We start from the raw sequence: 70862 nt of genomic DNA on the forward strand, positions 1-70862 counted from the left end.
TGCCTGACCTTGCTATATGCCTTAATATTTGAAAGTGCCAGTGAGGATTGTATGTAAAACTGTCTCAAGTGCCTAACAAGTGTCTAGCACACAATCCTGCCTCAGCCAGTGGTAACCTTGGTCTCTCTTCTCAAGCACCATAGTCTTTGAACCGTCAGCTGGACACTACGCATTAGGAAGAAATGCCTGACAGTCCAAGGAAACTGTATTGCTGGGCTGATTTTGACTGTAAGTAATCTGATTCTCACTGAGTTTCTGGATTGAAATAAATTCAGCAGGAGCGTGTCATCTTGCCAACTGACAATGTGATTTGGGGCCCAAGTCATAGAGACCTGACCTGGAGGGCAGAAAGGTCAACATCACCCCCCTCACCACTTGTAAAACTCCTCATTTTCCTTCAAGATGTGGCCCAAATGTCACCTCCTCTTTGAAGCCTTCCCAAATCTCTCAGGCTGAGTTACTCAGGTCCTCCCACTGCATTCTTGTGGCATCTTCTCCAACTGACGTAATCGTGTCCCCATCTGTCACCTCCACTACACTGTAGCTCCTCCTGACTAATAATGTCACAGTGACCTTCACATCCCCTGCAGCCAGCACAGTGCTTGGCACCTAGTAGGTGCTCACAAAATATTTGTGACTGAGGTAACGCAGTGGGTCCTGATTTCCCTTGTTTACTTATCCAAGCCTGGATCTGAGGCGGGTGAACCTTCCAAGCCCTTCCAGAGGCAGAGAGGTGAGCCAGGCCAGGACTGGGGGAAGGTGGCCACCTCCCCTTCCACAAATGCTTCCAGAACACACTTGTCGAACTTTATACCATGAGGGCTGGAAGGCACCAAATTATCTAGAGGACCAGGAGATGGCCGTGGGAAGGATACTGTGACACTAAACATGAATTCACTCAACAAACATTTATCAAGTTTGTGTCAACATGTGCCAGGCTCTAAGACTCAGTTGCTACCCTCACGAATCTTCCAGGGCTGGGCAGACACAGACCATGGTAATGACAGTCCCGTGGGACAGGTGCTGGGATGGGAGGGAGGATAGGGCACCCCAGGAAAGGACATGGAGGAGAAGACCTTGAACGTGTGGCAGAAGGGACAGTGGCAGAGCTGAGCACTGACAGTCAAGCAAGTGGCTTGGGGAGAGGAGTCACCAGTTCTCTCCGACAGCTGGTGCAGGGGGCTGCTTCCTGTCCTCTCTCAGGAGGGGTGCCACTGGGGTGCAACTGTCAAGGGCATCTTCACCAACCAACCTCCCTGAAGTGTGTGCCCTGACTCCCAGCCCGTGTGGTCTTTGTGACACTGTGGGCACCTGGAATATCCTTCCATGACCAGGCACAACTCTTTCCTGTCCCCAGCAACTGCGAGCGACACTGCCTGACCCTACGGTGGCCACAGGCAATGAGACCCACAGGATCTGACCTTCTACTCCCCTTGACCCTCTCTGTCACCTTGCCCTACCTCTCCTAGGAAGCCCAGGAGGCCCATGGTAAGTCGACACAAACCCATGAGACACAAGATCTACCCTGGTGTCAATAAAACCCACATTAAAAGAGAAATAAGAATTTCCACTGACAATTTATTATTGCTGACACCATTTTGAATGTAGAGAATTTAACAAAATATATAAAATCTATATTTTTTAATCACAGATGGACAACATATTTACAGAACTGCTTTTCTGATCATCCGGGGGAAAAAAAAAAACCCAACAGTGTTTACTTACGAGGGAATTGCATTTGGGTAAGACTACCCACTGGGCTACAAGACCCAAGCAGCCATGACATAGCCTGAGATCTTAAGAGCGGAGGAAATAGTCAACAGGGAAGAGGCCATGGGAGGCGCAGGAAGACAGCCGAGCCAGCAAAGCAGAGCCAGCAGCCCAGCTGAGCCAGGAAGGAGCAGAACAAGGCAAGAATGTGGTATCAGGAAGCAGAGGTGGGCATGTCAGATACTCTGGCCTTGAGAGGAATCACTATGACATGAGAATCCAGGGCCAGCTGCAAACTAGCTCCTGTGTGTGCGCGTGCACGTGTGTGTGTTCATTTAAGCCATCTCCTACTTAACTCACGAAACTAGCAAGTGGGTTTGGGTGGGGGTCATCTTTGTGTCTGCAATCCTAGCAGGGAGACCAGAGAGGGGAAGGCCCAGCCTATCGAAGCAGTTTCCCAAGTTAAGCTAGATTGAGCACCAGCGAGGAGGGCTGTGGACTGTGGGGGTGCCTGGGGAAAGCAGAGGGGGCAGGGTGAGGCCCAGGTCCTGTCCCCAGGAGCTCACACTATAACACAGGCGGAGAGACACGCTCAGAGAACTGTGCCAGGTGGCCCATGATGGGTGAGGGACAGAGTGACAAGATTGTCCACAGACATGCAGGAGATCAGGATGGGGCCACAGAATTCGCTGGGATTTGAGACGGGCCTGGAGGGACAGGTAGGATTTGACCTGGCAGAGATGGAAACCGCGAGGGGGTTCCCGGCCAGACAAAGAAAGCAAAGCCCCGCGAGGGAGTATGCAGCGCGAAATGGGGTGACCCTCGCAGGGAGGGTCTGCAATGTTCAGCAAAGCTGTGGGAGATGGGGCTGGAAAGGGAGCTTGAGCCCAGGCCAACGTGGATCCAAAGCAAGGAGTTTGCCCTGAAGTTGGAGAAATAAAGGGACTCCTTTATGTGCTCATTGATTCATTCATTCCACAAAGATGTACCGGTTGCCAACCCTCTGCCAAGTGTTGTTCCCCTAGGTGCTGGGCACGCAGGCGGGCAGGGCAGCTCCCCGCTGGGGTGTTCAGGAGCCAGAGCACCCGTGCTCAGTGCTGCCCTTCTGGGGGTCCTGCCAGCTACAGGGGGAGGTGGAGGCTGCGAACAAGTCCAGGGTGAGGGCGGGGCCCTGAGCCGCTCCGCAGTGGGAAGGTCCTTTCGCAGGGGAGGCCCCTTGGCAGGGTCCCGCACAAGTGAGAGTCCCTTGCCAGGCCAAGCCAAGTCCTCGAACAGCTGACCCTGGGAAAAAAGCATCCCAGCAATGGCTGGGACGAAGGGTCAGAAAAGTGGGGCTTGGAGAGGAGAGGGGGACAGGCAGGCAGGAGAATGAACCCCGAGTCCTCCCCTGACCCCAGCCTGCAGCAGGCCCCGGTCATCGGCCCTCCTGGTCAGACTCCCGGCCGGTGTCCCTCTGGCCTTCATGCCTGTAGTCGTCCTCGTGCCTGTAGTCCTCCTCTTCCTCTTCTCCGGAAAGCTCTGGCGGCTGCTCTGGCGGCTTGTGGTAGGCCACCCGGTCCCTGCAGACAGTGAGGACAGAGGGGAAGGGTTTGCCCCGACCCAGGCCTGAGGGAGCTGGGCCTAGTGCCCCCTGTGGGAAGAGCATCTGTCAGACCCGCTGTCCCCACCCGTCCAGAGGCAAAGGGACACTGGGCTGAAGGGCTGGGCGCAGGGCGGGAGGAGGATGGCACAGGCTTGCTCTGCTCCTGAGCGGAGGGCTTCACGGGACCAGGCTGGCTCCCCTAGGCGAGGAGGGAGCGCCTGGGACAGAGGAGCCGCCCACAGCCGGCCCTGGGCCCCCACAGGGCGCCCTACCCTGGGATCAGGGACTGGTGAGCCACCGGCCTTGGTGGCAAGTCCTGGGTCTGCAAGGCCACTTTGGGATTTGGGTAAACCATTTGCTCTTTTCTCGGCTATAAAATGGGGCTGATAAAAATCACAGCTGCCGCCCGGGGGGTGGTCAGTGGACGAGGCGGTGAGGAGCTGGGGCTCGCCTTGCCTATCTGTTCAGGCCCCCGCCTGCAGGTGTCCCCGGCACTCACCGCCGCGCCACCTCGGCGTCCTTGGCCTCGCTCCTCTCGCGGCAGCAGCAGCAGTAGACGATGACGCCGATGACGATGAGGGCCGCAACCGCGCCGCCCGCGATGCCCGCGTACAGGGCCACGTTCATGGAGGCTGCCAGACACAGAGCTGCTGCCGTCAGAGCCCCAGCCCCAGTCCCCAGCGCGAGCCTGCAACACGCGCCGAGGCTCCGGGGTGGCGAGCACGCCGAGCACGCGGAGGATGAGGAACCACAGCAACCGGAGTCTCCGATGCCGGAGACGGTCCCGCCCAGGCTCTGAGCAGCCCCAGTCCTCCTCCCAGCCCAGAGGGCCGCGCTGCCGGCTCCTGGTAGCACGCCATGAAAGGCCCGGTCCGTGGGAATGTGACCAGACCAGGCAGGGGGATACTCTTCAGGATGGAGGTGCAGACAGTGACAGATAGGCGAACAGATCTGGGCTACCCCAGCGCCATAAAAGTCCTTGGATGTCAGTCATACCAGCTCTGACTCTAGCTCACCCCCAAGCTGGCCAGTGCATCCCGCCCCAAAAAGATGGAGTGCCGACTCTGCAGCAGCCAGGCTTGGGCACTTCCCCCACGCCCACTGAGCGACACTAAGGGCAGACAGGACTAAGCAGGTCTCCAGAAACCAGTCTTAGGCGTTATTTCCAAAGAACCAAGGGAACTGGGCTGGCCTCCAGATGAGGGGAGCCTGGGACAGAGGCATGTGGCTGTCACCTCAGCCACCCTGCCAGTGGGAGACCCTAAAGAGACTGCCCACGTCACCTTCATGGTGGTCCCTCTCAGCGGACTTTTGGACCCCCAGCCAGTCACCTTCTGGCCTTTGTCCCCTCTTCCTCCCTCCTTCCCCAACTGCTCTTACGATATCTGACAGCCACGGTGATGTTGCAGGACTCCGTCCCCACCTCATTGCTGGAGGTGCAGATGTAGTAACCCGACATCTCTGTGGAGATGTTCTTCAGAGTGAAGGTCTGTCCTGTGACTGGGAAGGAAGACCGGTCAGGGTGAGGGGATAGGCCACCGCAGTAGGGTGGAAACAGCCAGGAGGGAGTTTAGATGCCTGAACTGCCAGGCAGATACAAGCATGGACCTGAACCTGTCCTCATCTATAATATATACGGAGTAAATGTCCACCTTAAGGCTGCAGGAGGATTAAACCAGGCAGGCTGCATGGCTCTGAAGTGCTCAACACTCCCATTCAGGCAGGTACCCTGGGTGTGAAGCCTGGTTCTGCCATTTAAGGATTTTGTGACCTTTGGTAGGGAATTTAGCATCATTGAACCTGTTTCTTTTTTTCTTTTTTAATTGAATTATAGTTGATTTACAATGTTGTGTTAGTTTCTGGAGTACAGCATAGTGATACAGTGTGTATATATATATATATATTCTTTTTCATTATATGTTAGTACAGGATATTGGATACAGTGCCCAGTGCCAAACAGTAGGACCATATTGTGTCTATATGTTATATATAGTAGTTTGTATCTGCTAATCCCAAACTTATAGTCTATCCCTCCCCTACCCTTTCGCCTTCTGTTTCTTTATAAATAAAACCGGTCAGGGTGAGGAGATGGGCCACTGCAGTAGGGTAGAAACAGCTGGGAGGGAGTTTAGATGCCTGAACTGCCAGGTAGATACAAGCACTGCCCTGAACTTGTCCTCATCTATAATATATATGGAGAAAATATAATAATATAATAATAGTGCCTGCCTCCCAGAGTGCTTGTGAATATAAAATGGGGTACTAGTAAATATAAGCCCACAACTGAGTGCCTAAATGTATAGTATGTGCTCAGGAAACATACATTATGTATCACATGGAAATGCTTTATCATTGAAAGTTATGATTATAACCACTTTCATGATCTTCAGAAACAGAATCCCTTAGCTTGGACCCATGTGAAAGAAACCTTGAGAAATCAAGAACTCTGACTTCTGGATTTCTCTGCCATGAGTGACACGTGTGTGTGTGTGTGTGTGTGTGTGTGTGTGTGTGGTGGGGAGAGGAGGAGGCGGGCTATCAGTCCAGTCTCTTCCACCTCCTCTTCCACCACTCTTGTAAGTCATTTAACTTCTTCCAGCCACAGCTACCTCACCTGGGAGTGGAAGTATAAGTACCTGGTGCCCCTGAGTTCAGGGCAATGGTCCAAATGTCCTCATAAGAAACCTTCCTGCTAAATCTATGACCCTATGAATTCCTTCACCTTGAAAGGGAGAGCTTTGTGCTTGGACATATTTATATGCCCTGTCCTCAAAGAAGCTCGGGCATAACTGCTATTTTGAGAGAAGAGTTAAAGGACCTTTGTCCTCTAACTCGCTGCAGAGCCAGCCTCCCCTGCTGTCACCAGGTGCTTACACTCCATCCAGAGGAGATGCTCTAAATTGCAAATAGGATCCAGTCACTGCCCTGCTCAGACAGTTCAGAGGCAGCCCATCATCTTCAACAACAAGTCCAGGCTTCTTCATATGGCCCCGAGGTTGCAGTGCTGGCCCTGGCCATCACTCCAGCGTGGCCGCTTGTCAGTTCCCCTGGTGTCCCACCTCCACTCTGTTGCAAGCTTGCATCTCGGTGTGAATTTTTCTTGTCTGAATGCGCTACTCAGTATATTTCCTCAAATGTAATGTCCTCTGATTCTTCCAGCAATCTTGTATGGGAGATGAAAGACATATTTCGATCTCCAATGTCGTAGAGGTAACTGGAGGCTTAGGGAAGTCAAGTGACTTGCCCAAGGTCACAAAATTAAGAAATGACCAAACAGTAATGAAAATTCTGTTTTAGGTTTAGAACTCCCTGGAGTAGTTAACAACTTTCATTTTAAAAAAATTATAAAAGCAATGGATGCTCATTACAAGAATTTATACATGACGTGAAACTATTACTTTAAATCAATCCAATCCAGAAAATCTTTATAGGCTCATCACATCAGCTCAAAACAAGATAAAAAGTGTCTCCCTGTCCTCTTAGCGCTTCCAGAATATGCAGGAAGCCAGACATCAAACAATGGTGATTATAGAGTGATTAGAGTCCAAAATGGAAGCACTATTTGCTTGAGCTCATCTGAAGGGTCAGGGAAAGCGTCTGTGAAGAGCAGAGAATAAAATAAAAATCATCTGTAACCTCACCAGCTGGAAATAACAGCACTTTGATTTGAGGTTTTTTATTTCCAGTCTTTTCGCATACACTTTCTTCAGATTCTTCCCTTGACACCCAGCACACTCTTCTCTGGATACACATTCTCTGTAAAATGCTACCCCATCTATCCTAGAATTCCATTCCTTGGTGCTTGTTCTGGAGTACTGCTTACATGTGATATTGATACATGGTACTGAGAAAGGGGTCTGTGACCCAAGCAAGTTGAGAAATCACTGAGATAGAGCTTCTGATGTGCTAGTGAGCCCCGGGCACCTCTGACAGGGGGTTACGGTATTAATGGTCTCATTTTCTAAACCGATTGGATTTTTTTATTTTTAAGAGGCTTCTCGAAGGAACACACACTGGGAGATGCTCTATGAGATGGGGCTTTTCCCAGGGTTGTATAGCTCTTATCAGATCCCCACTATTTTAGAGTGTGAAACTCAGTCTATGTGTTAAGTGTACACAGCACGTGGCAGACAGAATGAGGTTCGGAAGACTTCAGATTCTCCCCAGGACCTTCCCGTTTGTCAGAGCCCAGCTGTGAGCTCCTGGCCTTGTTTAGGGTCGGGAAATGTGTGGCCTCCTAGACCAGAATCAGCGCTAACCTTCCCCAGTTCCTCAGAACGAAAACTGGACATTAGAAGCTACTCTGGGATTAACCAGTACACACTGATAGCTGCAAGATCTGCTTTGATTCTGATTTGGGGCTTCCAGGCCCCTTTTCCTCTTGGAAATGACCCTGAAATTTGGCTAAAAATGTTTCTGCTGCAGTGGCGACACCTTGTGGTCAATCAGGAGAACGCATAGGATGGTAGGGCTCCCATTCCCTCTGCTCCAGTCGGGGAGAGGGTTCTTTCCAGAGAAGCCCTAATCTGCCAGAGACACCGATGTCAACTTGACAAGATTTCACGTTCCTGCCCCAAATCCACACCCTGATCCCATGGTTTGTCAACAAGCTCAGGCTGCCTTCAAGATCTTTCCCGGCTGCTTGGGAGCAGGGCCCATGCCCACCCTTCCTCCCCTAAAGTGCTCCAGCCCCAGAATTACCCCTCCCTCCTTCCTTGAGATCCGGATTCCTGCTCCTTCAGTGCATGAAGTTCAGCTGACTGGGACAGGGCTTGAAAAGGATGCTCCGAGCATCACATTTGTGATCTCCTCTCACCCTCTTCACAGCCTTCAGGGAAGGCAATATAATGATCATCCCAGTTTTGCAGATGAAGATACTCGCAGTCAGAGAGGCTGTGAGTGACTTAAGCTACAAAGTAGAGAAGTCAGCACTCAAATCCTTGTTGGCTGAACCCAGATTCCTTGTTCTTTTTACTGCTGACTTGCTTCCATTCGTCTAAGTCAAAGGAAGCAATGTTTAGTGTTGGAAATTCTGTCTTCGGGTGTAGGAGGGCTGAGGAACCCTGCTCCCCAAATTGTTCACAGTGGACTGTTTTAATATGTTTTAAAAGTCAGAAATGGGTTTGGACTGATCCACAGGGGAAGAAGACATGATAGGCTCTCTAGGGTTCCATGAGCCTGGGCAGAGCTGAAGGGTTTGAGAACCACCCACACCCTGCAACACCAGCCAGATACAAGCCTGTGCTGTTATTACCATTAACCACGCTCTTTTCTGACACTCCCAGGTCCCAGTTCTGACTCTGAGTAAATCTTAACTTGAGGCAGGATAAAGATTTTCCAAAGTAACTAAGCAAATCTGTCTTTAACCTTTTTCATGCCTTCAGGCTTCTCCCCTTTTGGGTCACTGAAAAGCTAAACTCTGGCTTCTAACAAGCCAAGGAGTCTTTCCTGATGGAGGTGGGAGAGCTGTGAACGGGGAGCCCGTTTGGGATGCTCTTCAGAAGCTGCCTGTGTCCCACAGAGCAGAGCCAGCCTCCCCAGCCTGTCGCACAGGCCCTGCATGGTCTCTCATTGGGGCTTTGCTTACAGGGCACCTCCTGTCATTCCTGCATGTGCTGTTCCTATGCCTAACCTACTCATCCTTCAGGACCCAGCTCAGATAACGGCTCATGATTCCTAGCATTAATCGAGTGCTCACTATCTACCAGGCACTCATCTCAGTGCTTTACATGTACTTTTATTTAATCTTCACAAAATCCCTATGGAGTCAATACTAGTTTTATGCCCATTTTGTAGATGTAGAAATGAAGGAACAGAGAGGCTAAGTAACATGCCAAGGTCACACAGCTAACAAGTGACAGGGCCCATGCCATGCTCCTAACCACCATGCTTTCCTGCCAGTTCGGGTAAGTGCCCCCTCCTTGGAGAAAGCTTCTCTGCTCCCTTTGTGCTCTGGGTTCCAGCACCCCTGAATACAAACTACTGTAGCATCTCCCACCATGTAACCCTCAGCTTTGGGCCCACTTGTACACACTTTGCGGGAATGTCAGACCAACTAGTGTCCATGGCTGCCCTTCTGTGACCATTGCTGGAGTCCCTGGGCTGTTCCCAGGCCAGAGAGGGAGGCCACAGAGCCAGGAGGAGAGCTGCCAGCTGATTTTGATAGAAATTCCAGGCACTCTCAATAAAACACTTGCCAACCAGAAAGATGTAAACAAAACCAGAAGCTTGTTGAAATCCACATCTTCTAGTTTACATTTGATAGAGTGGGTTCTACTAATCATTTTTAAATTTTTTTTTTTTTTTTTTTTACTTTTAAGAAATTTTGTTTTGCCCTCAAACAAATAAAAGGCAGAGTGATGAAGTTCAGACTGGAGCCACAATCTATGCACTCACCTGGAGGGGCTCACCCTCCCACCCCATCTTCTCAGAACCCTTGTCTCCACCCACTGCTCCACACTGCCTCCCGCTTCCTTTCCATCCACACTGGGCAAGAAGCTTTCTCAGAAGTTAATCCAGTGGGTCCTTCCAAGTCTTGTCTTTTTTGACCTTCAGGAAAAGTGGGTGCACCTGGCAGGCGGTCAGTGGGCAGTAGGGCCCAGAGATTCCACTGGGGTTTTCCCACACCAGTTGGCTCCAAGGTAATGACAGTGGGATGTTTAATACAGCACTTTTTCTTTTCTTGTCTTTTTTTCCAGTTTGTTCCCTGACCAAAAGGTCAAATACCAAGCTGTCCAGTACAAAACCGATCTCCTGGCAACCATAAGGAGAATCAACCATCTCCTTCTCTGAGAATGTGGGACCCTTACAGCAGACCTGGTTGTGTAACTGAGTGTGGTGATAAAATGGGGGCCTGTTTAGGCGATGGGGATCAGGGGAGTCTGAGATGGACCCACCTGGACAGGGGATGGGAATAGGAGATTCCCCACCTTTAAGTGGAACCACAGAATTAGACTTGGGGTCTTAAGTGTAAACGTACACATAATCATAATCAAAACTCACACACACACACCCCTCCCAGTGCTTCTGCATAGAGTGGTAATCGATACATGCTTAGTCAAGAGAATTCAGTTACAGGGAATAAAGAAAGCAAATTAACATGTACTATCGTATTATTTCTCACAACAACCTATGAGATAGATATTAAGAGAAAACGGTGCTTAGAGAGACGGTCCAAGATACTGCAGTGCCAACTGCAGGGTGGAGGGAAGGGGCAGCCTTTGAGGGAATCTGATTGGTCAGCCCGGGGTCTCCCCTGGCAACCCGAGCCAATCAGCTGCACCGTGATGTGGGGGCCCGCCTTCCCTGCCAACCCTGTTACCTGGTGGGACTTGCCGCTCCTGGTGCAGGACATCATAGCTCTTCCAGCTGTACTGAGGGGCTGGGGAGCCCTCCTGTGATTGGCAGGTCAGCTGAATGTTGTTCCCAATCACAGTCTCTCCCTCGATGCCGCAGTCGGGTTTGGAGGGTGGCACTGTAGGGAAGCGGGCCAAAGAGAAGCCATGAATTAGTTGGGGCTTGATGACAGCCACTCCCGACCCCCAAACACACACACACACACACACACTCTGCCTTGTTTGTTCACAGGCAGAGAAATTCACAGCCTAGTGGTAAGAGGTAGTGATATAAGATCAACCCAATCCAAATTATCCTTGGTGGCCTGTCAGTGTCACAGAGAGGCAGCACACATAGTGGACAGCATTCTGATGGCAGTAGCTTTAAAAGTGCAGTCACCATTATAAAGAAGACACCGAGGCCAGGGTCCTGGCAGAGCTGGGCCTAGAGCCAGGTCTTCTGACTCCAGACCCACTGCTCTCTCCACCAGCTCAAAGCTGCTCCCTGTGACAGTGACTTCTCTGTGCCGCTTTAGGTAAATCCTTCAGTCCCTCAGTGCTCCTATCCGTTAAATGAGGGGACAGCAATCTTCTGTAAAGAGCCAAGCGATAGTATTTTAGGCCACATTATGGTCTCGGTTGCAGCATCTTCTTTTTAATTAACTGGAAATGTAAAAACCATTCTCTAGCTCACAGACCACATAAAAATAGGCTGCAGGCTGGATTTGGCCTTAGTTTGCCAGCCCATGGGCTCATTGCAGCTCTTCAGGGCCACCTCTTAGGAATGTCCCCTTCTGTTAAGCATCTCCCTCTTCCCATGCTTTGCTGATAAAATGCAATTGTTATGAGTGACTGGGTGATGGGAGAGACCCCAGGCGACAGCAGTGTTGTGTGTGGGGTGGAGAATGAAGGCTGAGGGGATGGAGGAGACACAGGGGGAAAAGGAAGCCCACAGAAACAGTTTACAAAACCCAACAGGCCACCCTCAACTCACAAGCCTAACATGATCTCCCAGGATTCCTGGACACCTTAAGCCAGTGCCTTTACTCAGTGCTGTTAACACACCACTGTGTACAGTGGTTTGTTCTGCAAACCTTATTGGGCATCTGCTGTATGCCTGACACTACTGGGTATGGAGATGACGTGGTGAGTGAGTCCCCATGTTCAAGGAGTCCAGTGGGGGCAAAAGATAAGTGATCAAACAAGGACCAGGCAGGGCGCAAGGCTTCTGGGACAGGCAAGGCACTGCAAGGGACACTGACTCAGTCACAAAGCCAATATTGGAGATGGGGGGCAGTCGGAGAAAGAGAGAGGGGGGCACTCTGGCAGAAGGAACAGCATGTGCAAAGGCTCTGAGGCAAGAAGCAAAAAGTATGCCTGGGACTTCAAGTTGTGTCCTTAGGGGAGAGCAGGGGAGGACACCCAGAGGAGAGAGCTATTATTGGAAGCCCTCAGTGGCAGGCCCGTTACCTCCGCTTCTTTCTTTACATGCCCCCTTGGATGGTTGATTTGCCCCAATAAATAATGCTGCCCTTTCTATAATCCAGACCGCACAGGTGCATGGTCACTGAGCATGGAGGGTGAATTCCAATCTCTGTTCCTCCCAGACTTGCTGGGGGAAGATATTCAGGACAAACCTCTCCCCTGGAGCCCACAGCCCGGGGTATTTCCTCTCTGACACAGGGGGTGGCTGGTGGGTGTGCCCCACACCCCCTGCTGTCTTAGTGAGGGTCAGCCAGGCCTGGAGCCAGGGTGGGGCAAATCAGAGGCATTCCCTACTGCCACCCCCAGTCAGACAGTCCCTAAACCTGCAAGGCCGCAGATTCAAGGACAGGCCTCAGGTATCCACGCCCAGACCCCCAGGTCTGGAGTAGCCTGGGGGGGGGGGGCGGGGGGAAGGCTGCTGCCTGGGGGCCACTCTCACAAGCAGCCCCTCAGTCCTGGGCAAGCAGGTAACTTAGGGAGACAAGAGACAGTGGACACCACTTGCTTCTGAGGACACCCGCTCCAGCTCAGGGATGCTGAGTCAGGCTTTATCTCTTGCGTTCTCTCGAGGTCCAGGAACATCCCTCCCCACCCATCAAAACCATCACCCCAGCTTCCCAGGGAGCCTTTACCAGTGGGCTAAGCCTTTATTCCACAGAAAGAAAGCTGGCCACAAATTTAGTACTACCCGAGAAGTCTCACCTTGGCCTACGTGTGCATGATGGGTAACTGAGCCTTTCCATGGCTGGGTTTCTTTGGGATACAAGCCAAAAAGGATGGGGAGGGGACGGAGGCAAATGAGCGTCTGGAGATGCACGAAAAAGCAAGCTGAACACATCCAAAGACTAGCTTCCTCACACCACCATTTGCTGGGGAAAATTATTAAAAGCAAATCTTTAATTCACTGCAGAGGCAGCAGTAGAGATAATGGCAAACAAGGGATTCCCGCCTCCCTGGAAGACCTGCCTCAGGGAGGAATGTGTCAGATTCTTTGCCCCACCCCCCAACACGACCCCCGGCCCTTAACCTCAGCCCCCAAACTACCTTCCCCCTCACCTCATCTTGAAGACCCCCCCTAGTCCTCACTCAGTCCAGACCCCTCCCTGAAGCTCCCCTCCTCTGCCCTCACCATTAAGAACAGCTGGGACCTTGAATCAAACAGATCCAGTTCAATGAGCCCTTCTGCCCGCTGCGGGGGCTGTGAGACCGCGGGGACTCTCGGAAGTTTCGGTTTCTCAGCTGGCGCGTCCCATCTCCCAAGCAGAACGTAGATGCCACCTGAATATTTACTGAGGGCGGAGTGATGGGAAGGGAGCCGGGGACGCGCTGGGCTCCGAGGCCTCTCCAAAGCCTGCGACTCCCGCTGCGGACGTCAGGGGACGCCAGAGGCCGGAGAGACGACCGATCCTGCCCGGCGACGCCAGGTCCCGAGTCCCCGCGCCAGGTGGCTTCCCCTTGGTGACCAAGAAGGCGCGTGCTCCACCTCTGTCCAGAAGCTCCTTGTTCGCCTCAGTTTACTGTGAGGTCACACAGCCCGAGTGGGCGGCCCCATATAATTAAAGCCCTTCTGCCTAAAAATAGCCCAGCTGCAAAGCCATTTGGAAAGAAAACTTTTTTTTTAACTGGATTTCTTAACATATAGTACTAAATTCTCTCCCTCTCCCTATTCCTCTCTCTCTTTTAAAGCAAAGCATCTTTTCACCGAATTCCACAATCTCAGATTAAACTTGTATCATTTGCCCTTGGAGATAACTAGTTCCTCTCTTACAATGCAGCTGTCCCTGAGAGGGCAGGGGGACTATCCAGACGTTCCCACCTAAGTGGGGTCCTGCTGGCTTCCCCTCAACCAGCTTGTTGCCAGAAGAAAATGGGAGCTATTTAAGAGAAGCTGGGAGGAGACAGAATTAGCCAGAGAAAAACCAGGTAGGGTCAAAGTGAGGGAAAATTTTAGTAAGAGAAGATATTATACAGTGCCAGATCGTAAAAGCCAACTACACAGATACAGATAACGTGCTCTCTCTCTCCCCACATATATGTGTGTGTGTATATACATCTCAAAGCTGATTATAGACATACTGTAATCAAAACCACATTAACTGGCATATTAATTGGCATAGGAATAATCAAAAGGAAAATGAACAAAATAAGGAGCAAAACCAGCCATGTATATATGAGAACTGAATATGTAACCAAGGTGGTATTCCAGTGGGAAAATGATTGTTTCTTTGGTATAATAAATGATGTTGATGCAATTGGCTATCCGTTTGGAAGAAAACAAAGACTTTAACAGTCTCTCCCTTGGCCATGACCTGAGAAGAGCCAGAAACAGGGGTGGGAGGAGGTGGACTAAGGAGAATGAGGAGACAGACCCAGTACTTGTCCCACTGCTGGTCCCCAAGCTTTGGAGGATCAGGCCCAAGCTACAGAGAGGTGTGAAGCTCATTGGATCCTAGATTAAAATTCTGATTTAGACCAAATGGATTTTTTTCACCTAGCAAATTAACAAAATTGACAAAAACTTAAAAGATTGATAATACTCAGTACTGGTAAGGATATGGGAAAACAGACATACTGACATAATTAATGCTCATGGCAGTACAAGTTGCTTTGGGGAAAGTAATGTGCCATATGAAGTAACATTTAATGACAGCATCATCTTTGATCTAGAAATCCTACTTTTAAGAATTCATCTAATAGAAACAAAAACAACACAGTGAAGATATATATATCTATATATATAGATATATATCAATATTTTGTTTGTACCAAAAAAAAAAAAAAAAGGGAAAACAATCTGAGAATGCTCATCAGTATGGAACACTGGAATAAATCAGTACATCCATGTGATGGATGTGTTCTGTTAATTGATCTGTATGTATTGATCTTGAGAAATGTGCATGAAACATTAACAACAAGAAAATTACATAGTAATCTTTATAATAGGATCTCTTTTTTTAAAGGAAAGGAAAGAAAGAAAAAGAAAGTTTGTGTGTGTGTGTGTGTCTGTGTGTGTCTGTGTTGAAATGACATGGAGAGGTATGTGGAAGAATACACACCAGAACTAGCCTTGGCCACCTTGCTGGTCGTAGGATGCAAGGAAGAAATAGTTATTCTTTACTCAGGGGTTTATTGTCTGACTCAAGCCAATGCTTCAAAAACCCGGGCAGCCACCTTATGCAATTAAAAATAAAATCTCGTTACGTAGTGTAAACGGGAAAGAAATGAAACATGCTCCATTGTTTTGGTTTAAGGTATTGCTCCCTCCCAGGGTGGGGGCCATTTCTCACAGTGGACACCGACTGGGCGCCCACTAAAGTTTTCTCAGTAACTGGTTGACTTGGAGTCAGGTGCCTACTTTCTTTGGGCCTCATCTATAAAATGATCGTTCTGATCATTTCAGAACTATAAACTCCAATAGTAAGCTGCTTGTGTGGAAAGTATGTTACCTTGGGGCATATTTCAGAGGCAGTAGAACCTGATCAGCGGTGTGTTGGAGCTGAGGGTTGTGGAGACGGTGGTGTGAGGGCTTCTACTGATTAGGACTGAGGGAGGGAGGGATGTCTGGCGTGTAAGAGAGTCATGACTTGGGCCCCAGCATTAAAGTAAGGCACCGTGAGAGTCTTTACAGTAGGATCTGGGGTTTCCCTTTTTCTTCTGTTGAAGAAGTTTGGCATGAAAAGGAGAGGAGTTGGTGTGAAGGAAAGGGCAGTGGATGGAGCACACACAGAATCTGCAAGGCTGACCCCTGAGGACCACTCCAAACAGCCTTGACCTCTGCCCTGGGGAGCTGTCTGCCCAGACAGAATGGTGTTTGGCTCCCGGGGGAGGAGCAGGCCCCGCCCCCACTCCTCCAGCCCCGCCCCCGGGCCCCCAGACAAACCAGACAAGGGGAGGAGTCTTAGCTCCTGGTCAGGCATTGCTCTCTGGCAATCTTTATCTTCCCATCAGGATGCCCTCCTCCTTGCGCCCCCTCCTCTCCCCAGCCTCTTCCTACCATCCCAGGAAGGAGAAGGACTCACTCACCGAGGACCAGGAGGCGGACACGGGACTTGGAGGTGCCGTCCAGGTCCGACAGCAGCGAGACCGAGCACTCGTAGGTGCCATTGTCGTCCATGGTCAACTGGTCAATGGTGACCGAGGCATCTGACTGCTCTACACTGCTCGATACGTTGACACGGTTCTGATAAAGTTCACCGTAGATGTAGGTTTTGGTCGAAAAGGTCCAGATGAGCACCCTTTCCTGGGAGGGAGAGGAAATAGCCCTTGGTCTTCACCCTATGGCCCTGGCACGGTGCCCCAGCAGATGACCACCCTCATCTGCTGTTCCCTGGCCCAGATGCACTGACACCAATCCCACCCAACAAAGAGCTCAAATACTGGTGCCCATTTGTGGATTCCTCTTATAATGTGTGTATATATATATATATATTTTTTTTTTTTTTTTTTTTTTTTAATGACAGTATTGAAAGCCTGGGGCAGGTAGGCAGTTCGTATCAGGAGCACGGTGAATAAGTGAGGCTTTCTCAGATCCCAGCACTTTAACTTCTTGTAACCTCTGGCACCTCTCTTACCCTTTCCATTTTAGTTCATTGTCTGGTCTCCATCAGTCAACCAGTATTTACTGAGCACCTAGTATGTGCAGGCATTGAGCTAGGCAGCCATCCTTGGCCTCCAAGCCCACTTTATTTATTTGACTCTTCCCTTTGGAATTTCTGTATTCATTGATGTACTCAACAGAACATGGTACTGGCAAGACCCTTACTTTCGAACCAGACTGCCTCAATTCAGATCCCAGTTCGCCACTTCCTAGCTGTATGACCTTGAGTAAAATGCGTGACCTCTCCAGGACTCTTCTACAAAGTGGAGATAATAATAATGACACCTATAGCATAGGATTTTTGTGAGGATTAAGGTTGATAATATATACAAGGAGATCAGGGCATTGCCGACACGGTAAGTTTCCTGTAAGTGCTGGCCATTGTGATTACCAGGCAGCTACTAGGTGCCTGACACTCAAAGACCAGTAACTCATGATTTCTGCCCTCAGGACAGTGAGGGTGATAGGCCACCCAGCGTTATAGCATCGGAAGATTAGCTGCAGAACCTCGGCAGAGAGGTATTACGTCTAAGTTGGGAAGTCAGAGGAGGCTTCCTAGCAGAGTTCCCAGAAGACAGTCCCTTGAATCTTGGAAGACAAATAAGAATTAGTCAAGCAAAGGGGGACTGGGGAAGTGAGTGTTGGAGTAGGATAAACGTATCTGGCATTTCAGGCAAAGAGAGAACAACGGGGAAAGATCTATAAGTGAGATGCAACATATCAACCCTAAGTGTTCAGTATGAGTGAGGGTGAGTGTGTGAGCGAGGGACTGGTAAAAGGAGAGCTTGGGCAGGTCGCAATAAAGACCATAGTGGCTGTTTATTGAGTATATGCTGTGTGCCAGGTCCGATTCAAAGCACTTGGATTCTATTATTCTCATTTAATCCTCACAACCCCCCTGTGATGTTAAGTATTATGATTATACCCATTTTACACATGATGAAACGGAGGCACCAAGAGGTTAAGTGCCTCTCCCAAGTGTATATGGTTGAGTAAATGCCAGGACTGGGATTCGAATTGGGCACTCTGGCTTCAAAACCTGAGCTCTGGAGATTCTACATTGCCAGACGGCAGACAATGTACCTGGGACTAAAGAGATTGCATGTTATCCTGTAAGCACTGGAGAGCCATGTGTTTTAGGAAGTTAGCTTTCAACACAGGGTGGAAAATGAATTGAAAGGAGAGGGAACCAGTTAAGAAATTGGTTTAGCAATTCAGGTGAAAAACGATGGGTCTTTGGACAAGGCTGTGGCAATGCAGATAGGAAGAATGGAGTGAATTTGAGGAGGATTAAAAGTGGTGGGAGCAATGGGACATCGGAGGGATTAAGTGTAGAAAGTTAGGGAGTAGCAGATCTCAGGGGGAGAGCTTTTTGGCCTGAATGTTTGAATGAATGGTGATGTCATTTCCAAGAGAGGAAAAACCTAGGAAGAGAATGTTTTATGAAAAAATAATGCATTCTGTTTACATTTGGTACGCCCAAAGTGTGGACGGGTACCCAAGCAGAGAAGCTGCACAGGTCAGCTGAGTGCACCTGAGGATGAAGGTTTGGGAGTCAGCGACATGCAGATGGCATCAAGCCATGGGCTTGATGAAGCCACCTCAGGTGAATGAATAGAGAAAGGGCAGGTCCTCGTGTTTCTTTACTCTGAAAGGTCAGGGAAAGGACAGAGAGCTAAGACAGTAAGCCAAGACAAGGATACCAGAAAGCCAAGTGAGGGAGGTTCCAAGATGAGAAAGCGGTTGATAGTCAGAAAAGCCAGTGAGAAATGGAATAAGATGAGGACTGAATCAGCACATTGAATTAGCAAGAGAGAAGTTGCTGGTGATCTCAGCGGCATGTCAGGAGAGGCAGGCAGGCCACGCAAGCTAGGGAAGAAAGTGTGGGGACGTCTGATGCCTGTGCATGTTCTTTAAGCAAATCAAGAAAAGGTGCTCTAGGTTTTGGACAGACATACCTATGCCAGGCTAATGGAAAGCTGGCCCCCCGGGCTGAGTACCCTCGTGCAGGGCGTAATCTGCCTGACCACATGCTACAGCCCTGGTTGGGGCAGATAACTCTCAGTGAAAAATGCAAGAGGCAGAGTAGTGCCTACAACAGGCTACTATTTGTGTAAAAGGAGGGGAAAACAGGAATACATACACATATACACACGTGTGTGACTATATATATTCACATTTTCTTGAATGTGCATAAAGAATTACTAGAAGGATACACAAGAAACTAAATCGGTTATCATAGCTCAAAGGGATACGCAATGACTGTAGAAGAGATTACCAATGAATCAGAATAAATGCTGGCCGCAAACAACCAGTACCAGTGGAAATTAGCCTTGCCTGGGAGGGTAGGGGGATAGAGGGACTGGGGCGTGGAAACAGGGTAGATGGGACGGGGCTGGGGGTGGTGGTGGCAGGGATATGAATGCGACTTCTCCATGTATACTTTTTATGATGTTTTAATTTTTGAACCACAGGATTACATAATCTACTCCAAAATAGAAAATCAAATCAAATCAAATCAAATCATATCAAATCTCCTCCATACTCCCCTCAAAAAGAACCCAAACGAGGGCGAAAAAAACTATAACAAAATTTGACCTCAGGAAGAGCTCTATGCTAATCAAGAGGAATGACTGACTCAGATGATACCGTTTAGGTCATTTGTGATTGGCCACCAGAAAAATGTTTTAGGGAAGGCGACTTTTTCAAAATAGAGGTAGCACAACATGGTCCTCCCTGGGTCCAACATTCACTGCTCCCCTCCTCCCCAGCCCATCCTGTGTGCTATCTAGGTTTATTCTAGGAACATTTATTGAAAGACTTTTTAGTGCTCATCCTCCAATAGGTCATGGTCAAGGTCATAATACTCATCCCAGTGATGCTCCCAGCTTTTGAAGGAACCTTACCGTGTGGCTCTTTAGAAGCTTGTCCCATTGGATAATTCCTTCTCGGCTGAGGGAGGAAGTGTGGTAGGTGCATGGAAGGGTAACGCTCTTTCCCCGAGCAGCTCGAAGAACATCCTTTGGGGTTTCCACAGAGATGGCATGGACAGTCACCCAGACTGGAAAGAAATGGGAAGTGAGGGGGAGAAGTGGAGCCATGAGGATGCTTGTGGTGAGGACTGTCCAGGCAGGGCCAGAGCGAGGCCAGAGCTGCGCGGCAGGAGTCAGCGTGGTCCAGGGGAGGAACAGCAAGGGAGCCGTGTGGTGGGAGGGGAGTGAGTGAGGAGGAGAGACGAGGCAGAGAGGTAGAGGGGTCTCAGGTCGCACTGGGCCTTGTAGCCCATATGTAGGACTTTGCATTTTGCTAGTGGGTGGCTGGAGCAGAGGAAGACACAGCCTGGAGGGGAATCCAAGAGAAACCCAAGCAATGGCGCTTGCCAGCACTTCCGACCCCAGAGAGGACTCTCGCAGTTTCCTGCCCACTTGGCAGAAGCTCTAATAATTGGATATCCTTCCCATGTAGTCTTGATTCCCTTTAAGCTGCTGGGTTTTTTTTTTTGTTTTTTTTTTGTTTTTTTTTTTTTGCTGTTTCGCAAGGTAGGCAAGTCTGCACTCCAGCCCATCGGCAGTATCCCTCCCTGTTGCAGGTTGCCACGTTGGGGGTGGGGTTCCCATAATACAACATCTCTGTCTCTCCTACCCATTTCTACGTGGTCCATCTACATGCCATAGCTGTTTAATCAGCCTCAGATGTTCTTCAGGAGGAATTGCTCTCTATGTAGGGGTAGATTCGGTGTGTGTGTGGCAGAGGGTAACCTCAGGGTCTTCCTGCGCAGCCATCTCAGTCCCCTCCTGGACCACTCCGTGTTTACTACGCAGCTTCTCCATGGCCGTTTCAGGAAGTAGCATTGCACTGAGTTTAAATGCACAAATTCCAGAGCTGGAACGCCTCCACTGGAATTCCAGCTCCTTATTCTACTGAATGTGCAACCTCGAGCAGTTAACTTCAGCTCCCTGTGCCAGAGTCTTCACTTAAAAAATAGGTGGTGTAAATATTAAACTAAATGGAAGGTGTGCTTTGTTTAGAATGGTTCCTAACCCATAATCAGTGCTCAATTAATGATAGCTACATTTCATTTATATACATATGTGTGTGTGTGTGTGTGTGTGTGTGTGTGTGTGTGTATACATATACATATATTCATATTGAATAACTTCTACTTTCTCATCCCATAGTCTTTTGCTGAGGTACATCTTTGGTTAGAAGTCAATCACAAGAGATAACCACCGACCATCACCATAGGAGACCTATCATAAAAGAATAGTAATTGCTAATGATTATAACTAAAGAACAGATCTGTTTTAGAGGTCATTATGACAGTGAGTTAAAGTCATTTTATGCTAATAGATTTGTGAGGGAGGAGATTGGAATGAATGGATGAGAAAAGAGCTCGTAAAGAAAAGGAAAAAGTCTTGAACAAATATAGAGCATGATTTAAATGCTATTTGTAAACCCGAGAAGGATCTTGAAAGGCTGATCCTGTGCTCTGAGGCACACTTCCATTTTCCATAATCCTAAATGAGAATTCACCCTATGTTTAAGAACTTCATGCCAACAGCCTTCCCCCAGAATCCTCCATGGCGAATCTAAATCCTCCCTGATTCAGGCACTATCTTCTTGTTCTGACATGACTGGCAACGGAGACATCTGGCTTAACTTCTTAATAATTTCCCATCATATGCTCAGAGGCTTCTGATGTTTGTGATCACCTGCGTTCTCTCTCCCATCTGTAATAAACCCAGTTCCTTTCACCTCTTCCCCTAGGCTTCATGCTTGTTAGCTCTGTGGCCCTCGTGTTTCTACTCTGTGGGATCTTTGCATCCCTACCTGGTGGATGAGACAAAAGCACTGGGTAGGACATCTAATCCATAATCAGAAAACTAGGAAGTGGAGAAGTTCATTTCTAGAGCCTTCCAATTACCCCCTTTCTACTTGCTTGTCCGGGTCTACATTAGTTATCTTCTCCCCAGTTGCCCAGAACCCACCCTCTCCCCAGTAGACGCACCTCTCCCACCCTGTTGCTGCAGACTGCTGCATCCCTCATGCTCCAGAACTATTCTTTCTTTCCTCCTCCCTCCATGCTCTCCTTTCTTCTCAAGGCTGAGCCCTCTGATACTCACAAAGATCATCCATCTGATGAGCTAATTCACCATAAGGTGTTAAAGACACCTTCAGTGATGCGTTAACCTTCCCAGGGGCATGCAGATTAGAAAAGCAGGTGCTTTCACCTGCAAGGAGGGAATCAAAACCTCACAGCACTGGAGCAGTTTGCCGAGGAAGAAGTTTTGAGCACACACATTGTCCTAAAGAAAATGTCCAAAAGCTCCCAAGCTAAGTTGATTACTCTGTCCTTTGTGCCATCTGCCACCCACGAGTACCTTCAGCCCAGTACTTCTCTCTCGTGAAAGTTTATCACATAATACGGCAGAGTGCCAAGAGCCCAAATGCTGGAGCCAAACCGCCCAGGCTGGCATCCTCATTTTCAGTTTTCCTAGCTGTGCAACCTTGGGCAACTTAATTAACTTCTCTGTGCCTCATTTTCCTTAACTATAAAATAAGGATAACATTATCTAACTCAAGGCTGTTGTGAGGGTTGAAGGACAATATATTTAACATGCACAAGCTTCACCCTGGCACATAAGCAAGAACTATGATGGCATTCTATAGTGTCACATTTTTCTCCTCTGCTACACTGTTTTCTTTGTTTTCATATCCTAGGGCTTAAAAAAAGCGATGCTCAAATAAGTGCACTTTGACAGCAAATGTATGAGTTATGGAGAATTTAAGTTTAAAAGAGGGGTAGGATTTACAACCAGAAAAATAATTTTCTAGAAAATGTCAAAAAAAAAAAAAAAAAACAGAAGGTGCCCCAGAGAAGGGAAGCCCAGTCTGCAAGCTGCCCTAGATGGAACCAGAAGCCATTTAACTTCCCTAAGTGGGTGGGGTGTGAAGACCCAGCTTGAAGCCTCCAGGATTGTTTGTAAATAATTAAGGTTTGTTAAGAAGATAATAAACTGTCTCTTGAGCACTAACCAGAAAGCAATACCTCCAAGGAGGCTAATGAAATGCTTGATGGAACTGGCTACTTGAGGCGTACACAGCACATTATGGGAACCCTTGGGAAACTGGCAGTAATGCCTCCACTTAGGAAAATCCATTTGCTCAGAGAAACCACATGCTTAGTTAGGAAGGAGGTGCTGGAGTCCAGACAGGGTCCATCCTGCTCCAGGACTAGATACCGGCTCTGACCTTGAGAAAGTGTTGATCTCTAGGGAGAGGGGTTCACGTGTTCACCGGCACATTGATGTCCTGCCTCCCCAGGTAGGGATGACCCCTGTAGGCTCTCAGAGCGGCGGGGGGTTGGGGGGAGGAGGGGTGAATAGATGGGAAGGAGGGTTTGAACTCAATGGATGTTTGTTGGACTCTTTGTTCAACATGGATCTTTAGGAATCTAAATTTCAGTCAATTTATGAATCTCTCCTAAGGCCCTAGTTTAGTGCAAGGCGCTGGGAAAATGATCAGAGGCATGTTCATGCCCCACCTCCTCTGGGAACCCACCAGGACCATCGCAGCCCTTACTGGCTTTCCTGAACCGCTTCAGGGAGCTTGTAGCCCATGCACACGTGAGTCTCACATTGCGGAGTCTATGTGTGGGGGCCTCCTCCCCTCCCCAGATGCCATGTTCCTTCTGGCAAGGTCTGTGTCTCTTGTACCCATTGCTTGCCAGTTCCCACCCCAACGTATCTACACAGAGCTGGCTGCTAATAAGACCTTGTTGACTGAGTGGTTTGTGACACAGTCCCTGCCCAGGAAGTAGTTAGGAGTCATTGTCAGCCAACATCCTAATTAAATGCTAAGTGCAAATATTAAGAGAGTGAAGTGAGGGAGGAAGAGAGGAGAGAGGGGAGGGGCTGTGTTAGGTCCTGAAAGAAGGATTTTAATGGATAGGCTTATTAAGGAGGTGGGACTTCAAATAGCCCCCAAAGGATTCAATTCACTACATTGAACTTGTGCATTTAAGGGAATAAATCAGGATGCAAAATTGTACGTGCAACAGTCTCCCACTTCCACATAGTCACAGAGAGAAAGCAAATTCTAGAAGAAAATGTATGAAAATACAGAATTAAGAACAGTTATCTTTGGATTCTAGGGTGATGGGGCAATTTGGGGTTTCTTCTTTGTGTATCTTTTTTTTCCCGAATGTTCTGCAACAGACATGTGGTACTCTTGTAACCATAAAGCCGGGGTACGGTTTTATAAGTCGCACAGGAAGAGAGGAAGTAGACAGGTGAAGGCAGCCTATTTTGTCAAGGAGCTCACCTAATACAGGGAGGTGGGAAAGCTGGAACCAGAGGGCCATGAAAGACCTTGAGAAGGTTTCTTTAGTCCCCTCTGAGCTAGAAGCTAGAGACTTCAGCAGGCTCGTGGGTTATGGGATGGAGCTCATAGAAAGGAAGAGGTTGTAAATAGAGGAGAAGCCAGATGGCGCAAGACCCCAGCCTGGGCGGGGAAAGGAGGAGTCAGGGCACGGGTAGAGGACTAGCCTTGCCCGCAGCAAGCATCGCCATGTGTGCAGACAGAGATAAGTCGGTGGGCAGGTGTGGGCAGTGAGCTCTGACTGGGGACCCTGCCCTCAGCGTTATATGCTTCTCTCCCAGTGAACTTTGTGACAGTCCCAAGTGGGAGTGTCTGTCTGTCACCATGTTCTGCCCAGGCCAGGTGTTTATGGCATCCCTGACTCACCAGGGCAGGAAACGAGGAAGCAGCCCAAAGGTCACTGGGTGGCAGGGGAGGGAGGTACCTCAGGAAGGAGGCGGGTTCCAAGTGTGACAGTTGGTGCCCCGAGCCGAGAGGGCTGCTCCAAGGACAGGGTGATATGGAAACAGAGACAAGCTCAGCGGGCAGGGAAGTCAAAGGGAGGAAACCCAAGTGCTGCCGACCTGCAGTGATTTATGGTACAACTAAACACTACCTCAAGTCAAATATGTCCTCCCCTGGCTGTCTCAGTCCTGAAAGTCTCCCTGTTGAATGGAGGCACTGAAACCCCTGCTAAAATGTAAGTGCTGTCTGGGAGGGAGGGAAGAAACAGAGAGTGACTCTCTTCCTTTAACCTGCAGGGCAAATTCATTTCCTTAATTAGTCCCTCTCATCCATCCATTCCTAAAAAGGGACTCAGGAGAGGTAACTTTGATAGAAGCAAATGAGGTTAAGAAATTGAGGCTTGGAGAGAGGCAGGACCTCTGCCAGAAGGAAGGGAAGAAAGACGGGATAGGTGACGCGGAGAGCAAACCCTCGCTGCCTGGTTAAGTTCCAAAGGGCATGTGCTCATTCATTAACACCCAGCCAGCACATGTCTGCCGGACGCCCATGTTCCGGGCAGGACTGGCCTCAGGGGATAAACGGCAAGCAGAGACGGACACAGTTCCCGCTCTCAGGGTGTTCGATCCCCTGAGTGAGTCAAACAGTAATAAATAAATCATCAGAGAGGTAAGTGGAAAAGCACCATGGTAACAAGTGGTATCCATTCAGTAATGGGGTATCACAGAGGACTGGAGGATGAGGAGAGGCCGTCCTGAGGAAGGGCATCGAAGAATGAGCAGGATGGAACCGCAAGAAAATGGGGGAAGAGGTGAGTGGGAGAGAGAAGAGCGCTGCGCAGAGGTCAGGGCGTTGGAGAAGGTGGGCCACGTTCCAGAAACTAAAACCAGCAGTGCACAGTGATGGAACCAAGTGGATGGCTTGGGGTGGGGGGGGGGGGTGTGATTCTCCCTTTAGCCTCCCACTGTGACTACAAATAAACACAGAGGCCAAGTACAAACAGAGTACTTGTTCCGTCAGAACAGTTTAAGATAATTCCCACTATCTGCCCTCTTTTAGCCAAACTGCCTCTCCTCACCCCTCAAGACTCTCCCACAAAGCAATTCTGGAATTACACCACCCCCAGTGTGGCCAGATAGGTAAGATGCACCGAAGTGTAACGGGCCACAACGATTTTGAGTCTTTTTTTTTTTTTTTTTTTTTTTTTTGCTGTCTACACCAGACGTTTATTTGAAACAGTTCTTTTGAATCAAACTGAGTAATTTGAGGGTTTTTTTCTTTCACTGAATGAGTGAGCACTCAAAGGAGAAAGAGGAAAAAAAAGATACTCATCAGTTTGAAAATCACTGAGGTCTATCTTTCTATAATTAGATAGGGAGAAAAATGAAGAACCCACTGGTAACAGGAAGAAGCAAGAGTCCTCCAGGGTCTGGCATTTGATGACTCAGTTACTGCACATTTCCATGGTTTTTCCCTGGCAGAACACACAGCAGAGACTTGGGAACACTTGTGCCCGAAGCCAGGTTACACTTACGTTCCATAACTATGTTGCTTGCAGGGCTGTTATTACTATATTAGCTGGCTGAGCCCCAGACACGACAGGTGCTCGTCCTTTCCCACAAATCTTTATCCCAGTCTTCATTGCAAGGAGGGCACTGCCGTGTGCTCTCAGTCACAGCCTCCTGTCCAAGGTTCCGGGTTTGGTTGACAACATCCTGCTCAATACGACTTTTGTTGTCACGGTTTGAGTATGAGGACTGATTTCAGCCAAAGGAACCTGGTGGCGAGCATAAAGGGACAAGTAGCCAATTTGCTTGCGACATCAGGATGATTTGTAAGTTTCTTCCAACTTGGAAATGAAGGTGGTGAATCCAAGTCCAGGGTCCAAACACACTCTCTCCACAGCAGCCTTCCCCCCACCTCCGAGTCCCAGCAACGCTCACTTCCAGTCCCTGAGGATGGAGGGGAGGCTCCCAATTCCTGTGCTGGTTGGAGCATGAGGCTGGGGGACCCCCCCGCCATGGGCATCATGGTCCTCATGCTCTTTGGGCCCCCTTCTCTAGCCTTTCCCACTCCTCAAGACACCCTTCCTTGGGCCCATCCTGTTTCAACCCATCCTTCTCTGGCCCCCAGGACCATACTGGTTTTGCTGGAGTGTAATTTGCACTGCCTTCCCTGGTCTTTTTGGGCGCCTTCTTACAAGAGAGAATGAAGGCTTAGAAATGGGCACTGCGGGAGGCAGTGAGGCTGGATAGAGGTCACGCACTGGTTGGAAAGAAGTCTTTTTTTGTTTTCTTTTTTTGGGGGTGGGGTTTTCAAAATTTTTTTATTTTGGTGGGTAAGATAATTCGGTTTATTTATTTGTTCGTCTTTTAACCCAGGACCTCATGCATGCTAAGCATGTGCTCTACCCCTGAGCTATACTTTCCCTCAAAAAAGTCTTGTTTATGAAAATTGTCCACATAGAAAGTTAACTTAGATTTTTAGGAAAGAAAAGAGGAAAATTATATAGGAGATAAGCAGACAGCACAGCCCTCCCCTGCCCCCACAACATCACCAAGGACAAGAACAATTGTTTTTGTTCAGCACATGTGTAGAATCTCACAATTTAAAAGTCGATAGAGAATGCTTGGTAAAATGGATGCCCTAGTCGGATGAAAGGGAGTTTTAGATTTGAGGAGAGAGCACAAAGAAATGAGTTGGAGAGGAAAAGAGGGCTGGAAAGTTATAACTTGTTAGTGGAAAACCAAACATGTATTGTGAACCCTTGGTCTGCAAACTGTGATAAGAAAGAAAGAAAGGAAGAAAGGAAGGAAGGAATGAAAGAAAGAAGGAAAGAAGGAAGGAAGGAAGAAAAGGAAAGAAAAAGAAAGAAAAACAATAGTTCTTTTCCCCAAGCTGCCTAGGAAAAGAGGTTCCAAAGTGAGTAAAAGGTTGAACTGCGGTAAAATAGATGGCTGAGACCTCAAATTCAAACCAGGAAGAAGTCAGTGGGGCTCCAAGTTGCCTGGAAGGCTTATGGAGATAAAGGACTTGTGGTCTTTGACGGTTAGACAGAAAAAAAGGAAGGTGTTGACACTATGGGTAGGTCTGGTGATAACATTTTTCCAGACCAAGAAGTCAAAGTTGTGATTGACAAACATTTTCGTATTGTCCAGGGTGTATATAGGTGGCAGTCTAGGTGCTGAGATATTGGGATTTGGGGGAACAATTTGGTGGTTTATAGAGCCTAAATATGAGTTAGGAGAACCTGTCCTGACTATCTGAGCCCTTACCCTAATAGTAATGGGAAACCACTGAAGAGCTCTAAGTAGGCCCAGTGACATAATCATAATTTTATTTTAAAATATCATTCTGGCTTCAGGGTGGACAGCAGATAGGAGAAGGGGCAAAACAGACTCACAAGGCCAGCTGGAGCCGATGAGAGTAGTGTAGGAAAGGCAGCTTGCATCAGTGAGGTGGCGGAGGAAGTAGAAAAAAAATGAATAGACTGAAGCGATGTTGGAGAGCTAAAATCATCAGGGCATAGTGATGACTTGTATTTGCAGCTGAAGGAGAAGGAGGTGTTGAGGGTGACACGATGGTTTTAAAATATGTCACCAAAATACTCTGAAACTCCTCTCATCAAGAGGACTCATGTCCCCTCCCTTGAGTTTGGTTCTGTGACGGCTTGAGCAATAGAATGTGGTGGAAGTGCAGTAGAAGATGCCGGTCAGTATCTGGGCCCAGACCTTAGGATACTGGCGGCTTCCACTTTCCGTCTCCTTAGATGTTTGCTCTTAGAATCCAGCCACCACGCTGTGAGGAAGCCCAAGCTTTGCCGTGGAGACGTCCAGGAAGCGAGGAACCCACGTTAGCACCTACTTGCCAACCAATGAGCCAGCATCTCAGAATTGGGGCTACCAACCCCAGTCAAGTCACCCCAGCTGATACTGCATGGAACAGGGACAAGCTGTCCCTGCCAAGTCCCATCCAACTTGCAGATTTGTGAGCAAAATAAATGATTATTATTGTCTTCAGTAATTACATTTTGGGTTAGTTTATTACATAGCAATGGAAAACTGTAACAGATGACTGCTAGGTTTCTGGCTTTCATTCCTGGATGGTTGGAGTGTCACTTACTGATGTAGAGATCACTGAAAAAGGCCCAGATTTGGGGACAAAGATCATGAGTTTCATTTTCAGCTTGTGAGTTTAAAGCGATTCTGAGGTCATCTAAGTGGAAAAGTCACATGGGCTGTTGGATTTATGGATCTGCAGCTCAAAAGAGAGGTTGGGACTGAAGACAGAAATTTGTGAGTCAGCTGGGAATGGGTGTCAACTAAAGATGTGGATGTGGATGTAGAAGAGGGTCTGAGTGGCGGAAGCTCTGACATTTCACAGTGGGCTAAGGAGAATGAAGCTGCAAAGAAGACACGAAAGGGTCAGGCCAGGAATGTAGGAGGAGAACCAGGAAAGGGTGTATCATGGGAACTGACAGGATAGAGTTTTTCAGGAAGGAAGGAGGGTGGGATTAGCAAGGTCAGGCACTGCCAGGAGTACCAGGAAAGTGAGCCAGGCACACTTTCCGCCAGGCTCCTGCTGACCAACATCACAGTGAGCATCATGGCTGGGTGATCAGGAAGTCCAGGGACAGGACTCTGGAGGGCAGAGGCAAGATGAGATCACACCTGCACCCATGAACCAGTTCTTCCCTGGAGCCTCGTTTCTCAGACTGTGGTCCCTGGACCAGCAGCATCATCACTTGAGAGCTTATTAGAAATGCAGCGTCTCAGGCCCTGCCCCGGACCTACTGAATCAGTCTGCATTTTAACAAGATCCCCCCATGTGACTTCTGTGTACATGAAAATGCGAGAAGCTAAAGACACCTGTTTAGAGGCTGAGTATTAACTCAGGGAAGCAGCCAGACGGTGTAAAACTGAGCTGCAAATCACATACAGAGCATCAGCCATGGACACAGAGAGGTCTGTCTGTTAAACCTCTTTTTTCCTCAAGTTCCAATATGCAACTCTAAACCTAGACTTTCACATCAGAATCACACTGGGTAACTTTTTCAGAATCAGAGAGATGCCCAGATCCTGCCCCTCAGGATTCTGATTCAGAGGGCCCCGGGGAGCCGGGACATCTGTATGTTTACTCCCAGGTGAGTCTGACGGGCAGCCAGGTTGCCAGCCACTGCGCTAATCCATCACTTCTCCCCCTTTGCACATATACCCCTCTTCGGCTAACCGTCATTACCCTTTGGAACTGGAGCTGGGACTGGGGCATGTTAATCCTGATTTCATCTCTGACTGGCAGACAGTGTCATCCCCCAGGCACATGAGCCCTCCCGGTGCACACTGGCTTCTGACTTGTGCTCAGGCACCAGCAGGTAGTGCTCAGGCTCCAGGTGGGAGCCAGGCCCCGGGGACTGGCGTGGTAACAGGGCCTGCAGCCACGGAGCAGATAAAAGGCCAGGCTGTCCATCTTGCAGTGCACACCACCCTGGCTCTGGCCTGAATACCACCCGCTTGGGGTCAAGATTAACTGGGCACAAGGCCACCCTCTAATCTGATTTTTATCAGATGTGCACATCTGCAGCTGAGCTGGGTAAACCTCACAGCCTGGGCCAGGTCAGTGCGTGGACCTAGACATTCAAGTAACATTGGGCTCAGGTATGCCGCAGTCAGACAGGGAAGGTCCCAGGGAGCTTCCCAAGGCTGTGACCAACAGGAACATGGCACTTCAGAGTGGGCAAGTCTAGGAAAAATATCCTGCTGGGGACCATGGCTCTAACAAAGGCCCCATGGAAGGTCTGATTCTAAAATGGTGTGATCAACCTCAAAAAGACAGGAACTTGGAGACTAGGTTCCCATCAAAAACTCATCAGGGGTCAAGCATCCATGGACCTGTTTAAATTTGTTTCCAATGGAGGGAAAAAATATATTTTCTCATACGGTATATTTGGGGATGATGGATTCCTTTATTTCCCTGTGAAAAGCAGTACTTTCCTAAGTTTTTCTAAATTTAAGCTTCAAGGTTTCCTGTGGTACTGGAAGGTGGAGCACCTTTTTGTTTGTGTTTTTTATGACGTCTTCAAAGATTTTCGTAACTCTGGGCAGAGTTTCTTAGGGACTTTCTCTTCCCCCTGGTGGGCTTCTCTTTATGTGGCTCTTTTCCTGCAGCTGTGCCTTCCATCACAGCAAGTCTCTCATGGAGTCTGGTGGCTGGAAGAATTCCCGAGTGGAAGAGCCTTGGTCTTGTACCCAAGTTGGAGCATTTTCTCTGGTAGCCTTTGAAAAAGGGTGATAATCTCTCAGCCGCAGTGACTCACTCTCTGCCAGATCAGACCATTCAGGCAACTGATGACCAAGGTCTAGTTACTTTCCTACAACTTACACTTGTGCATGTTAGTAGTAAAAACTGTAATAATAACTGACTTCTATTGACTGCTTATTATGTGCCAGGCACTGTTTCAGGCTCTTAACATTGACAGACTCATTTACTATCCCAAATAACCCTATGGGAGGAACAGTGTGCATTTTTACACATTATAGCTTACCCTCTCCACTTCACCGATTAGGACATTGAGATTTATCAAGATGAACTAAGTCAATTAAGGAAAAGGGGGCTGGCTGCCCTGCTCCAGTCCTGTGATGGTGTTGGAGGAGGGGATGGGAGCATCTGCTGGGGATGGAGAAGCGTTGTATCACTGACTTTGTTTAGAATTGTCAGGCTGACTTTTCATTGGTTTAAGTATTGTTTTTAGATTCTCTAATGCACCACCTTCTGTTTGCATCCCCTTCACATGACCTGATGTGTTTACCTCCTGCCTCCCCAGAGTCCAATCAGTCCTGAGACCTATCTTCATCAACTCAATGTTACTCTACCCAGAACATCAGCAAAATCTAAGTTGTTACTGGACAAGTTCAGACAAAGAATGGAAGAAGGGTGAAGGGCAATACGTTCTCTGAAACCCAACTCAAGCTCCACCTCCTCCAGGAAGCCCTCCCTAATTTCCCTGTTCTTTCTCTGGGGTGCTCTCCTGAGCCATGGTGGGGAGGAGCACCCAGCTGCTTTGAGGTTTGACCTTGGAAGGCCTTCACTGCTCAAGTGCGTGTGGCAATGGCTATTTCACCCCCAAACATTTCCACTTGGCAAATATACACCCTGAGCTGGCCACCAAGCCCAGCTTTCCCGCCCCACTGCTGCAGCCCCGTCCACTTAGTGCAAAGTATGAAGGCAAAGGTAGTGAACCCGTGGTGCCAGGCTGGGCGAGCTGGGAGGGTGGAGGGAAGCGGGTCGGGGCAGAAGACACAGTTTATCTGTGTGTCTGAACACATACCCAAGAACTGGTTCCACTGGGTGAGTTCACATGAGGGTCACATGCCTTCTCGCAGGAAGAGGCAAATGTACCGCTCCAGGCAGTTCACAGTTAAGGCCACTTTTCATTCTAAGCTGGGTGCCCGTTTCGTTTTGAGGTTTTTTTCCCTAAGCCCAAATCCGTTCTTTTTTTCATGCAGTGGGTTTCAGGTTGCCCCCAGACTACAAATGCAGGGAGTGTACTGGGGGTTGGGGGAGAAGCAGGCGGGGCACAGGGGAGACTTCTAGGCTCTGGAGAACAGAATCAGAGGTCACTGGCCCAGCCCAGGGAGCATGGTCATTTCCTTTCAGCTTCCTCCCCTCTGGGCTTGAGGCACATCCTTCTGGCCTGGATCTGATGGCTGACACAGGTTCCCTCATGACTGCAGTCTTTCCAGACCCCTCACCCCTGTGGTGCCTGCACAGATTATGTGGCCCATAAGGAGCTGTTTGGATGAAGGAATGAACCAAGTAGACCCTCTAACTGATGACGAGGGCCCCTCTGCCCCAGTCAGATGGGCCTCCTGGTGGGGACCCCACCTAAGAGCCCCAGGGCCAAGTTTTGAGAGATGGGGAGGAGGGGGACCCTCGGCACCTGGGAGAACCACCCTGGCCTGGTAGGCCAGCTGGTCCTCGGATTGCCTTGTAAGAGCTAAAAAGTGAGCTCTATATCAGAGCCTCCTTCATTCCACTTCCCCGACTTGGGGCTCCCAAGTTTCCCGGTCTAATTCTTTGTCACCTCCAGTAACTGAGCAGGACCCTATGGGCCCGTCCCAGGAGAGATCCCTCTCCCCATCCTCTGCCCGCCTCTTGTTTGTAGAAAATCTGTAGTCTCCCAGGCCTCCCCTGAGTCACAAAAGCCTGGCTCAAGACTCAATGCAAAAATAGCAGTTGGGCCAGGAGAACTGGTCAGAATTTAAACAGTAAATCAGCAATATGGCGGTCACAGAATGTTCAGTTCCTCCCTGAAGTACCTAGATAACAGTATCTGATGCACATTTCCTGAGTTGTTTTACAGATGCTAAAAGCCCCACCGAATGAAAGAAGTTAAGTACTTGATGATCACGAGCACATGGTCCCCAGATCTCCTGGAGCCTGAGGATCGATAATGTTGTGACACTGCCCTGCTACCTCACTACCAGCCAATCAGAGAACTGTGCACAAGCTGATCACACACCCTGCAACTCCCCTCCCTCACCTGGCCATTAAAAATGTTCCCCTGAAGCCCATTGGGCAGTTTGAGTCTTTTGAGCATGAGCCACCTGCTCTCCTGGCATGGCCCTTGCAGCAAACCTTTCTCTGCTCCAAACTCTGACATTCCGTTTGTTTGGCCTTACTGTGCGTTAGGCACACAAACTTGGATTCCACACCACTCCCCAGTCTTGCCAGATCCCTGAAGCCCAAAACAATTTCTAAGTTGCAAGCTGACACAGAGAAAGATAAACACTGTATGATATCACTTCTACGTGGAATCTAAAAAATACAACAAACTAGTGAATAAAACAGAAGAGAAGCAGACTCACAGATACAGAGAACAAACTAGTGGTTCCCACGGGGAAGTGGGAAGAGGGGAGGGGCAAGATAGGAGTTGGAGGGGAAAGGGGAGTTATAATAGGATTATATGAAATCGTGTGTCTGAAACTTCTGAAAATTACAAAGCAGTATAGAGTTGAAAGAACCTTCCATTCAATAAAGAAAATTTTTTTAAATTTTTCAATATGGCTGAATTTTAAAATAAATAAATTGCAAGCTGATGACCTTCTCAGCAAGGTCAAATACACTTAATTAAAGACACTCCTAAAATTCCCCAACCCCCACCTCTCAGCTTCCCTGCTCGTTCTACATCCTGCTTGGGCCCAGGACCCTAACACCAAGAGCCCCACCCTAACCCTTAGACATTCCACATGCCCTCACACAACGGCTTTGCTATTTACGACTTGATTTGGAGTCTGCCATAATATCAATGAATGTCTGGTTTTTATTTTGTGGGGTTTCCTCATCTTCTGAGTTTTCAATGACCAGAGTATAAGGAGAGCTGAAGAGCTTTGGCCTTTGGAAAGGGTCTGATACTGGGTAAGTTGCAGCAGCTCTCTGCCTCAGTTTCCCTATATGTGAGACAGACATGATCACTCTTACCTTTGGTTTTAAGGCAATACTTTAAAATGTCAGGTTCCACACATTCTGGCTTTTCTGGGACAACCCTGATTTCAAGTATTTTGTCCCTATTGTCAGATCTTATGTCTGATCCTATGATCTGATTTGGAATCAGAAAATACAGCCTTGAGAGTACTATGAATTCCTTATTCCAGAAATGGGCTGGAATTTTCTTTACTAATAAGTGAATAAAAAACATTCTGATTCTGGGGGCTGGCCTGAAACCTGCTTTCTGAATGACAGAACGTGTCATTCTGCCTAACGGAAATACAGCTGTGTCACTGGAGGCCCTTCCTGGGGGGGCTCTGGCACACCCTCAGTGTTCAGTCCCTGTCTTGCCCACCCAGAGCACTGGACACAGGAGAGGCCTACTCACCTGCCCAGAGCATCCACAGCACAGACTGCATCTTCCTCTCCATGGTCTTGCTTCCTCTCTGCCCCTAGTCCAGCCTGGCACGGGTGGACCCCAGAATTTAACCAGCCTGAGCTGACTTGCTAAAGCTCCAACAGCCTCTGCCCAGCCCAGCCTTTGGTCCCTGTGGCTTCTCTCTTCCTGTCTACCTCTGCCCAGCCTGGCCCCCACACCCCACCCCTCAGCTGGACTGACAAGTGAGCTCACCTGTGGGACTGGACTCCTGCTCCACCTACGCCACCAAAGGCCCCAACAGGAACCTCTTCCACCTTCTCAGTTACCTCCCATGCATTCTCTCCGCTTCGCAGGTGTACAAAGTCCTGGGCTTCTCGCTATAATGTGGGCTTCTCCTATAAGGAGCAGGAAGTTGCCTCCTCGTATTACAAAGGGAAATAATCTCAGAGGAAGGGTTTCAAAGCCAATAAAAAAGGGTGTTGCCCACAATTGCTGAAATACTTCAAGGCATATAATATTTTTTTAACTTCTTTTTTGAGGGGGAAGTAATTAAGTTCATTTTTATTTATTAACAGAGGCACTGAGGATTGACCAGGACCTTGTGCGTGCTAAGTACACACTCTACCACTGGGCCATACCCTCCCCATCTCAAGGCATATAACATGATCTGTTCCTCTGTGTCCCTTCCTTGCCTGCTTTCCCCACCCAACCCAAGCTCAAGACATATTCACGAAGAAAACCGGAGGGGTCTACCCACAGGGAGTTGATACTCGGGTCGGGGAGAATGCTAGTATGCAAACAAACAAGACGGTATTAGAAATACCATGACCAACCTACATCAGTTTGCTTGAAACTAGCCCAGTTTTAATTTATTTAACTTTTTTTTTTTTTTTTTAAAAAAGAACTGCCCCACTTTTAAAACAGAAGGTCCTATATCCCAGGAACCTCTCAGTCCCAGGCAAACTGGGATGGCTGGTCACTCTACTTCAAGAGTGTTAGTGCTACGGGGAACATAACCTGGAAAACGGCCTAGGTAAGGCAACTAGGGCAGCAGAAGGGGGTCCCACCTTAGACTGGGTGGTCAGAACAAAATGGGAAAGTGAGTTTTGTGATTCTCTATTTTACAAACACGGATGTGAGTCTCAAGGAATTTAAGTGCGATCTCCAAGGTCACATAGCTAGTAAGTGGTTTCGTGATTTCTAGTCTACCACTCCAGTGGTCCAGATGTCACCCTCTGTGAGTTCAGGGGTGGTGACAAAGGGTATAAAGAAGACAGAGGCCCTCTGTCCTCTCTCCTCCTGAGTGGTTCCCTCCTTATCTGTTGCCCATCTTAGATGTGTTAGCTCTCCATCTTTCCTTCCCCACCTCCCATCCACCTTCTGCTTCCCCATGCTGGGGCTCTGTCATCTTGAACCTTGCCCTGACAGATGCCATCCTTCAGTCCTTCCCTTCCCCTTCCCTCCCTCCCTCGTCCATCTCACCTCTCTGTCATACCACCTTTCCTTCTTATGGAACCTTGAAGTCTGGAGCTGAGTTGAAGCCCCGTGGTTACTCAGTTGTGGTCATTCTTCCATTCTTCAGCAGTCACTCACTAAGCCCCTATTTTGACACCAGGATAGTGGTTTGGCAACTGGTCACTGGTGGTGCCATGACCCTCCTCAAAGATGCCTTCCTGGCCCACTCTGTCCAAAGAGCCCCCATCCCAGCTCCGCCAAGTCTCTGCACACAACTGTTTCTTTCTTCAGAGCTCTAACCACTGTATAAAACTAATTTTTGCCACCCCAGAACTCTGTCTACGCCATCCCTTCTGGAATGCCTCCCCGCTACCATATCTGTTGTTATAATCCAACATGCGCTTTTAAAAGCCGGCTCATACATTATCTGTTCTTTCATGAAGCCTTTCCTGACTACTTCAGCCAGAAGGGCTCTCTCCCGCCTTTGAACTCACACAGCACTCTGGGTCTCTTTTAGGACACTAACTACCTTCTGGCTTATGCCTGAGTTATTTTTGGTGTGTGTCTCATACCTCCTAATAAACTGTGAGCTCATTCATTTATTCAGCCGGTTGTTAATGATACTATGTGCCAGGCATTGTTCGATGTCACCAGGAGGAAACGCCATTTTAACCATGTAATTATGTGTCTTAGTAACTTTGGTCAAGTATAGAGTCCGACACAGAGTAGATATCAGTAGATGTTTGTGCACAGTTGACAAATGGATGGATGGATGGATGGAGGAATGGGATCACTATAAAATGTGTGGGGTGAGGAAGTGAACTATTGGGCTACTGGGCTTGCTTTGATTATAATGATGCTGAGCGTTACTGTAGTGGATTAGAGTGGGCTATGAGCTCATCTGAAGTTTATGAAACTCATGGAATGTTTATATCACTCACGGTTGCCAACTGACCATCACTGTGGGGTGTGAGTGTGGGACAGCGGTTGTGGAAAGGAGAACACAGCTGTCCACTTCACTGTCCTGAGTCCTCTCTGTTCAAAGCAATGGAGCCCTGGTCACAAGCAACGACCACCCTTACGTCACACTGTGGTTCTCCCCCATCTTCTCTCAGAGGACCCTCCTCATTCCATACATCTGGTATTTTTTCTCCAGCCCCCTCTAAGCTGACATGGGGCTGAAGTACAGTTTATTTTATTCTTCTGGGTCCTTGGCTTTTCATTATCTTCTGGAAGCACTTTGAATAGGCAGCCCCAGGCAGGAGGCTATGAAGAGAGAGCCCAAAGCAAAACTTTTCTTTAGGTCTCTCTGTCTACAAAGCATGAACTTCTCCCACCTCTGCTGCTCAGTGTCAGCGCCCAGAGAATCAGCCAGGAGGGAAAGAGTTAACTGGGGCCTGCTTTTGGGACCCAGACCTGAGGCTGCATTCCTTCCTCCTAGAGATCTGCCAGGCTGAGGGGCCTGAGGCTAAATTTAGAAGGTAGCTAAGGTTTCCTGTTCACAGCTGTCCTGCCCCTCAAAAGAAGAAGAACCGAAGAGAGGAGGGAGGTTGGTCCCTCTCGCCTGTCGGAGCTTCTGGTCATTTCATCTGGGTCCCTCACCCTTGGGTGACTGCCCCTTGGTGTGGAGATACAGGCAGATCAGCGGTGAGTGTGCTTCTCCGTTCATTTTGTCCTCTGAGCCCAGGACTTACAAGCAATGGGGCTGCAGCTCTGGCCGGGGAGTCAGGGCCCAGCCATGTCTGGGACCAGCTCCTGGGGGATTGCATGTTCCTTAATAGGCTGTGGGAGGGCGCCTGAGCCAAAGGCAATGACTCCTGTGGCCTTGGTTAGAGACACTGAAGAAGGCACCTCCCCTGGTAGACACAAAAGGTGTGTGTGTGAGAGAGAGAGAGAGCCCCCAGGAGGTTTAAAGAAAGATCATTCTTGTCTGGGGAATTCACTGGTTTTCAACTGCTTCAGTTATAGTTAAGGCAAACTTCTGGTCCCCCTCGCTGCTTTCTTGCTGGTGTCTGTGGAAGGAACCAAGTTGTCACTTCTGAAATATTGTGACTTCAAGGTGGGCCGTGCATCTTGGTGTCCTGATAATAGCCGGGCCAAGTCTGCCTGGTGTTCCCCACAGGTCCTTTCTCCATCAGGCTGCTCACATGTAGTGACTTTCCCATTCCTAGTTCCACCCAGGTGACATCATGGACACACCTCTTTCCCCCCTACAAAACCTCCAGAACCAGAGTCCCTGACTGGCTTTTTCCGCACCAAACTTACAGAGGCTGACAGGCTGTCATGGCGACCAGTGGGGACCCAGAGGAGGAGCAGGTGGTCCCAGGCGAAGAGGATGAAGCCGACGTGAGGGCCGTGCAGGCGCGGTACCTCCGGAGCCCCTCCCCCAGCCAGTAAGTGTGCCCTCGCTGAGCCCCGCGCCCCTCCAGCCGTGGCGGGGGGTGGGGGTGGGCTGGAGAGCCTGGTGACAAGTCAGGTCGGAGAGGGTGTCTCCCTGGAAGGCTGTAAAGCTGTTGCAGACGGTTTCTTGCTTTTTTCTGAAACTTGGGGATCCAACAGCTATTTTAAAACTTACAACACCTGAGGCTTTCTAAGGCTCATGGTTTTTTGGAAAATACGATCCCTTCAAAAACATAATTGGTTTTGGATCCAGAGACCTAACAACTCCATGCGTCAGAAGTCACACCTGAAGTTCTTTCTTAGATATAATTTTTGGTCCTAATTTATTTCTTTGCTTCCTTGTCTACATGCTTCATTCTCTCAGCTTAGTGACGGTTATCTTGAGAGGTTATGTGAAACTTTAAATTTGAATGAAAAGTCCAGGATGCATTTTGTAATTTCTAGTGTAATTGTTAAAAGTTATTTAGAATGTATAACTAGCAAGCTAATGAGGGGAGGATGCAATAATAAAATATAATCAGTCCAAAATAAGAGGAAAAAGAAGACACAAACAGCATAATAAATAATAAGAAAATACTAGGATGGAAAATTTAAACTCAAATAAGTTATTACTATAACATAAATAGACTAAATCCTCCAATTAAAAGAGAAAAATTGTCAGACTCAATTTTTTTTTACAAGCCTGCATACTTTTTATAAGAGACACATCTTAAAAAATTAAGATGTACAAAGGTTAACAAAGGATAGAAAACTTATACTACACTGTTCTGGTTACTATTGCTCACAACTTCAAAATTTAGTGGCATAAAACAACCTTTTTATTATAGTCACAATCAGGAGATGGTGTTCACTGCGCCTGGAAGGAGCAGTGGTGTGGCTTGTCTTTGCTTCAAGATGTCTGGGGCCTCAGCTGGAAAGACTTGGAGGTTGGGGATGATTTTAAGGTGGGGAGTGACTCAACAGCGGGGGGCTGGTGTCAGAGAGGCATCTTCACATGTTTTAACACTTCACATTGGGACCTCAGCTGGGTTGTTGGCCCAAACACCTAACGCGATCTTTTCTTATGATCCCTCCATGTGGGCCAGTGTGGGGTTTCTCATCGTGGTAGCTGACTTCCAAGAGAACAGGACAGAAGGGCATTAATTTTCTTGATCTAGCCTCAGAAGTCACATAAAGGGCCACAAAGGTTCAGAAGGAGACAACAACATAAGCTCCACCACTCCACTGATGGAGTATCAAGGTCACACTATAAAGAGAGCAAGTGGGATGGGAAACACTGTGGCCATCTTTGGAAAGGACAAACTGCCACAATTGCAAGCACTAACTAAAAGCAAGCCAGGGATGTGAGTTACTGATATCAGACGAAGAAAACTTTAAGATAGCATTATTGGGGGCAAAGAAGGATGTTGCATAATGATCAAAGGTTGGATTCACCATATGGTAGATATATTCATTTTAAATTTCTATAATCTAATAACAGCTTCAAAATATATAAAGCAAAAAAATTGACAGAACTAAAGAAAATATTAAAATCTGCAATCTTAGTCAAATGCGCTTTTTTAAAAATACAATCTCAGCAACTGATAAAATGAGGCAAAAAAAAAATCAGAGTATAAGAGATTTAAAGAAAACAATAAAAATTAACCTAATCAGCATTTATAGAACATGTACCCAACAAAAGCGGGATATACATTCTCATCATGCACACATGGAATTTTTACTAGAAAGGTCATATGCTGGGCCATTTGTGTATCAACAAACTTTTAATGCTTGAAATTATACAAAACATGTTCTCTGCCCATTGCAGAATTAAGCTAGAAATCACTGAAACCAAAAATATACAATCAAAGTTCCAAGAGTTAGCATCCAAGGGAGCAGGACAGAAATGCACTGATTTACACGATCTAGCCTCAAAAAAAAGTCACATGAACGACCACACAGGTTCAAAAGGAGGCAAGTGGAGGATCAAGGTCACACTGTAAAGAGAGCAAGTGGAATAGGATATATTGAAATATATGGATAATAGAAATTCAGATTGAAACCACAGTTCATTACTACTACATACTCACCAAACTATCTAAAATTACAGACTGACAATAGCAAATATTAATGAGGATGTGAGACAGTCAGGGCTCTCCTGTTCATTGCTGGTAAGGGTGTAAATTAGTACAACCATCTGGAAAACTATTTCATAGTATCTACTAAAGCTAAAGGTACGCTTGTCCTTTGACCCATTAGGCTCACTCCTGATACAAACGTAACAGAAATAAGTACACGTGTGCCCCAGATGAGAAGGACTGGTACTAGAATGTGTTAACAGTTAACAGTCATTAAGAATATAGAATGTTTAAACAATGTGATGAACTGTTCAGTTAACAGTAGGTTAGACAAATAATGGCTGGTATATATATTTAAACACTGCCCTAGGGAACAGGCGTTTTCTTAAATGGATTAAGCGTCTCAGATTATTGGTTGGGGAAGGCAATCCGTGAGTGCTGGCTGGGAAGGTGGAAGGTGGATCCTTGCAAGGGGAGGTAGGAGGCAGGGAAGATCAATTCTGCTGGTTTCAGAGTTGCCCATAAGTTGAACCTGCCACTAGACAAAAGCATTTATTAACAGAGAGATTTCAACAGCATTCAGTTCTTAGCCCTTCCAGCTGCCAGTCCCCCTCCTAGCCAAAAAAGGGCTCAGCCCGAAAGCCCCATTTACTTGTGGAAAACCCTGGCCCCACATATAGAGCAAATCTTCTGTGGCTTCTCAGGAACTCCTCCTGAATCCTATTGAGTTTGATGCCCTTCTTGGTTTGTGTACAGTATACTCCTTAGCGATTGATTTTTAGAAGTTGATCCCAAATCGGCTAGCCCTTTTCAGACATTTTCAAGGAAGACAAACACACAGTGACAACTCATGGGCTATCCCTTCTTGCAATAATCATCATATCTAAGGTATAAATTAGCACAGCTGCATTGGCTTTTGAGACATCATCCAACCCACCTCTCCCTAAAACACGCATTACACAAAACCAGGCTTAAACCAGCCCAAATGAATGCAGCTACAGTATCTTTGATAATGAAAAGATAACTCACAGACTGGGAAAAAAAAATTCGCAAATCACATATCTGGTAAGGAACTCATATGGAAAACATATTAAAAAAAAGAAAAAACAGCTCTTGGTGGGGAGGATATAACTCAAGTGGTAGAGTGCATGCTTAGCATGTATGAGTCCTGGGTTCAATTCCCAGTACCTCTTCTAAAAATAAATAAGTGAATAAACCTAATTACCTCCCTCCAACCAAAAAATAATAATAATAAATAAATAAATAAAATAAAAGCCAATCATGCTAATAGGAAACTTTTAAAAACTCTCAAAACTCAATTAAAAAGAAACTCACAACTCAATTTAAAAATGGATGAGGGGCAGAGAGTATAGCTCAAGTGGTAGACACATGCTTAGCATGCAGGAGGTCCTGAGTTCAATCCCCAGTACCTCCTCTAAAAACAAATGAATAAACCTAACTACCTACTCCCCCACAAAAAAACTTCAAAAAATAAAATATGATACTTTAAAAAAAAATGGACAAAAGATCTGAACAGATAATTCACCAAAGAAGATACATGGAAAGCAAATAAGCACATGAAAAGATGCTCAAAATCCTTAGTCATTAGGGAAGTGAACATTAAAATCACCGTGATATACTATTACATACCTATTAGAAAATTTAAGAGGTTGACCTTACCAAGTTGGTGAGAATATGGAGGACCTGGAACAATCCCACTGCTGGCTGGTATGTAAAATGGTAGCACCATTTTATAAACTGTTAGTCAGTTTTTTAAAAAGATAAACATACACCTATATGTATATGATCCAATCATTCTACTCCTAGGTGTTTACCCAAGAGAAATTAAAGTCTATGTTCATACAAAGACTTGTACATGAATGTTCACTGCAGCTTTATTTGTAACAGCCTAGAAACAAGCCACATGTCCATCAATAAGTGGATGGATAAATACACTGTGGTATATTTATACGCTGGAATACTATTCAGCAGTAAAAAAGGAATGAATCATTGATTCATACAACAACATAGATGAATCCCAGAATAATTCTGCTCAATGAAAGCAATCAAAAAAGAGTGCATAGCATATGATTTCATTTATAGAACATTTTAGAAAATGCAAATGAATCTCTGTAGTGACAGAAAGCAGATCAGGGTTTGTCTGAGGAGTGTGGAGTAGGGAGTGGGTAGAGGGAGGATTTACAAAGGGACATGAAACTTTGGGGTGATGGTGAATATCACAATGTTGATCATGGTGATGGTTTCACGGGCGTATACACATATCAGACCTTACCAATCTGTACATTTTAAACATGTGCTGTTTGTGTAACAATTATACCTCAGATAAAGCTGTGTGCTATTTTAAAGCTATGAAAAGAGAAATAAAACTCTCTTCTAGGGGGCCATATGGTGATGTGGGAAGAACTTACGTGGTATAATTGAGGCCAAAATTGAGGTCAGCTCTGTTCCCCCACTTATTAGCCATTATTAGAACTTACGTAAATTACTTAGTCGTAAGATTGGAATACCAGTTTTACCCAGTGGTAGAGATTAAACAATGTAATGTAACATATTGTTTATAATATATATTACATACATCACACCCATTATTATAATATAATATATAGATAGATACATTAGGTATTTGATAAATGGTGGTTCTCTTCCCTTTTCCTTCCAGAGGAAGATATCTGACAATCAATTCTTCCTAGTAACTCACGATATCAAGAAATACTTAATTCACCAGAATCCCACACACTCCAGTGAAAACATGATGTTTCTCTAATTCTGCCACAAGCAAAGACTCTATTCTAAGTAACCAGCCATCCCCCAGGGCTGGACAGCCCTCCCTATACTTAATAAGTGCCTGAAATTCTATCCTTCTTGTTATATTCCTTGAGCTAAAGGCTTGGGCTTTTTTAAACTAAATTATGCTCTGAGTCAGCAAATATCCCATCAGCAGACTCTCAGTGCTAGTTTCCTAGGACTACTGTAAAAAATCATCACAAATTGAGTGGCTTAAAAATAGTATGGATATATTCTATCACAATTTTGGAGGCCAGAAGTCTGAGATCCAGATGTCAGCAGGGACATCCTCCCTGAGAAGCTCCAGGAAAGACTCCTTCCTTGCCTCTTCCTAGCTTCGTTGGCTCCAGGAGTTTCTTGACTTGTGACAGCTTAACCCCAACCTCTGCCTCTGTGTTCATATGGCCATCTCTTCTGTCTCTTCTCTGTGTCCTTTTTAAGTGACACCTCTGGGTTCATGGCCTACCCAAATCCATGATGATCCCATCTCAAGATCCTTAACTTCATTATCTGTGCAAAGATCCTTTTTCCAAATAAGACTGCATTCACAGGTTCTGAGAGACATCTTTGGCTGATCCCATTCAACCCACTGCAACTTTCGATCCAGCTCTTTTGGTGACACATCTGGACTCTTTTCTGTGGAGTCAGGATAGGGCCTTGCAAAAGTCCACTAGGTGTTGCAAACAGCCACTGCCAATCCATCAGAGTTAGTTTGGGGATGAAGTATGCTTGCTGTTCTGGCAGGAAGTCTCAACATTTCCAGCCTCACCTGTAAATCTCATCCTAGAGTGGATTAAGAACCTGACAAGGGGTGTAGACAGTGGCTAGAGGTGTCAAGCCTTCATTTTTGCCTGACTTAGACATTGACTTCCAATACCTTAAATTCAAACCTAGCCACCATGAGTCACTCTCCCTGGAGGAAAACCTGCAGCTAGAGATGCATCCATCTCCCAGCTAGGCAAACTCCCTGAGGTAATTCATGAATTAACACTGAAATATGAGATGTGGTATGTATGTATGTATATATATATACACACACAGAGACATACATACACAGTGGAATACTACTCAGCCATAAAAAAGAATGAAATAATGCCATTTGCAGCAACATAGTTGGACCTGGATATTGTCATACTAAGTATGTCAGACAGAGTCATATCACTTATATGTGAAAATGATATATATGAACTTATTTACAAAATAGAAATAGACTCACATACATAGAAAACAAACTTATGGTTACCAAAGGGGAAGAGTTGGGGGAGATGAGTTTGGAATTTTGAAAAAAAAAACAACACTAAAATATAAACCGCCCCCATCCAATGGGGCAGCTTGGTGGCAGCTTTGCTGGTATCCATAATCTCCATCAGACCTCCCAGTCACCGAGATGAACACAGTCTAAGAAATCAGTGTGCTTGGGGTGCAAACCAACCTCAAGACAGGAGGCCATGACCTGCCAAGCCTTCCCATGCAGGTGGTCTAGGAGCCTGCCTCTGCCTCTTCCTCCTTAGCTATGACCAGATTTCTCTTCTTTTCCAAATAAAGGGTCAGACTTTATCTTTCTCTTGTTCTGACTTAAAGAATGTTTTTCTGTTATTCTATCTTTCCAAGTCAAAATCCATTTCTTGTGGGAGAGTATAGCTCAGTGGTAGAGTGCATGCCTAGCATGCATAAGGGTCCTGGGTTCAATTCCCAGTACCTCCATTAAATAAATAAATGAACAAATAAACCTAATTACCTCCCCTCATTAAACACACACACACACACACAATTTTTTTAAATTCATTTCTCTCTTTGGCTTCAGATTTGAATTGTTCAAGCCGTTGAGATGTTTTAGAACTCTATGCTGATCTAGTCAGGCCGTCTCTCTTGGTGGCATATTCCCCTCCACTTTCTGCAAAGATCCTTGACTGTGCTTTGCTTGCTTTTCCTATCTTGAGGTCAGTGTGTGCCTGGTGGTGGCGGCGGGGCAGGAGAGGGGGGCATGGAATGTCAGGTCTGTGTGTCCCCATCGCACGTCCTTGGGAAATGGCTCCTCCCACTTACCCTTACTGTTTTATATTTCTTTTTCTGTGAAAAATTTTCTGCCTTGGCTCTTTCATGAAGCCTGCTGGAAGCAATTTGCTAAAAATCAATTTGCTTTCCTGATTTCTCTCCTTCCTTGGAGCCTGAACTTTGCCTGTGTCGTCAACTTCACTGAAGCTCAGAAACCTGTTCCTTTTTTGCAAAAGCCAAATCAAGAAAGACACCCCCTTCCTGGGCCTCTGCCTCCATTTTCATTCCAAGGAACTCATTGAAAGGAGGTGATCAGCTGTCAGGAGGTCTGAGTTGGAGGACCCCCAATTCCATTCCCTTCTGGGTCTTTTCAACCTGGTAACTGGTTTTAAAAAGTGGCTTTCAAACTTTGCCAACTGTAATCCACTGTAGGACATGCCATTTACTCAGGGTATACATACAGATATATGTAAATTTTAAAAAGGTTTCACAAAATTATACTTATCTTTACAATGGTTGGTACTATTCTCTATTGTATTCCTCTCTTCCTTCCTTCCTTCCTTCCTTCCTTCCTTCCTTCCTTCCTTCCTTCCTTCCTTCTTTCCTTCCTTTCTCCCTCCCTCTCTCTCTCCCTCCCTCTCTTTCTTTCTTTCTTTCCAGATACTAGGCACAACCCGTTGATTTTACAATACACTAATGGATGACGTCTGCAATTTTGAAAAACACAGGTTTAAAGAAAGCTGCTCCCCGTCTCTGCTCTTGGTTAGGAAGTCCATCAAATTCTGCTTTATTGTTTCTCTTTCAATTCACCCTCAAGGCTTTCTAGCTGCTGCTTCCTGAGCCTGTGATGAGGTGTGTATCGATCCTAGAGCCCCTCTTTCCCTGCCGGTCTTTCTGAACAGCCAGCCCTTGCTGCTTTCCAATCACGGTGTGAGAGTAGTCGCACTCCATCTCAGACACGCGGGTGGAGGCGCAGACACGGTCATAAATCAAAACCTCTAGGGCTGCTATCTCACTGACCTTGCAGATATAAACAGGGCCACTTGTCCAGATCTCAGCCTCCTTCCTCTTTTCTTTCTCTGCAATCCTGCTTCTCCATGGAAAACAAGGGAGCTGCTTTTCAACGCTGGAACATTGCTCTCCACGCAAGTCCTTTCAGGTCCTACACCTTCTTTATTCGACTCAGTAAACCGTGTCTTTGGCAGAAACAGTCTTAGGACTGTTAGGTTTACATTTCCTTCTCTCATAACAGGTTAACTCATAAAAGTGCTAGTAATTTACATCCTACCTTCAACCCTGGAGGATGTTGAGCTGAGTTTACTGTTGCTCACAATTGTGTATCAGCAGCCAAAACGGACACATTGTGGGGCTGGGGAGGGAATCTGATCTTAACCCCCCTCTTTTCTCAATCATAAAACCTCCAGCTTCCCAAAAGTGTCCTGGTTAGTCTTCAAATGTGATTTCTCAGATTTACCGACTCCTGAGCTGAATGAAGTTCAGTCTTTACCACCAACAAGAAGGGAGGATGTTTCTCTGCCATTTCTATTTTCAGAATTTAATTTCAAATTTTCCCCAGTGAAACCTACAGCCTCAGAGTTTAGGTATATTCAGGACAGATGGTCAGTTCCTGGCATTTGTCACATGAAACCAAATCTACACAATCTGAAGTCAACATTGTTTAGGGAAAATGGCAGGATCAAGGGCTCTCAGACAGGCGGTACCAGGCGGGGTTCCCGGGGACGCCACCTGCTGAGTTCCTGGCCCAGGCCTTTCTGCACACCTGACTGCTGAGGACTCCTCCTGTGTCTCTTCTCAGTTTGTGCCTGTAGCCTCCCCAGAAGGCAGAGCCCTGAAGGCCCGCAGATGAACAGAGAAAACTGACCTCTGGGAGGACTGAGGGCCATGACAGGAGGAAGCCCTTACCAGTCCCGTAGTAACACAAGCATTCTCAGCTAATTACCCTGTCTGGGGTTTGTTTTGATTTTTCATCCTAAACCTCATTTTTACATAATCCTGACCCTTAATAAACAAAATAATTATTTTATGAATAATAGCATTTACCAATAAATTTAAATTATTGATAAATTAATTATCGATAAATAAAACTCCTTCAGTAAATATTGTTGAAATGGAAGCGTAACTCATATTTATATAAAATTTAAGTCTCTGGCTCTAGTTTTATGAAATGTTGATGTTCTTAAACCGAGACTGCATTGGTTCCTGGGCCCAGAACATCCTCAGGGCCTGGCATGGTGTCAGGGCTTACTGTCACACTGGGATGACTTTGTTGTTACCTCCCGACTGCAACACACTGAGGTGGGTTACTGATACTTACTAGCTCTGCTCTGTGTTACTGTCGGGAGAAGAGGGCCTTAGCGCTCAGAATTCACTTCTTAGCCCTGGGAACAGTGCTGTTGCTGCTGTCTGTGGCTGCCTGACAACTACCCCCAAATGTAATGACTTAAGACAAAGATTTTAGTTTGCTCCCCTTTCCGGTAGGAATTTGGACAGGACCGGACGTGGCAGCTTGTCTGTGTGTCATGTGGGGTCAACTGGAGTGGCCCAAGGGGTGAAGGACGTCCCTCTAAGAGGCTCACCCACGTGGCTGGCTGTTGGCTGAGAGCTTGGCAGGGACTGTTGACCTCGCCCTGCCAACTTGGTGGTCTTGGGGTTGGTTGGGATCATCTGACTTCTTATACGGCAGCTCAGGGCTTCCAAAGAGAAAGCCAGGAGGGGAAAACTGCCCTTAAGACCCAGGCTCAGAGACTGGCGTGATGTCACTCCCACCATATTCTGTTGTGAAAGCAGTCGCAGAGACCACTCAGATTCCAGGGAAGTGGACATCGACCCTACCACTCTATGCGAAGAGTGTCACAGATCTGGGGCCACCTTTAATCCACAATAAGAAAAACTTGCTGATTGCCAATATAGGCCCCCAAGATTGTATACATCCTGGCCTCAGGAGGGCAGGGAGTGAGCATGGGCAGAACATAGCCCAGACCCTGGATTTGCTCCTGGGCTTGCTACTGGTATCCCAGTAAGGTGATGAGCAAGTTGCAAATACTTGATAAATGCTGTTGTCAATAGTACCTACCACATTCCCTTAAATATGTCACCACACTGAGGACAAATTCAATCAGTGAGTCAGAGAATCTCTATCAGGCAGACATTACACTAGGCGATAGGAACACAACAGTTCACAAAATACCCTGCCATAGTCCTTGCCTCATAGAGGGTATGGTCTAGTGCAGAAGACAGTTATTTATCAAATAATTTCTTTAAAAAATGGAAAGTTACATCTGATAGACGTGCCGCAAAGGAACGATGTATGGTGCAGTGAGAGGTGGAGATCAGGGAAGAATTCCCCAAAGAAATGAGGATTGAACTAACATCTAAAAGATGGGTGATGAGGGGGAGGATTGAACATCCTGGCAGTAGAAATGGGCTTCAGCAAAGTGCCTGGGCAGAAGGAAACTTGGTGAGGATGGGAAGCCAGAGAAGACCAGTGTGCTAGAAAGGAGTGAGCGGTGAGGGGAAGCCAGTGCAAGCTGAGGCTGGAGAGGAGAAAGGGGCCGAGTCCGCAGGGCTGTGGAGACCATTGGGTGGTATGTGGACACCTTGCCCGGTGCCTAGCAATTTCGATCCATTCATCCAGCCATCCGTCTGTTCTTTCATCTACCCATCTGTCCACTCACCATCCACTCAGTCATCAAAACCTGCCTGGTCACTCACCTTCCATGTGCTGGAGGTATAGAGATAAACAAGACTACTTCATCTCTACTTTTACAGAGCCCACGTCCGCCCCCACCGGGTGTTCAAGTCTTTACTCCCCTTACCAGTCAACGAGATGGCTAAAGGCCTCTCTGGTTCTGGTATCCAAGGATAACATCTCACAAACCTCACTCTTAATTCACCCCCACTTCCGGTCATGCTTATTCGAAAATACATCTTCTGGTCACAAAGAGACCTTGGTGCTAGATGAGGAATGATCTGGCACAGCTGCTCCTGGAAATCCCTCAGGGACTACCAACAGTGATGCCACATTGTGCTGTCCCTCATGCCACAGGGGCAGGTCTAGCCACATCCTGGGGACAGTCATAGGCTACTTCTCTCTTCTGTCAAAGACATTTCTTTCTTCATAGCCCTGCTGGCTCCAATCACATAATTCTCCCCGGGGGAATTCTGATAGATGTCTACTATAAGAGAATTGTTCTGCTAGTCAATTCAACTAGACTTAGCTGAGCTCACGTTAGTTCCATTCTGTTCAGCGGCACTCAGCTCAACTCAGCCCAGTCCATCCATCCATCTGTCCATCTATGCTTTTAACAAGTATTCTTCAAGTGCTTTTCTGTTTCAAAGCCTATCTTGGACCTGGGGATCCTGCAGGGGTTGCATACACCAACCAACTCATTTCCCCTTTCCAATCAAAAGGGTATCAGTGTATGGCGGTGGAGAGAAGACTGGACTTAGAGCGGGACTTCCCTGTTTGCAACTTTTCCTGGTACTTATTTACTGTCTTGGGCAATATCGTCAACCTGTCTGAGCCACAGTTTCCTTGTCTTATAGCAGGAATCATAATACCTACATTGTGGGAGATTTTTCAGGATAAAATTCATAGAAGGCACTCAAAAATGGTATCCATTCCCAACATAGTAGATGACCATAGACAAAGGGACATCACTGGGAAATTTCTAAACACTGCAAACCAGAAAAGATCCTACGGGTTTTCACAGAGACAAAATAGGCCAATTACAAGGACCAGGAAACACACTGACTACAGACTTTTAAAAGCACAACAACAATGGACAAATTTCCTGTGCTGGGTAAGATGGCAAGCACACCTCCACCCAGACTCTCCCATGGATTGCCCTGTAAAACCTGGACAGAAGGATAGAGCAGCTGTTTGAGGACTCTGAAAGGTAAATAGTAGCAGGCAGATTGAGGAAGAAAACCAGAATTCAAAATACTAGCAAATCAGCAGAGTGTGTATCATTTTTCCCTTTGGAATACCCAGTCTGGACTCAGGGCAGTATGACAGTGATGCCAGCAATAGCTTGAGGTGCCAAAAAATTCAGCACGAAGAAGGAACAAATTACGGATTCATGCAGTAGAATGGATGATTTGTAGACGCATTTTGCTAAGTGAAATAAGCCAGATCCAAAAGACTATTGTATTATTCCATGTAGTTAACCTTCCAGGAAAGCCCACGCTATAGGGACAGAAAACAGATCAGTGATTGCTAGGGGATGAGGTGCAGGGAAGATCTGACTATGAAAGGAATGGGGCATGAGGGCATTTTTACAGGGAAAAAATGGTATCCATTAATTCCTCTCATTTTTTTATAATCCTCTCTGGACGTAAAGGAAAGACTAAGTGAAAAAGACCTAAAACTCACCACGACACCTGGAAAAGAGGAGAACCCACGAAGGAGGAGGGCACCTACCACTATAATGTAGTCCTGACTTTTTTTCTGCCCTTGATTCACCATGTTCCTCAAAGATCCCTTTGACACCTCTGCTGAATTCTTTTGGGGAAATTGACATTTACCTAAGTTACACTGTTGCATCCCTGGGCTCAGGCTGACCCTTGATATCTTGTGTTCAGAATCAGGACTGTGCAGTTGAGCACATCTTCACATTTCCCTCCGTGCTGTGCCTGCCCACTCCCCTTAAGCAGAGAAAAAATATGGGGCACAGAGGGAATGGTGGCAGCCCACCCAGCCCACCAGTTCAGCAGAATCCTGGCGGAAGCAGAGTTAGGGATGTCCTATAGTATTGATAATGGAGGCCAGGACAAGAGGAAAAAAAAGAGCAGCAGTACATTCAAAGGTAAGGACACAGCAGAGAAAGTGAAGCCACATCAGTGCATGTTCTCCCCAATCTTTTCCCTCCACAACGTAGACTACGGTGTCATTAAACATCCACTCACAGAGGTGCCAACTCCGGTCTAAAAATAGATGGGCGACTCAGCCATGGGATTCCCGGTGTTCTGCGTTCTCAGGGTCCCTAAACTTGGGAAAGCATTCCCTTTATCTCTCATTGTTTTCCACTCGTGGCTAAAATCAGATCCAGGTTTCTTGTCTAAAAAGATTACCTCCCATTCAGCTGCTCCCTAGAGTCATCTCAAGTGAATATTGTCTTCTTTCAGGTACTCAATGGTCTCGGATGCAGAAACAGAAAGCATTTTCATGGAGCCCATTCACCTCTCCTCGGCCGTTGCAGCTAAACAGATCATCAAAGAAGGTAACGCCATCTGAAGCCGGGTGGAAGTAGGGAGGGTCCACGGGTCATCAGGAGACCCTCAGAGGGGCCCATTGGAAGGTCTCAATGTGCTTCCCATCAGATTCAGAAGAGCAGATCCAAAGAAGGCAGCTCCTCCAACCCCTGCTCATCAGCCTTCATGGGTCAGAGGTGGAACTTATCATGCATCAGTGTGAACAGTTCTCTAGTCAAAAGCCAGGGAGGCAGTTCCAATCTGCCCCTAAGGCCTCTCATTCAATTTCTTAGTTAATCTCAGGTGTCCTGGGGTGGCTTATGCTAGAGACTCAGACCTGGGAGCCCAAGAAATGGCTAGGAGCATCCAGACAGTTCTGCTCAAGGGGATGTCTAGATTTAAACTCGCATTTCTACAGTGCTTAAAGATGATTTTCAAACTGAAGTATGAATGGGGAGGAGGTAGGGAAAGGTGGGGTAAGGAGGGATGATAACATTTACACAGTAAATTGTATTTTTTTTTAAGCTTCCAATTTGCAAAGACTTTTTTCCTTTTTTTTAAATTGAAATATAGTCAGTTTACAATGCTGTATCAATTTCTGAAGTACAGAGTAATGTTTCAGTCATACATATACATACATAGATTCGTTTTTGTATTCTTTTTCATTATAGGGTTACTACAAGATACTGAAAATAATTCCCCATGCTATATAGTGTAAACTTGTTTATTTCATATATAGTAGTTAGTATCGGCAAATCTTGAACTCCCAATTTATCCCTTTCCACCCGCTTTCCCCCCGGTAACCATAAATTTGATTTCTATGTCTGTGAGTTTATTTCTACATAGTAAACTTTAGAGCAGAAAACATACTGTATTTCATTCAAGGGTATTCATTCCAAATGGATGGACTTTTTTTTTTCTTCTAATCAATTTTAGGCAAATAGCCTTTCATGATTTCATTCCTCTCCTTTCTCCTCTCTTTGCCCTGGGTGTCTTCTCACTTCTGGTGTGGGAGGTGGGATAAGGGAGTCCTGCTAATGACACAGGGTCCACCTGGCCTTTGGGCTTCATCTGGCAACTACTGCTAGTGGCCATGGTCACTTCCCTGGTGATGAGACCCACACATGCTGCTCCTTCTCCATGTAACCCCAGCTCTTTCTCAGTCCCTTGGCTCTCTGAGTCCCCACCAGGGTCCCTGAGGGTGTCTGAATCTCCTGTATACCTCGTGAGGAACCAGAAATTTTATCTGATGTTGCTTGTTGATCTGGGAACCCTATGAGGCCCCATCTTCTCAAAGAACTACTTTTTCCCTCTTTTTTTACCACCTCACCTGGGGTCTCTGCTACCTTGCTCTAAGCCAAGCCATGGTGTCTTGAGTCCAGTCTGGTTCTTTCCAAATTTCTCCCAGTACCACCCTAGCCCCGAAAGTTCTTTTTTCCTCCTGTGTGGTTGGGACTTTCCCTAACCTTCCATCCTGCATCGTCCCTGCTCTGTGCTTTGCTCTCTGGACCACTCTCCAGCATTTGGTTCTTGATAAGCAACAGTCTGGCTTTAAAGGTTGTGAGCAAACCACATCCTCTCTTTGAAAGCTTCACTTTCAGGTCTATAGGATGCTAGAGATATTCAGCGTTTAGAGTGAGACCGAAACTGGGCAATTTCATCCTAGGTCTTATCTACTCTCCCCATCTCTGGGAGTGAAGCCTAAGTTTCATTTGTCTTAGAGGCTGAAGGGTGATGGGGAAAGAAAAAAAATACGTATATTACAGAAAAAGGAAAATGTACCAGGTGATACTTCAAAACATTGCCCTACTCACTAGTGATTAGGGAGGTAAAAATGGACATGGAAGAACCCTCCGATTTCAGGAGAGTCTGCTTATGCCACACATCTGAGAAACAGCAGCGGAGAAATGGCTGGCGTCACTCTCTCCTGAAGAAACCTCAGGGAGTAGAAATAAATGGGAGGAACTGATGCAGGGAGGGAAGTGGGATTGGAACAGGCTGAGGTGTGGACCAGAGACCTAGGGAAAGTAGGAGTTCCCAGTGGGGATGAGGGAGCTGAGCCATTTGCTTTTAAACTGGAAGGGGAAGAAATCAAAACAACTTGCTATATAAATAGCTGAGGAAGACAATGCTGTATATCTTAATGAGCCAGCGGGGAGTCTTATTGTTTGTTTGGGGTTTTTTTGTGGTTTTTTTTGCATGTAATAGAGGAAAAATATTTAAGTAGTGGAGGGAAAGAGAGGGACTTTTACATTTGCCGTGTAAGACCCCAGGAGAGCCAGGACTGATGGAGAAAATAGGACCGCTTCATCTATTTTTAAACAAAATAGAGCACTGGGATTGCAGAGGTTTTCTTCTTTCTGCTTTTGAAACAGATATCAAAGAACATTTAGAGCTGAGACCTGATGCAGGGATGTGGGGGCCCACCAAGTAGTTTAGGCGAGGGAGGAGAGGAGAGGGGAGCTTTAGGGGCATGGAGTCCTCAGCCCCGGGCAGAACCCCGGACTCCAGGATCCTCAGGCCTTGAGCAGTGAGCCCAGCTTACAGACACCTGTTCATTCTGCCAAGGGTTGGACCACCTCTGTTTGCCAAATGTGGCTGTGCTCCTCACCCAACAGGGAAAGAGGTGGCCCCTGCAAGGGGTTATGGCCAACACAGAAAACACTCCTTTCTTATTTAAATTCTTCCTTCTTTCTCTCTAGTCAGTATTTTTTGGCTACTAAGTGGAAGGAAAGGTTTTGCTCTCTGCCATCCTTTTATATCTCCTTAGAGAAAGAAAAGATCTTACTTTCCCCAAAATTTGATAAATTGGGAGTAAATCCATTAAGAGGAGAAGATAAAAAGTTCACTCGAGAGGCAGGTGAATGGAATTTGAATTCGGAGTTTGAGCTTTTCTGGGCTGTTGTCAGGAAGGCCCCGAGTGCTGTTTGGTGACCAGAATCTGAGCTCATGGCAAACCTTTGGCACCTGTCGGAAAGCTGGGAGGCTGAGATTCACAGGAGCCTCCCCTCTAGTCGGGGTGGATGGGGAGAAGCAGACAATAAATGAAAGAAGTAAATTAAATGTGTATCAGAAGGTGATCTAGGGTAAATGACTGCTGAAAATTTTACTTCTCCCAGAGTTATTTGCATTCCATATGTAAAGGGATCGAACTAACAGAATGAATTATGTGATGAAAGAATGCCGTGTGTTCATTTGGGAAATGCTTCCAAGCATCTATTTTGTGTGAGTCACTGTGGGATTTATAAACATGAATCGGACACATACCAGGTCTTTCTCACACCTCGGTGTAAGAATTATCAGCCAGTTTTAGAGAAGTGGGGGAGGGAGTGAGGGAAACCGGTGTCCCTTCTCCTACGCTAGTACACCTGCGAGGCTGCTTATTCTGACCACAAGGGTCCAGCCACTCAGGCTCCCCGGGGGCCCCCATTAAATCCTTCCTGGCAGATCAGATCCTGTTGGCATCCAGCCCATGCCCAGGGTCCCAGCAGCAAACGAGCCGAGAGTGTGTTCTCCTGAGGAGCAGGGAAGGCCGCGGTGTTCCTCTTTGATGACAAGGCTGCCTGTCCCCGTAGAACTCAAGCCGCGGGGCGTCAGAGCCGGGGCAGAGTGTGCGGGCATGCTGGAGTCCGCCGAACAGCTGCTGGTGGAGGACCTGTACAACCGCGTCAGGGAGAAGATGGACGACACCAGCCTGTACAACACCCCCTGCATCCTGGACCTCCAGCGGGCCTTGGTCCGGGACCGCCAAGAGGCCCCCTGGAACGAGGTGGATGAGGTCTGGCCCAACGTCTTCATAGCAGAGAAGTGAGTCTGACGCCTGGGGGTCACGACCCTTTGTCCTACCTCTCTGGGTGGGTACTGCCTGAGGGAGAGGAGATGCCCCCAACCTTCACCAAAGGCTCCAAACCAGCAAATGGACGCTGCCGGACCACTCTCCCAGCCCCCACCTGGGAGGAAGGCCACCTGCATGCAGCGATCCCCAGGAAGTAATGCCAGCCTGGCTGCTTATCCTCCATGCTCCCTCCAGGTGCCTTCTCCTGGCCTCCCTCCCTGCCCAGTGACTTGCCGACACATACCTCACTGTCACCACTGTCCCATGACATCCACAACAGCTATTTCATGGCACTTTCAGAGCTATTGACAGTACTGACTTTCTATATGTTTGCCAACTTATGAAAATGTCCACAACATATTAAGAGGATAAATCGGTTATACAACAACGTATATACAGTAATCGGGTCATATACAGTGTGTGTGTCTGTGTGTGTGTGTGCTTTTGCATAAACAACAAATTAGAAACAAACGAAATAAAGTTTCCAGTCCTCCTCTCTAGGAGGTGGTTCTAAAAGTGATTTTCATTTACTTCCTTAAGTTTCTTTTGAACTGTACAGATTTCCTACAGTAAACCTTTATGGTTTTTATAATCAGAAAAAAAAATGTTATTTTAAAAAAGTTTATCAGTGGTTTCCAGAACAAAACCCCAAACAACTCACTCATGTCCTATTCCTTCTTTGTGGTTTTGTCAGTGCATAAATGGTACTGATACGTGGGTTTGTGAAATTCATTTTTTGCTGATCTATTGACTATTTAATGAGATGTTTTCCCAATGTAATTACCTATATATCTAGAGGCAAGGGAGGGAATTTGGGGCCCCCAGGGCAGGCAAGAGGGAAAATAGCTCTGGGCACTGGGTCTTGTGCTCCACTGTGAAGTAATCAGTCACCCAGAGCCTGAATCTCAGAGCTGGGCACCAAGTCCTGAGTGATCTGTAATTAGCTCTGTGAAACCAGAAACATTCACATCGTGGTCAGCAGGGACCCCAGGCATCTCCAGATATCCCCAGCTAAGGATCTCTGCTCCTTCTTGGGCGACCCTGTCCTCAAGGCCTCTTCAAACAAAGCCCCACCCATTCCACTGCAGTAAAAGGCTCTGAGCCAGAAACCCAAACCCCAGTTCTTATTCAGAGTCTTTTTCTCCTTTCAATCCTGGAAAGTCATAAAAGCTGTCTGATTCATGTTTACAATCTTCAAGTGGGAATAAAAACAGTTGGGTTCTGTCTCCCTCTTGAGTTTATTATTAGGATAAAATTAAATAATGCATGTGAGAGCACCTTAAAAACATAGCATGCCATATCAATGTGAAGCACACCTAATTTTATTATTAAATTTTATCATTATTTTGGCCTGCCACTTTTGTGTCTTGATGAATGTCCATCCCCAAGGCATGGGATTTTAACCTAGAGATTGCTGGACCATTCAACGGGTTCCTTATACATCAGTCTTGTTCTCCTCTTTCTCCTGCCCTCCCCTGCCCAGCTCCCTGTCCCTTCTCTTTCTTGCCATGGCCAAGTCACTGGTCCTTTTTAATAACAATATTTGCAGTGAGTCCCAGGCACATCGGGGAGCAGAGGAGGAGGCATTCTCCCAGCGGTGGCCCTCCTGACCTGGTTGAAGCAGGTTCCCCATCTCGGTGGTAAGGCATCTTTCTAGTTCTGACTTTGGCAAAAAGCATCCTTGCCTCTTTCCCTCCAGGAGCGTGGCTGTGAACAAGGCGAGGCTGAAGAGGCTGGGAATCACCCACATCCTGAATGCTGCTCACGGCACTGGCGTCTACACTGGGCCTGAGTTCTACACTGGCCTGGAGATCCAGTACCTGGGTGTGGAGGTCGATGACTTCCCGGAGGTGGACATCTCCCAGCATTTCCGGAAGGCAGCGGAGTTCCTGGATGAAGCCCTGCTGACTTACAGAGGTGAGGGGGAGTCTGCGGGCCCCAAGCTGCTGAAACTCCACAGGGGGAGCGGCCATGTAAGGAATGGTATGAAAACCTCCAGATCATCTGCTGTCTGGGGGTTATCTGTCTTAAGACAGTTTTTTTCTCATTCTAGCATGAGGGCAAAGGAAAGGACCATCATTCATCCCATAAGCAATCATTGAGGGCCCAGCACGTGCCCAGTGCTGTTCTGGGTGCTGCGCTGACAAATACGAAGTTCCTGGTCTTTAACACTTACGCTGTAGTGAAGGAAGGAAAAATCAGAAAGAAAAAGAAAAATGTCAGGTACTGATCAGTGTGAGGCAGAAATGATACCTGGGATGATGTGTTGGAGTGTCTGGCTAGCTCCTTTGAGAGGGTGGTTGAGAAGGGGACATTTAAGCTGAGTGACAAGAAAGAACTAGTCAGGGAAAAATAGGAAGGAGAGCATTCCTGGCCAAGCAACGTGTTAGTGCAGAGATTTCTAAGTGGAACAGGCTTGCTGTCTTCAGGAATCACCAGGCGGGTGTGGGTGAGCCTGGTGGGTGCAGGCTACAGCGGCAGGGCCCGTGGTGCAGGAAGTTGAGGGCCAAGGTAAGGGAGCTGAAAGGCACCTGGATCTGATCTGCATCATGGAAAACTCACTCCCTGGGCTTTGGAGACAGATCGGGTGGGGAAGTGAGAGTGGGGGTGAGGAGACTGACACGGAGGCTATCTCTGTTGTTGAAGTGGGACGATGGGAGATTGTCTAGAGAGCTGATGCGACGTCTCAGTGAGGATTTTGACCAGGAGAGGCTGGAGCTCATGCAGTGGGAGCGAGTGGGAGTTTAGGAGCTGGTGTCCAAAAACCTAGGCTTGAGTTCGGGATTTGTTAGCCTCTCTCTGCACCACGGGACCTCGGGCTATTTCCTTTATCCTGGGGAACCTTGCTTTCCTTACCTATAGGACCAAGATAAAAAGACCTACTTCTCTGAAAATTGCTGTGAGGATTGAAATTGTAAAAATGCATATAAGAGCTTACTTAGTGCAGAACCAGGCAAGTAATAAATGTGTCAACAGTTACAGCCATTACTATAAGGAATATTGTTAATGATTCCTGGGAAGGCCATTTCCTGTCATCACCAATGGCCAGGCCAGGAAGGGTAACTTTTAATGGAAAATGATATGGATGTACATATATATATATGGGGGTGGTGGTGGTGGTGGTGAGCAGAGACAGAGAGAGACAGTGAAATACAGAGAGCAGAGAGGGGAAATATATATAGAGAGAGACATTTTATTAAAATATAATTTATAAATTAAGAAATGCTATGCGTATCTATTATATATATATAATATGTGAACATATATATATATGGCGTCTATAGTTATATAAAATGGTTTTCTCCCCTTTTCAATGCTTTAAAAAAAAACAAACCCTAATTTGAAGAATGTATTTCTTCTCTCCAGTGTGGACTTGGGTGTGTCTGCCAAATTGCTGTGGGAGGGGGATGTCTTCAGCTGCTTTGCCCAGGCCTGGCGGTGAGGGGCCTGGGCCAGCTTCCCAGCGGAGCCCGGCGGGGACAGCTGGGGAAACGTGCACAGGAGGGGAGGGAAGCATAGACGCGGCCAGAGGCCGGCGAGGCTCGAGCAGCATCCCCAGTCGGTGAGGCTGCTCGCAGAGCCGAAAGGCATCCCCAGAAGCGGGGGAAGCTGCTGGGAGGGTGGCGGGGAGGCGGCGGGCTGGGCGTCCAGGAGCTGCGCGGCTGGAGCAGGGAAGTGTCCTTTTGCGGAGAGAGGAAGGCGACAGGGCGCCCGAGTCAGGCTGGGTACCCTCGCCTGGGTAACCCCCACCCCCAGGCCCGCCAGAGGCAGTGCAACAGGGCCTGCCGGCAAGTCCAGCGGCTTGGCCCCCGGCCCAGACCGCGGCTAGGACTGGCTGGTCCCCATCTTTTGCCCCGGCCCGTGCGTCCTGGTGTGTCCTGCAGACCATCTCCTCTGTCCTTGCCATCAACCGCCTTCAGCCTCACCCTCCCTGGTCTCCGCATCCCTGCAAGGCAGGGAAGGGAGCATATCCGTATTGTTGTGGTTGCCTTTGTGGGTAGTATTCCTACTCCACTGAAGACAATTGTCACCATCCCTTGAATTGCCCCCTGAGTCTTATTTTCTGTGGTTTTTATCCACTCTAAGATGCTTCCAAGTCAGTTCTTAACAAGGAGGAAGGCTAAAGCTACACCTGGTTCTGGGCATTTTACATAATAATCACAAGACCGCCAGGAGAGAGGCTGATATTTTACAAATTGGGAAATCCCTACTCCTGGAAGGTCAAGTGACTGCCACCATGTAATAATCAAGATTCCCTTGCTTGCCAGTAAGTTAGAAACCATCTCGAACTACTTAACAAGCAGCAACGGCATTAATTACAACCAGACAAGGAGAAATTCAAAGACAGGAAGAAGGGCCAGCATTGTCTGGAGCAAGGACTGGACAACCTCAGGACTCTTGGGTCCATGTTTTCTTTCTCTTTCTCTTTCTACCTCAGAGAGGAGGCCCTCCTCAGGCCTGACAACAGCCACGAACGTCCTGCCTTAGTTGCATTTCCAAATTCCCTGGAGGAAGAGTTTGTTTGGCAAGGTGCTTTGTCTACCCTGAATTCTAGGCACAGTGGCAAGGCGGGTGGCAAGTACTTCTTGTTTTCCAGAGATACAGAGAAGGGGACAGTTCTGAGGAAAAGGAGAAATACGAGTTGGGAGGACACAGCACAAATGCCTGCCATATAAAGGCATCTTGAGAATGTGAGGAAACTGGAACCCAGTCTTACTCAAGTCCGGGGCTGCCTCCACTAGCTCTCCTCTACAAATCTTGAAGGAGAAAGACTACATCTAGACAGACCAGCCCCCACCCCAAATCAGCTCTGCAGCGAATCAAAATGGTGAACACCAATTAGAAAAGGACCCTCTTCCTCAAGCCATTTTATTGCTGGAAATTTTTTATCATAACCAAACCAATTGACTTTGAGGTGCAAGGCATCCCCTGGAGCTGTGTTGAGCACAAGCTAGCCATCAGTATGGCCTTGTGCCAAGCAGAGAAAACAGGGAATCCTGTCATTGGTCTGGCTGAAGAGGGTAGGAGCCCTGAGTCTGACCACCCCACCCCCCAGCCTCTGCCTTGTCCCTCACGCTGTCCCTGAGGCTCCTTGGAGGAATCCCAAGTGCAAAGGATGCAGCACGGAAAAGCATGGTGCCTCCAACCTGGTCTCCACCAAACTGAGTCTGAGTGTATTTGATGCCCTAATAGGAGGCCGGGCTGCTTGTTCCCTCAGGTGTCCCGAACTCAGCCAGCCTAGTAACCACCTCCGGAGGAAGCCAGTGAGACTTGTACTAACGGTAGTAAATTGTGGCCTGGTCAGCCAGTTACAAGAGGGTCCTTAATGAGGGACAGCTAAGCCCTCAGCTGAAGGTGAGAGGGGATAAGACTCTTTTAGTGGCTTTGATTCTGGTTACTCACCTCCCCGCTACTGGCTGCTGGCCCTTGGCAATAAGGCCTTTCAGCATCATTGGACCTCAGGTCCCCTCAAGTCTTGCCTTGGTCTCTGACTTCTGATGTGACAAAGACATGATCTTAACTGGTGCAAAAATATAATAATAAAAGTCACCTGCATCCCATATTGTAAGATAGGACTCTTCACTGATTTAATAAGTATCCCCGAAGACTGTTGGCAAATAGATTGATGGCAGCCTAGAGGGAGATCTCTAGTGGTCCCAGCGTGCATTTCAAACAGTTACCAGAATGAAGGCATAGAAGGCATGTTTGTCATGTTTATGAAGGATGCAGAGCAGAGGGAGAGGCGAGGGAATAACTGCACTATTAAATGGTAAAGACTTGCAAAAGCTTCCGTAAGGCCATAAGGACAGGCTCTATCTGCCAAAGACATGAATTGGAATTTGTAAAGTCATCCTCACGTTTCAAAAATACAAGCTGGAAGAGACATGACTTAATAGCAGTTTTTTTAGAAAAGCTTTGTAGGTTTCAGCTCATAAAAAGATAATTTGAGTTCGTTGCGTGATACATCCACTCACATTGGAAGCTCAGATGGCATCAGTGAAGGCCCAGTGGCCAGAGCAAGAGTGGTGAGGGGTCCACTTGACTCTGTATGGGTCAGGCCAGGCCTAAAGTAGCTTGCTCCATACTGACACAAACTCCTTAGAAAAAAATGGACAAATTCAAGTTAGACTTGAAGAGAGTGGCTGGTGTAATAATGGAACATGAAAAAAAAAATGTTTGGATAATGATCCAAAGACCCAGAATAGCAAGGAAAAGAAAGAAAGAAAAAAAAACTTTAGCGAAGTATATGACAGTTATCTTCTTACAGATTTTTGTATAAAGGCCCAGTTCATACAGATATATTTATTACTGACCCCAGAATGTCAGAGTAAGAGCACTGGGTACCCGTTACATAAAGTTATCCTTTGCCCCAACACGGGAAAGAATTTTCAAAAAAATTAGATGGATCTAATTATGGGGTGAGAGGGGTTTGTGTGTGTCTGTGTCTGTCTGCCTGTCTGAGATACTGAGCTCTCTGTCACTGGAAGCATCCAAGCATCCAGCAGAGGCTGGATGATGGGTGACCCAGCATCAAGGATGTTGTAAAGGGAATTCTCAAGTTTCCACTGTGGCTTGTGGTACTTTCCAATGCTGAGATTCTATTTCTCTGGGATTCACTCATCTTAGCCTCATTCCTTTTCTATTTTCTTTCCCCTTTCCCCTTATTCTTTGATTTTTCCTCCCTCTGATGCTCAGTTTGGTCAAAGAACATGCACTGCAGAATCTCAAAACTGGGGACAGTGGCTAGTTCCTTTGTTTCCCACCCACTCCCCACTCCCTGCCCACATTCAGAAAATGCAGAAAATGTTTCCACCAGCACGGGGCAGCCTCCCTGCTCTGTCTGACATCTGTAACGTGGGGACAATGATGCTTGTCCCTCAGGGGACTTGAGCATGGATGACTATCAGAGGTCCAAAGGAAACATTAAATCCAGCACATGAAAATAATGCCTTAAAAGAAGAAAATACAAGGAAGCTACTGTAGTTACATCACTACCTCTTGTGTCTTCTTCTCAGGGAAAGTCCTGGTCAGCAGCGAGATGGGCGTCAGCCGCTCAGCCGTTCTGGTGGCCGCCTACCTGATGATCTTCCACAACATGGCCATCCTGGAGGCCCTGATGACTGTGCGCAAGAAGCGGGCCATCTACCCCAACGACGGCTTCCTGAAGCAGCTCCGAGAGCTCAATGAGAAGCTGATGGAGGAGAGAGAAGAGGACTTCGGTCGGGAGGGGGGAGGAGAGGAGGCAGAGGAGGGAGAGGACGCAGGAAGCATGGTCGGGGCCAGAGTGCACGCCCTCACGGTGGAGGAGGAGGACGATGCCACCAGCCACCTGAGTGGCTCCTCCTTGGGGAAGGCCAGCCAGGCCTCCAAGCCCCTCACCCTCATCGATGAAGAGGAGGAGGAGAAGCTATATGAGGCGTGGAAGAAGGGGCAGGGCCTCCCCACAGGCAAGGCCCCCCAGGGCGGAGACGGCAGGTGCTCAGCCTCCTCTGGCCGGGGTGAGGAAGAGCCCGAGGACGAGGATGTGGAGCAAATCATCCGCGAGTGGCAGAGCCGGAACGAGAGGTACCAGGCAGAAGGGCACCGAAGATGGGATCGGGAGGAGGAGGAGGAGGAGGGTGATGACGGCTCCTTCGTGCGGAGAAGACGGAGGCACACCCTGAGTGAGAGCAGCACCTCCGAGAGCGTGAGCAGCCATGACATCCGGGTCCTGAAACAGCAGCTGGAGATGAGCAGCCTGAATCGAGGTGGGAGACGCCGCTCCGACTCGGTATCCACGGAGAGCACCTGGGACATGTGGAACCAGAGGCTGCTGGAGATTGAGAAGGAAGCTTCCCGGAAGTACCACTCCAGGAGCAAGAGGGAGGAGGTGGACACGAGCTCAGAGGTGGGGAGCCGGGTGCGGGAGGATGATGAGGAGAGTGTGTCCTCGGAGGCCAGCTCCTTCTATAACTTCTGCAGTAGGAACAAGGACAAACTCACTGCCCTGGAGAGGTGGAAGATCAAGAGGATCCAATTTGGATTTCACAAGAAAGACAGGGAGGCAGGGGACAGCAGCAGTGAGCAAGGTGCAGAGGAGGCCGAGGGGGAGAAGAGCATCTCTGATGTCAACTTGTCGGCCTACCAGGCCTGGAAGCTGAAACACCAGAAGAAGGTGGGCAGTGAGAACAAGGAGGAGGTGGTAGAGCTCAGCAAGGGAGAGGACTCGGTCTTGGCCAAGAAGAGGCAACGGAGGCTGGAGCTGCTGGAGAGGAGCAGGCAGACACTGGAGGAGAGCCAGTCCATGGGAAGCTGGGAGGCAGATAGCTCGGCTGCCAGTGGGAGCATCCCCCTGTCTGCATTCTGGTCCGCAGCCCCCTCAGTCAGTGCTGATGGGGACACAGCATCAGTGCTCAGCACCCAGAGCCATAGCTCCCACGCATCTCAGGTCCTAAGCAACACAGGGGGATGCTTGGCATCCGCCCCCACCACACCTCTACCTAACCTGCCAGTGGGCCCTGGGGACACCATTTCCATCGCCAGCATCCAGAACTGGATCGCCAGCGTAGTCAGTGAAACTCTTGCCCAGAAGCAAAACGAAATGCTGCTGTTGTCCCACTCCCCGTCAGTTGCAAGTATGAAGGTGGCCCCAGCAGCCAGCTGCCTGGGGGATGACCAAGTCTCCATGCTCAGTGGACACAGCAGCTCCTCTCTGGGTGGCTGCCTACTGCCTCAAAGCCAGGCGAGACCCAGCCCCGACACGCAGTCCGTGCTGTCCTCCCATACCACGCTGAGCTCCAGGGCTGCCGAAGGCACTGGGAGCAGAGTGAGGGGGACCAGCAAGCCTATCTACAGCCTCTTCGCTGACAACGTCAACCTAAAGGAGCTTGGCCGGAAGGAGAAGGAGATGCAGATGGAACTGAGGGAGAAGATGTCCGAGTACAAAATGGAGAAGCTGGCCTCCGACAACAAACGCAGCTCCCTTTTCAAGAAGAAGAAGGTCAAGGAAGATGAGGATGAAGACGTGGCTGATAGGGATGGGGACACTGACAGTGCCATAGGGAGCTTCCGGTATTCTTCCCGCAGTAATTCCCAGAAACCAGATACGGACACCTCGTCCTCGCTGGCTGTCTCTGATAGCTATGGAAGTGGCAGCAGAGCTGGCAAAGAGATGGATAGCAGTATCAACAAGTGGCTCAGTGGCCTCAGGACAGAGGAAAAATCTCCTCAGAGTGATTGGTCCAGAAGCTCCAGGGAGAAGGGCACCAGATCTTCGCTGCTCCGGGAGACGGAGTCTAAATCCTCCAGCTACAAGTTCTCCAAATCCCGGTCAGAGGAGCAGGACACCTCGTCCTACCACGAGGCCAATGGCAACTCCGTAAGAAGCACTTCACGGGTCTCTTCCTCCTCCACCAGGGAGGGCAGAGAGATGCACAAATTCTCCAGGTCCATGTTCAGTGAGACCTCAAGCTCCCGAGAGGGAAGCCCCGAGCCCTACTTTTTCCGCCGGACCCCCGAGCCCTCAGATGAGGAAGAGCCCCCAGAACCACGGCATCCGACTGGGGCCAGACCCAGGGACTGGGAGGATGTGGAAGAGTCATCCAAGTCCGACTTTTCTGAATTTGGAGCCAAGAGGAAATTCACCCAGAGCTTCATGAGGTCTGAAGAGGAGGGAGAGAAAGAGAGGATGGAAAACAGAGAAGAAGGGAGGTTTGCTTCGGGGCGGCGGTCTCAGTATCGGAGAAGCACTGACAGGGAGGAGGAGGAAGAAATGGACGATGAAGCCATCATCGCTGCCTGGAGACGCCGGCAAGAAGAAACCAGGACTAAGCTGCAGAGAAGGAGGGAGGATTAGCTGGGCAAAGTGGATCTGGGAGAGACCGAGAACACAGGGAGCAGCCGCACGTGCTGCTAAGCACAGGGCTCAGGGCACACGTTGCCACAGTGCATCAAGGGACAAGCATGTGGAGAGGATCATACAGAAGGTGAAATGGGAGGTACCAGGTGGAAGGGCACCAGGGGTGGGGCAGGTGAGAGCCGAAGAAGAAGAAGAAGAATCATAATATGAGGACCAACCAACTGACACCATTTCGTCACCCAGTGTCCTCTAAGCTTCGGTGCTTCACTTATGGATTTGATAGAATGTGTCATGCACCAGAGAGCTGAGCTTACAAAGGCACCGTAGTGTGTTGGAGACTCCAGCTCACATCCAGGAAGGCTGTATGAATGCAAGGCATGGTTCTATTTGTAGAGGTTTTCTACAATGAGACCCAGGAAATCTATCCTGTGGCAAGTCTCACCTCTCCCAGCAAGGCTGAGTTCTGGCTGTTTCTTTTTAATGTTTTGCATCTCCATTAAAATTGATATGTTGTCAAATATTTCTTCTTCATTCTTTCAGCTCTTTGGATATTATGGGAAACCCACTTTAAGAGACACAGATGGGCTACCATGAGCCAGCCTCACCTTGTGCCACAAAAGCTGTGTCTCCAGACAATACCACTGTCATCTCATTGTGAAAAATAATAGCCAAGTATTTCGTCTAGGATACAACAGAGTGAGAAAACACTAGGAGGACCCTTGAGAGTAACAGAGGGAACTAAAGAAAGAAAGAACAGGTTTTATTGTGGTGAGAGTGGCAAGCTGTAGGTAGAGGGTCCCTCCGGAATGGCAGAAAAACAAAGCAAACAAAGCATGAGGGAGAGAAGAGTACAAAGAGATGGAGATGTATTTTCACGAAATCTTCTGGCCGTCCTTGCCTTTCATTCCTTGGAGGATCATGGGGCAATGCAGTGGCCAGACCATTTCATCCTTCCCTGCACTCTGGATGGGCTAGGTTGGTGAGATTTCTTTACCTCTTGTTCCCATGGGTTTCTGGCCCTCCAAACACAGTCTGACTTGCTGAAGCAAGAGGCATACCTTGGGTACCTACCACAAACATTGGTGGACTGTTTTCTGCAGTTACGTTCAAGCTGCCGCATCTTGCAAGATTAGAACACAGATGTGTGCCATGCAGGGGTCCAAGATGTCTTGATCAGTCAAAAAATCAAATTCATGAGACACAGTTGGGAGGGAAGAAGATTAAGGAGGACTCCACCAACGGGATGAATAGTAAGTGACCAGTCATGATGTGATCATTTTTACTAAAAACTGAGCGTCAGGGGATGTGGAGATAGTGTACCCTTCCTACGTGGGTTAGTTTAGCATCACACATTTCAGTGAGCACAAAGATAGAAGTACCAAGGCCAAAAGAGCGGACTTGAGCTCAAACCCAGACCTGCACACGAGCTGCTGTCAGAGGAACAGTTAAATTGCTCACCTTCCCTCTAACACTTTGGCCCACAGTTCAGTTGCTGATGGTCCCCATCTCCCTTGCACTGGCTGGGGGAGAATGAGGCCTTAGAAAACACTGCTCAGCCTTTGTTCCATTTGCCCCTTTCCTTCTTCCTTTGGTCATTTTACTTAGTCAGCCATAGTCCCTGGTTTCAATGCTCAACAGGGCATTCTCATCATCCAAGACGGAGCTATTCTCATACACCCACCGCAAGAAGGCTGGTTGTGGCCCATTTTACCTTCTGGACGAGCTCAAGACCTCTTCTCTCATTTCACCCCTGTGGGGAGGTCTCTGATAGAGGCACAGACATTGAATCGGGCATCCATTCTAGAAGATCAATCTTCTGGAGGGAGGAATGAAAATACCCCTAGGACAACAGCTCTCTTTTCCTTTTCCTAATCTTCTTACTTTGAATTATCTTGCAGTATTTGGAAAAAGCCAAGTTCAGGGGCAAATAGACTGAATTAACTGACAGACCGGCTAAGCAGCTGCCCCCAGTGTGCATCCATATGGAGCCAGTTAACTCAGATCTCTACACATGTCTTTTTTTTTTTTCAACCTAACTGAAAAATAAATAAATTGATCTCAATCATATCAAGAAATTAAAAAAAAAATCCTAGTCAGTCCTAATACCCACTGAATGGATATTGAGCAAACATGTAAAGCGTCGGTTTAAAGAGCCGCCCAGTCTTTCTCCAGCCCTCAGTGTGAGCCTGATGGAAACAGACCAAAGAGACCAGGTAGCCTGCTTTTATTGAGCTCCTAGGCTAGAGGAGTAACAAGGGCCCGCATGGCCCATGTATGGACCAGCTCAGAGGAGGAAACCCAAGAGCGGTCAGGGTCAAGACCTAGAGAAAAGCCTTTGCTTGCTACGTCTCCAAGAACAGCTCCTTTAGGATCCTGTCCTCAGATTCTGAACTCTGCTTATTCCTGGGGTCCAGAGTGTATTTTGGTAAACCACACCAATGGAAATTTTATGTGAGTTATAACGAGCTGGAAGGAATAACTGGGATTTGAAGTGTTCGGATCCCAAGTGTGAGACCTAAATGAGACCTAACCTAGGTTGACAGGCTGCACTCCAGCCTTCCAGTCTCTGAATGACGTTAAAATGTAGGGGAAAAAAAAAAAAGGTAGGTAATGTGTCAGTATCGGTCCCAGGACTTGGCACGCCCAAAGTGGTAAGTGACGAGAGCTCGGTGGACAAACTTTACAGAGGCACGGGCAGGGGGAAGGGATCAGGAAGGAAGAGTGAAGCACGTGGGTGCGAGAAGAGTGAGCTATTGATAGCGCCGTAGGACTGAGGGGGCAAAGTCAGGGACCTGTTTGCAGAGCCCAGCAAGAGCCTTAACCACAGGAGGAGGGCCACCCAGCAGGGGAGCTGGGGGAAGGAATACCCTGACCTCTCTCTCTCCTCCTGGATACCTGTCTCACCCTAGTAACTTTCATTGGCCAAACCTAATTGGAATCCAGGGGATGGGAGAGCCCAGTAGTCTGGAGAAGAATGAAAAGTAATCTGTGAAGGGGGGGAGGGGAAGGGGGGGCGAGGGATGGGGAGCAGAATGACCAGGGCGGAGGTTAATACATTTTAATGGAAAGGCCACCTCGGTAGAGCCTTTCCAATGATGTTGTTTTAAATGATTGGGAACGGTATGCGCTGAACACAAGATCGATTCACTCTTAAGAATTAATTAACGACTTCAGCGACACAAAACCAACTAACAGAGTCAGTGATTTTGTTTTACAGGAAAGAAAAAGAGGAGACAGATCTGAATCAATGGCCCGCGTCTACTCCTGAGTTGTATAAAGAGCTCACTAGGAGTCTCCCACGACGAGGGGAGAATCGTGTACAGAAGGGGGCTCTGTAGGAGCAGAAGCCCTGCAGAGAATTCTGAGGTGGGTGGTGAAAGAGAGAGGAGGATACATTTTTTTTTCTTTTTTTACCCCCAAGGGGAGGCCCTGGTGGGGAAATGATATCACAGAGTCTGTGAAAAAACAAGGTGGCTCAGAAGCACCCAGCAGGAAACAGAAGGCACACTCAAATTAGGGTAATTCAAAAAGAACCATCCACAGAGGTGTGGACAGGATGTTGCGGCAGAGTGTGCACCCCAGGGCTAGGGGTTAGATCCCTGCGCCCAGAAAGGCCAGAGCAGGGAGCTGTTATCAGAACCCTAGAGACAGAGGGGACTGTGTGGAGGGGGCTGTCTTACAAGAGCTGAGACCTTCGGTCTAGGGAGCCAGCTTGACAGGACCCAAGGGAAGAAGCCCGACTTCAGCCTCCACCTCCCACCAGCCCCCCATCTCCCGAAAACAAAATCCAGAGGGAAGGGAGTTGGTGCGTGCAGTCTACTTAGTCAGCCTCATGGGGTACCAAGGAGGGTGCGGAAGGGTGGACCATGGATCTGGAAGGGCCGACAGAAGTTACCCAACAGCAAGGGCAAAATTTCAGGCCAGTGCTCCAGTTATTCTGTGATATATTGTTGATGCTGGGTTATGAAGACTCTGCTTTTAGTGTTTGGAATATCACCAGCAGAGGGAATATGAATTTCTCTGGACTCCCTGCAACCTTTATCCCTGGTGTTATTAACCAATGCCAATTAAATAACTTCTTGCCACACAACTTGCCGAAAACATGCTAAACAGAGTTGCCCCTGTGAGAAGAATCCTAAATACAAATTTATACCTATTCATAGGATCATCTTTGAGTTTTGGTTCAGGGCTCGTGTTTTAAAGCGTTGTCTCTTTTCTGTGTCAGCTTCCATTGCTATGCAGGATGCCTGCCTTCTATTTCAGGTGCCGACCAGAAACCACCTCCCCATCCCTGCCACACATACACTCACAAGTGAATTTCATGTAAAACCTATACTTTAACTCATAACATCTCCCCAAATGCCTGTCAAATTTAGTGTAAGTCCATCCAGATATTTTTGCATGTGATGATAACTAGCAACATAGTTTTATTTTTATAGGTTCCAAACACCGGCAACTCTCATTTTTGGACACGGTGGCCCCCACCAGCATCTGTGAGCAGGTGTGCACACCGGTCAGCTGCTGCAGCAGCTCAGCCACCCACTGCCAGCCACTCAGTCACCAGATCCTGAGTGGACCTGGCCCCTCAGAGTGAGTGGCAGATCCACTTGGTTTAGCTTCATCTGACCCTAGGTTCCTGGACGCAGAAGCTGGATTCAGTTTTGGTGGCAACCAAGACAAGTGGCTGTAACCAATAATTCAATTTAGCTCAGTTTGATAAACATTTCTTGAATGCCAGCCTTGTCCTAACACTGCCCCCTGGCACAGTGTTATCCAGAGGACGTGCTCCGCGACATGAGGGAAGATGGAGACAGTCTTGAGTCAGAGAAAGTCCCCAGTCCCTCGTGAGAAAGGATTTTTGAAAAACTGCCCAAGTTAGAGAACCTTCAAGCTCCCTGGGTCTGAGCTCACTAGTGTGCCAGGGGTATCAGAACAGCACCAACCACTGAACTTGGAAACTCACAGCTGAGTTTGTCACCTCCTTTCCCTCTTCCATCACCTGAGCCGGGTGATTCTGCCCAGTGCTGTTACTTTCCTTATTCCATTATCACCACCTCTTCCATAAACCTGGGCTTTTACCCACCACCAGGCGATTGCAGCCTCATTTCCTTTCCAGCTAGTCTAGAAGCAAATTAATCTTCAAGTTCACAATTCTGGTGCTTTATATTCTTCTGCTTAAAAATTTTAATGGCTCCCGATTGCGTATGGAATGAAGCTGAATTTTCTTCCCTTGGCATTCGAAGGCCACCTTCCCCTCCACTTCCAGTCCTAGCCATCACTCCCATCATGGACACACCTTTCTCCTCTGGGGGAACAGCACATCGTCCCAAACACTCTTCTGTGCCCTCTCTCAGGCTTTCCCCACTGCCTCAGTCTTCCCTGTCTCCCCACCCCACCTCGCTGTCTCTGTGCTCAGACCCTCCCCTCTCCAAGGTTCTCCTCACACCTCTTCCAGCCACCCTGGCTGCACAGTCTCTTCCTCCCCTGAAGTCACACAGTGGTTTTTTTGCACCTGTCATTGGCACTGACCGCCTTTGATGATAGGGATTTGGTACATAAAGTTAGGATTGGCTACCTTTTAGGATCATTGTGTAGTTATAATGAAGTAATATATTGTTTTAATAGGCCTAGACAGTTCATGGTATCCAGTAGAATTTAGTAAGTAAATTGTACATGGTTATATGTCATTCTATAGTAATAATAACACGTTATTATTGTTATAGTTGTTGTTGTTGTTGTTGTTATTGACAAAATGTGATAAAGTGGTTAAGAACACAGCTTTGGAATCTAATTGAAAAACAACCAACACTTTACTACATGTTTACCCTGTTCCAGGCACTACGCTAAGAGCTTTACACGTGGACTGTCTACTT

The 70862-nt window shown here is 47.7% G+C and overlaps 2 protein-coding genes across 3 annotated transcripts; one reads left to right on the top strand and one right to left on the bottom strand.

Annotated features, from left to right (window-relative positions):
* Positions 1 to 1558: 1558 nt before the first annotated feature.
* On the bottom strand, positions 1559 to 34600 carry GPA33 (glycoprotein A33). Of its 2 annotated transcripts, XM_074349754.1 has the most exons (8): positions 34401 to 34580; positions 26064 to 26306; positions 19615 to 19769; positions 16135 to 16351; positions 10614 to 10766; positions 4673 to 4792; positions 3792 to 3924; positions 1559 to 3269 (listed from the first exon to the last, which is right to left on the bottom strand). In XM_074349754.1, exons 2-8 carry the CDS (start codon positions 26068 to 26070, stop codon positions 3125 to 3127), a joined length of 930 nt encoding a protein of 309 aa, XP_074205855.1. In that variant the 5' UTR covers positions 26071 to 26306; positions 34401 to 34580; the 3' UTR covers positions 1559 to 3124. The 2 variants fall into 2 exon arrangements, with proteins under 2 accessions (XP_074205855.1, XP_010952107.2); XM_010953805.3 differs by lacking the exon at positions 26064 to 26306 and having other exon boundaries at positions 34401 to 34600.
* A 2734-nt stretch (positions 34601 to 37334) lies between these two features.
* Positions 37335 to 65509, top strand: STYXL2 (serine/threonine/tyrosine interacting like 2). Its single transcript, XM_010953807.3, has 6 exons — positions 37335 to 37493; positions 38114 to 38239; positions 51251 to 51345; positions 54892 to 55123; positions 56851 to 57068; positions 62168 to 65509. Exons 2-6 carry the CDS (start codon positions 38130 to 38132, stop codon positions 64984 to 64986), a joined length of 3474 nt encoding a protein of 1157 aa, XP_010952109.2. The 5' UTR covers positions 37335 to 37493; positions 38114 to 38129; the 3' UTR covers positions 64987 to 65509.
* Positions 65510 to 70862: the final 5353 nt, after the last annotated feature.

The sequence above is a fragment of the Camelus bactrianus genome, chromosome 21 (genome assembly GCF_048773025.1).
Source record: "Camelus bactrianus isolate YW-2024 breed Bactrian camel chromosome 21, ASM4877302v1, whole genome shotgun sequence".
Lineage (NCBI taxonomy): Eukaryota > Metazoa > Chordata > Mammalia > Artiodactyla > Camelidae > Camelus > Camelus bactrianus.

Coding starts and splice junctions, on each gene's coding strand:
- GPA33 (XM_010953805.3), bottom strand. CDS start 34,443: ATGGAGAGGAAGATGCAGTCTGTGCTGTGGATGCTCTGGGCAG. Junction 10,767..16,134: donor TGTCCGCCTCCTGGTCCTCG/GTGAGTGAGTCC, acceptor GCTTCCCTACAG/TGCCACCCTCCAAACCCGAC. Junction 3,925..4,672: donor CACCGTGGCTGTCAGATATC/GTAAGAGCAGTT, acceptor TGTGTCTGGCAG/CCTCCATGAACGTGGCCCTG.
- STYXL2 (XM_010953807.3), top strand. CDS start 38,130: ATGGCGACCAGTGGGGACCCAGAGGAGGAGCAGGTGGTCCCAGGCGAA. Junction 51,346..54,891: donor TAAACAGATCATCAAAGAAG/GTAACGCCATCT, acceptor CTGTCCCCGTAG/AACTCAAGCCGCGGGGCGTC. Junction 57,069..62,167: donor AGCCCTGCTGACTTACAGAG/GTGAGGGGGAGT, acceptor TCTTCTTCTCAG/GGAAAGTCCTGGTCAGCAGC.